Below are 72,089 nucleotides of genomic sequence, written 5' to 3'. Positions count from 1 at the left end.
TAAGTGCATGAGTTCTTCGGACTAATGTGAGTATTCGATTGTTGGCACTTCCACCATCCATATTTTTCTAGCCTCTTCTGTACCGTGCATTTCCCTTTCTCATCTTGAGAGTTGGTGCAAACTTCGCAGGTGGATCCAAACCCTTGGCATAATACGCTTTGTCATCATAAGCCTCATTACATCCGTCCTCAAAACAGCCACCATACCTACCTATTAATGCATTTCCATAGCCTTTCCGAAATACATTGCCATGCAACATCCACCACCTCATGACTTGATCTTCATGTCATACATGTTTTTGCTTGATCGGGGAGCCGCATGCTAGTTCGGCCTTTCCCTTATTATTGCTACATGACGCGCTAGTTTCATTGCATATCCTGCTACACTGGCATAGGCATACATTTGCATACGTCATAATAGTTTTCATTTGTCTTTATGTTGAGTAATTCTTATAAAGTGTGAAGATCTTCTTTTTATTTTTGTAAAATATAGAGTGTTTCCCTTAAGTGAGGACAAGATCCCAAAGAGGACAAATTAAAAGATCCCAAAGAGGACAAATGAGAAGATCCCAAAGAGGACAAATGAGAGATAAATAGAAAGAGCCAAATAGGCCACAAAAAATAAATAAAAATAGAAAAAAATAAGTAAAAAGAGAGAAGGGGGCAACACTACTATTCCTTTTGAAAGATCCACACTCGTACTCCATTGTTATATTTGTACTCCATAGAGATTATCATTCATGCATAACTATGTGGGGACCCTTACACTATATAATTTGGCTTGTATATTTCAATGATGAGCATCCTCAAATGAGCTCTAGGTCTTCATGAGCAAGCAAGTTGGATGCACCCCCACTAGTTCCATTGGAGAGCTTACCTTAGCTCATATTTAGATCCGTTGCATGGCAATCCCTGCTCCTCACATCATATCTATCATTTGGCTTTCTCTCGCCTATGGTTGTCGTCATTGATGTGAGCCTTTCTCACTTTTTTGACTTCCTTCCCCATCTTTATTCTCTTTGCCATCCTAAGTGCCAACATATCTTGCATGCGCTCATCCATTACATGAGTGCTCAATGTCAAAAGGGAGAGGATCATTTTGACTTGTGTCTGACTAGTGGTATGGGGATGAGTCAAAATAAGATACCGAAGGAGACCAAGTGTGAAGTTTTGGTAGATTGAGTTCTCAATTAAACTATAAACTATTTTATGCTCTAAACCCATCTCCCACTTCTTGCGCGCAAACACCATTTGGAGACATTCGAGTCACGGACAGCGAGAGCTCTTGCACCTTTATGTTCTTACTTTGCTATTTTCAATACTAGATATAGACTCTTGCTTGTTATTGTCTTGACTTGAATTGCATATCTTACTTTCTTTACTTTGAAGTTCTTATATGTGTGTTAGCATGTCACCATAGAAATTATCTGTGTTATCAATTACCTACTCGAGGACGAGCAGGAATTAAGCTTGGGGATGTTGATACGTCCAAAACGTATCTATAATTTTGTTTGTTCCCTGATGTTTTGGGTGACATTGTTACATGTTTTGCTAAAATTTTATACCTTTTTACACATATTTGGACTAACCTACTAACTCAGTGCAACCAGTGCCAGTTTCTGTCTGCTAATGTATTTTTTGCACGAACTTTTACCCCAATTTACAAAGTCCCAAAAATCCCGAGAAAAATATATAAAAATCAGTGTGACGGAAGCTTCACGAAGCATCAAGGTGGGCCATAGGGGAGAGAGGGCCTGCCCAGGCGGCCTCCCTACAGGGCCCCCCTCTTGGTCGCGCCACAAGGTCGCCTGGGTGGGGCACACCTCCTCTTGTGCCCTCCTTCGGCTTATATTTACCTCTCTGATAGGAAACCCTTCCAACATATCCAGAATCGCAAATTTCTCCATCGTTCCGCCGCTACAGCGCTTCCGAGATCGGGAGCGTTAGAACACCTCTTCTCGGCACCCTGTCGGAGGGAGGATTAACCTCCGGGAGCTTCTCCACCACCATGGACGCTTCCCGGACATGCCCTGAGTAGTCCTCCTTGGACCATGAGTCCATGACCAGTAGCTATGTAATGTCTTCTCTCCAATCTTGTGCTTCAATGCTTAGCCCTTGTGAACTGCCCTACATGATCAACGCATCTATGTAATTTACCTGCTATTGCTATTCTTGGTTTGCTGAGATCCGATGGATTATGAGATTATGTTCAGATTGTGATGAGTTATATATTTGGTTCTCCTTTTATATTATGTTCTTGAGTAATTCATGCATGTTCTCTGTTGCTTTTTAGTAGATTGTAACTCCAAGAGGAAGAGTTATGCATGATTGTGGGTTCATGCCCCCTGATGTCTAGCTTGAGTGATAGAAACATGATAATAGGGGATGTGTTGTTGCCACCAGGGAGAAAACAACAGTGCTTGTGACCACGGTTGCAAGGATTGTTTGCCTTATGCAAAGTTCGTTAATGCAGTTGTCCGTTGCTTTTAGTTTACACTTTGGGTGGGGCTCGCAACTTAATACCAGCGATATGTTCTAGATAGATATCTCAAGGTGGATGATTAGAGAGTAGATGAGGATGGATAAACGGTCTACTTGTCTTGGTCTACTGCCCATTACTTTTGAGCCTCTAACTTTCTAGTAGCATAATTACCATTGCGGTGCGTTTATAATTCTGCCAATTGCCCAGTTGTAATTTGTTTACCCAGCATAGTTGTTTATCCTCTTTTGGGAGAGACACATCACCAGTTATCATCATCGGACTTTGGTCCATATTACCACCATTATTTACACCTCCACCATTTACTTTTTTATTTACTTTTCCGTTGCAATCACTATCGCTATTCCCGCTTGTGTTTTCATCCTTTGCAAACTACAAGGCCGGAGTGATTGACAACCTCTCTGAACTCGCTGGGAGCAAAATTATTTGTGTATGTGCATGTCCACGTCTTCTGCTAGCGCCGGAGCAATGGACACCTACTTGTTGATCCTCGGAGTACTCCTCGTTCGATAAACCTTACAGTCCCCGTGTAAGGGAAATTTGCTGCTCACTACATCTCCACCTTCCACTTCGGGTAACCAACGAGGGTCGAGAAGTTTATCCATCAACTCGTCATCACGCGCTAAGCGGCCCGAAGTTGGGTAAAAGACCTTGCCGGTGTTACTCGCTAGTTCTGCTCTTGCAGCCACCTTTCTTCCTCCGTGGAATGATCAAGGGATCCTTGGAGGTTCCCATAGTTGTCATTTTTTCCAACATCTATGCTTCGGGAGGTGGGAAGTCCATTGTGCGCACACCTCTCCACCTCGCGCGCTCAATGTGCGGCGTGGGGGAAAGCCACTCGCAACAGCTCCAAACTGCCAAATACCCTGTCACCGAAGCTCGTGCACCACTTTAGGCCTGTCCCAACAATGCCTCGCGCGTGTGTGTGGCCTAGGCCCAGGGTATCCTGTCGGCGCACCAAAGACTGGGGTCTCATGTGCCCCAGACTTGTGCACGGGCGCCGGCAATACCCTTAGCGGCAGTACGCGAAGAAAGCTGACGGGAGAGATAACCCAAGCTCACGAAGGCCACACCCCTCCAAGGGTGTGAAGAACAAGCCCAAGCCACAAGGCCCCGGCAAGCCCTCCTTGTCGGGAAGACCCACAAGGCTCCGGCAAGCCCTCCTTGCCAGGAAGACACACAAGGCCCCGGCAAGCCCTCCTTGTCGGGAACACACGCAAGGCCCCGACAAGCCCTCCTTGCCGAGAAGACGGGTTAGGCCACCGGCAAGGACGCCAGGCCGGCAAGCTCCCTTCGCCCGCCAAGTGTCCTTCCTGCCACTATGCCACCGACTACCACCGCTCGAGCGCATCCCTCATGCGCGAGCACGAAGCCCAGGTGTCGAAACACCTAGGTATGTGTCGCTGCCACCATGATGTAGGTCACGGGGGCGTGACAAGGCATTTACTGCCCCTAACACTGCGGTAGATAGATAGCGGTGAACCCTGTTCACTATGTGACTCGTGAACACACTGCATAGCACTGTTGATGACCCCTTTACCTATAAAACGAGACCCAAAGCTCAGCTCTAGGGGTTGGACCTTTTGGGGTTTAGACTCTTTGATCACCACCCGAAAGGTAATTACTGTAGCGAGTGACCCTACAGTAAGCACCCAATAGAACAAACAAAGTAGAAGTAGGGTTTTATGCGCTAAGCGGCCAGAACCTAGTTAAAAGACCTTGTCGGTGCCGACCGCCAGTTCTGCCCTTGGCGCCACCTCTCTCCCTCCGTTGAACGATCAAAGGATCCTTGGAGGTTCCCATAGGTGTCATTTTCCTGAGTGGGCGTGGGCGAAGGCTTTCCACCCGGGCCCGAGCAACATGGAGAGGCGTTTCGGGTACTCCACGTGCACCTTCATAGCACCGTGGGAGCAGCCGTACGGCCGCAGCCTCAAGGCGCGAGGCTTGGCGGCCGCCATCGCCCTAGCAAAGGGGTGAGGGAGGTGCAAATGGCCTCGAGGAACGCCGTGCAGCTCCACGACGAACTCTAGCGCCATCACGTCCGAGTGCCCGCCCCATGAGGAAGAAGGTGGCGCTAGGGGAGAAGACGGGGGTGCTGGAGTAGCATCCCACCTTCCCCGGCAACGACCTCCGCAACTACCGCGACCCCTCGCCCCTCCGCCACCTTGGGCGCTTGGACCACCCTCCACACCTGCAGTCCCTGAAGTTGTGGCATGATCCGAACGGGATCCTCTCACCGCCTTGGCAGCTGATGGTGGCCGCTCTCGTCCCCTAGCCATGGTTAGGGGCAAGCGCCACCTGAAGCTAAGAAAGATACTACAGAAACAAGCTGCGGCGCTGAGCGTTTCAGGAGTTGGATGGACGAGCAAAACCCCCTCGCAAACCCCCTAGTTTATAGGGCGAGGCGCAGGGGCTAGCCCTCCTCGCTCCAGAAACTGCCGCCCCTCATGCCCAATCACCCATGATCACGGTCGAACAGGGAGCCGCCCTGCTGCACCAATGCATGCGGGGGGGCCTGCCATGACTACGATATTTAAGGCCATGATCGCCACTTGCATGACCGTTACTGTGCATGCCTCACGCGTGGCAACAATGCTTCGGGACGTGGGAAGGCCACTGTGCGGACATCTCTCCACCTCGCACGCTCAATATGCGACTTGGGGAAAAGCCACTTGCAACGGCTCCAAACTTCCAAATACCCAGTCACCGAAGCCCGTGCACCACTTTGGGCCTCGCCCAACGACGCCTCCCGCGTGTGTGTGGCCTAGGCCCGGGGGCTCCTACCGATGCACTAAAGACTGAGGTCTCCTGTGCCCTAGACTTGTGCACGGGCGCCGGCAATACCCTTGGCAACAGTACACGAAGAAGGCTGACAGGAGAGATAACCCAATCTCACCTAGGCTACACCCCTCCAAGGGTGTGAAGAACAAGCCCAAGCCACAAGGCCCCGGCAAGCCCTCCTTGCCGGGAAGACCCACAAGGCCTCGGCAAGCCCTCCTTGCCGGAAAGACACGCAAGGCCCCGGCAACCCCTCCTTGCCGGGAAGACGTCCAAGGCCCCGGCAAGCCCTTCTTGCTAGGAAGACGGGTTAGACCACCGGCAAGGACGCCAGGCCGGCAAGCTCCCTTCGCCCGCCAGATGTCCTTACTACCACTTTGCCACCGATTGCCACCGCTCCAGCGCATCCCTCATGCGCCAGCACAAAGCCAGGGTGTTGAAACACCTGGGAACGTGTCGATGCCACCTTGATGCAGGTCAGGGGGCCTGACAAAGCATTTACTTCCCCTGACACTTCGGTAGATAGATAGCGCTGAACCATGTTCACTATGCGACTCGTGAACACACTGTAGAGCACTGTTGGTGACCCCTTTGCCTATAAAAGGAGGCCCAAAGCTCAGTTCTAGGGGTTGGACCTTTTGGGGGTTTAGACTCTTTGATCACCAACCGAAAGGCAATTACTATAGCGAGTGACCTATAGTAAGCACCCAATACAACAAACAAAGCAGGAGTAGGGTTGTACACGCCAAGTGGCCCATACCTGGTTAAAAGACCTTGCTGGTTCCGATCGCTAGTTCTGCCCTTGGCGCCACCTCTCTCCCTCCGTCGAACGATCAAGGGATCCTTGGAGGTTCCCATAGGTGTCATTTTGCCGAGAGCCGTCGGGTGCCACTAATTCCCAAGGGATATGGTGTTGAGCTTGGTAACCACTTTAGAAAGAAGTGGTGTACCGAGGCATGTGAGTGTGTTGTTTTCGAAAAGGAATTGGTTTAAGTTGCGACCGTTAATCCAACCTTACATGTACAACCACGATACCCCTTATTGGATGGGGCTTTGTTGATTACTATGGTCGGTAATAGCAGAGAGCATGCATTACTAGTGGCGAGAGTGACGTGGTTACTCTCGATACGGTATCGTGGCGAGAAAGGTCGACCATGGGTTATTTTCAAAGACACCGGGCACACTGTTGGTCCCTTCATGGGTGTTACTTGTGATTTACATCATGCGGGTTTTGTACTAACGAGTGGACTCCATGGTAGTATCATCAACAGAAAGGCATTGTTCGGGTACTTACCTTGGGTATGATAAATACTGCGAGTCATGGCTTGACACGGAAGTTTCCCGAGTGTTGTGGGTAAAGTGTGCAACCTCTCGAGAGTGTAAAACTATTCGAATAGCCATGTCCATGGTCAAGGACAATTGGATGACTGCTCTTGGGATACGTCCATTGTTTCAAATTGTGTGTGTGTGTGTGTGTGTGTGTGTGTGTGTGTGTGTGTGTGTGTGAGAAAGAGGATATTTGACCTAAGACGAATGACTTGACATGATGACAAAACATGAGATGTTCTAGCCCGGTTTACATTGATATATGTAACTTGTTTACATGGATATCGGTTACCTCATGTTGCATGCCTTCTGAAAATATTGATCATGTCATTGCACTTAAAAATTATCTTTCTACAACTTACCTGTTAGCGCTATATCATGCCTTGTTGTTACCTCATTCCAAACATGGGTTGCTTGCGAGTACATTCAGAGAACTTATTGGCTTGTCACTGACTATTTAATTGGCCATGCATGGAATAACAAGAGTATTACAAAGAGTTCGTTGGAGACGAACATGTGAACTAGGATGATTTCCAATCAGAAAGCATATAGGGTTAAGGCATATGGCATGGGTTGATGCTTTCGTTCAAGATTTCCGCTTCTAGTTAAGTTTGAGTGTTGGCCTTCGAGTCCCTATCTACGTAAGACTTGACCTCAATGGTATTTATTTGTATGAGATGGTATGCATGGATGTAAGACTCTCATTATTCAGCTTTTGTGTGTTTAGTGAGCATTGAAATTTGGGATCACTGTACACGGACATTCAGTGATCACGATTATGAGTGAGGGTCCCCACAATAGTACACATAAGAATAAATCTACACTTCATGTAATGGCAAGGCAAGTTGCATAATATTTTCAAACATTAGGTAATGTATACTATAATATCTACTATTTATATCTACCAATATAAGTTATGTTAACACTAGGATAAGTAGATAACAAAACTATGATAGCAATTTTTCTAAACAGGATGGTATGTATTAATTCATTTCAACAGTGTACTTTTGTATCTCCAAAAATTCTAAAATTTTAGGACAAGCTAAATAGTTTCTATTAAAGTACTTTATAAAATTTCTAGAACTTTCCAGATCCAGTAAATTATGATAATTCAAATAGTACGACAAAAGTTTCTGTTTTTACATACCACACCTCACACATGCAATTCAAGCATTCTAAAGATAATTCTGGGAACTTTTATTGAGAAACAAGATTTTAAATAAAGGAAAGAAAATACTAACAAAATAAAATGACGCTCCAAGCAAAACACATTTTATTTGACGAATAAAATTATAGCTCCAAGTAAGATATACCGATAGTGTTGAAGACGAAAGAAGGGATGCCTTCCCGGGCATCCCCAAGCTTAGAAGCTTGAGTCTTCCTTGGATATTATCTTGGGGATGCCTTGGGAATCCCCAAGCATAGGGTCTTGACGCTCCTTATTCTCCTCATGTCGGTATCTCACCCAAAACATGAAAACTTCAATCACACAAAACTTAATAGAAACCTCGTGAGATCAGTTTGTATAATAGGCAAATCATAAACTTAGGTACTATTATAAATTGATTCCTATTTAATTATTGTATATAGTATTGGATTATAACTTCTCCATCACTTATAACCCATGATACAATCTATAGCATCATCAAAAACAGAATTTTTCTAAAACAGAACAATCTGTAATGATGAGCACCTAGGCAAAATTAAGAGTATCTGGGGCATTTGTATATTAATGATGCATAAACAATTCAGATGAAAAGTACGTTCGAGTAAAATCAAAGAAATTATTCACTAGACGTCAAAGTTTCTTTTTTTGCACCATATCAATTCATTTATCATCCAAATACCCCCAAAGGCTTTACTTGGCACATTATTGAAATAAGAGACACAAAACATGATTACAATAGTAGCTTAATCATGTGAATGCACACAAAACGAAAGGATGAGTGTTGGATTGTCTCGTAACAAGCGCTTTTCTTTAAAGCCTTTTAGCCAGGCATGATAATTTCAATGATGCTCACATAAGAATGGTCGATGAAACATGCAAACGAGCATCATTTATACTATGAAAAGCAAATTATTTTTATGGTACATTTGTATATACTAGGGGGTAATTATTTTTATCAGAAACTTCCATGAAAAATTATACCTTGTTTCCATGAGCATAAACAAGCGTTCAAGGTCGACCCTCATTTCTTCAATGCATAACTTTCCACTGACTTCTCTTTTAAGAGATAAGTACATTTTTGTGTTTTCAATTTTTCAATTTTTTTGTTTGTTTCACCCACAAAAAAAAGAAATAAAACAAGAAAACAAAAACAAAACAAAAATAAAATCTACTTGGTGGTAAAAGCAAACAAGCATACATGAAAATATTAACCCCACGTTATTGCTCCTGGGTAACGACACCATAAAAGAGCTTGATAATCCCCAATTGCAAGGAATCACCATATCACTTTCCAAAGATGGAAGTCGTAAGTATGCAGTTTTGTACCCACAAGGAGCTAAAGGTAAGATCAATATTTTTTCAAGTCGTATCTGCCATCGATACGACTCTACACACACCGAACGTTTGCTTCTATCTAGTAACGAGAAATAAAACTGGGTTGTGGGTATGGAGACGATATCTTTGCATGATATTGGAGAACTAAAATATGAAAATAGTTGCTGCACTAAATAGAGTTAGAATATATTACAACATATTACAAATAGCGAGTGTGGAATAATGATGGTATGGTGTGTGGAATCATCCTAGGCAATTGATAACAAGATCGGTAATCATTCTTGCAATTTTATGTGGGAGAGGCATGAGCAACATACTTTCCGTACTTGGATCATATGAACTTGTGATCGGATCTCTATCAAGTATCTACAACTACTAGAAATCATTAAGGTAAACCCAACCATAGCATTAAACATCAAGTCCCCTTTACTCCCATACGTAAAGAATCCCCTTATTCGGGTGTTAGCTTCTGTTACTCTAGCCACCCACTATAAGTGAATCATGAACATATTGCAACACCCTCCAGCATGAATCCTTTACGTATGCGCCTCACGAAAGGTGATGTCTACTACACAATTTTATTCTTGTAGACTCGTGTTGGGCCTCCAAGCGCATAGTTTTGTAGGTCAGTAGCAATTTGCACTCTAGTGGATGACCTAAGGTTTATCAATGCGTGGGAGGCTAGGATGAAGGTAGTCTCTCTCAAACAACCTTGCAACCAAATAAAAAATAGTCTCTTGTGTCCCAACACACCCAATACGATGGTAAGTTATATAGGTGCACTAGTTTGGCAAGGAGATGGAAATACAAGTGTAATATGGATGGTAGAAATATATTTTTATATTCTGATTAAATAAAAACAGCAAGGTAGAAATTCATAAAATGTAGCACAAACGGTATTGCAATGCTTGAAAATGAGGCCTAGGGTCCGTACTTTCGCTTGTGCAATCTCTCAACAATGATAATATAATTAGATCACATAACAATCCCTCAACGTGTGATAAAGAATCACTCCAAAGTTCCTATCTAGCGGAAAAAGAGAAGAAATTGTTTGTAGGGTACAAAACCACCTCAAAGTTATTCTTTACAATTGATCTATCCAAGAGTTTGTACTAGAATAACACAAGTTATCCTTTCCGATCGATCTATCTAAGAGTTTGTACTAAAAGAACACCAAAACAAATTTATATTCATAATACTCAATCCAACACAAAGAACCTCAAAGAGTGCACCAAGATTTCTACCCGAGAAACAAAGACGGGAACGTGCATCAACCCCTATGCATAGATTACCCCAATGTTACCTCGGGAATCCGTGAGTTGAGTGCCAAAACATATATCAAGTGAATCAATATGATACCCCATTGTCACTACGGGTATTCATAGCAAGACATAACTCAAGTGCTCTCAAATCCATAAAAGTATTCATTCCGATAAAACAAATCTCAAAGGGAAACTCAATTCATCAAAACAAGATAGAGAGGGAGAAACACCATATGAAACAACTATATTAACAAAGTCTGCGATACATCAAGATCATGTCATCTCAAGAACAAGATAGAGAGAGAGGGATTAAACACATAGTCCGAGGATGGACTACTCCCTCCTCAACATGGTGGCCATAGGTATGATGAAGATAGCCTGCGGTGATGATCTCCCCCTCCGACAGGGTGCTGGAATGGGCTCCAGATTTGTTTTTCGTGGCTACAAAGTCTTGTGGTGGTGGTGGAACTTCCAATCTAGGGTTATTTCTGGGGGTTTCTGTATTTATAGGAATTTTAGGCATCGGTCTCACATCAAGATGGACCACGAGGTGCCGACTAGCCACCAGGGCGCGCCTAGGGGATGGCGCGCCCTGGTGCCTAGTGAGCACCAGGGGGGCTCTGGTGGTTCTTTGCTCCACTATTCTCTTTTCTTCCAAAAAATCGTCAAAAGAATTTGTCCAATTTCGGGAGATTTTATTTCTCCAAAAAAACACGACGGTAGATCTCTTGAAAACAGCGTCAGTCCGGGTTAGTTCCATGCAAATCATACCAAAACCATATAAAATTGTTGTAAACATGGCATGAATACTTCATAAATTAAAGATACGTTGGATACGTATCAGCATCCCCAAGCTTAATTCCTACTCGTCCTTTAGTAGGTCAATGATAAAAGAAATAATTTATGAAGTGTGAATGCTATCATAGTGCATAAGTTTGATCAATGATAATTTCAATCACATCTCCTAGTATCATAATAGCAACTCTTTCTTATAAAACTCATCATAATAAAGTAGCAATTGGAAATGGAATTTTTGATGTGGAATTCTACCTATCATATTCATCATACACTCTTTTCTTTTGTAGCATGGACATTTGGACTTGAATGATTCAAAGCAATAGTCTATAATTTGACATGAAAACTATAATACTCAAGCATATCAACAAGCAAAAAAGTCTTTCAAAATATCAATGCTAAAGAACGATATCCCTAGCCCATCATGCTCAACCATTGATCCATTCATGCAACACACCCAAATATTATCTACAACCAATGCTCAAGTTCGATAACAATGTTTTGTTGTTGGTGCTTTATAAGAGAAGATGGAGACTCGAATAAAAATAAAAATTGCATAAAAGTAAATAGATAGGCCCTTTGCAGAGGGCAGCAGAGATTTGTATGGTGCCATAGCTCAAACTGAAAAAATTGAGAGATAAAATATTTTGGGTGGCATGCTTTTCGTGTCAACGAAAACGACTAAGAGTTCCCAATATCTTCCATGCTAAACAAATCATAGGCGGTTCCCAAACTAAAAATAAAGTTTGTTCCTCTTTCCACCATTCTTTCACACTCCATGGCTAGCCGTATCCATGAGTATCGTCCATACCAACACTTTCCAAGGAATTTATTACTTGACAACATAAAATAATTTTGTTTGCATTTTGGGACTAGGCATCCCTATTACCGCCATACTCTTGTGCAATGAAAAGTGAATGAACACTCATCTTCAAAATAACCTATTTAAAATGGAAGATACCGGCCACCCCTCGCCGCTTCATGACCGGTACAGGCACACAAAATAGAAGTTTATTTTGAAAATTAGAGTTGGCACATACAAATTTACTTAGAACGTCACTGAAATACCGTATATAGGTAGGTATGATGGACTCATTTGACACAACTTTGGGTTTAGGATTTGGATGCACAAGCAGTATTCCCACTTAGTACAATTGAAGGCTAGAAAATAGATTCAGAAGCGCCCAACCAAGGAACAAAAACCATCATAAGCGAACATTAAACATAACTAACACTGAATAATGCAACACAAGTAGGATCTAATTTCATAGTATAATTTCTCATCAACCCAACTCACATATCACTATCTTCATATCGCAAAACTATTGCAAAGAATCAACTTTTTCATCCAATGATCTCCATGGAAGTTTGTATTATATCTCCCCTGGATATCTATCACTTTGGACCAATTTCATTTAAAGCAAATTGACATTGGTAATAACAAGCTCTCAAAGAAATATAAGTGAAATACGAGAGCACAAGTTTCTTTAAAATTTTCAACTCTGAAAATAACAAAAGTGGAGCAAGAGAGGATTTATTAAAAGTTTATACTAACTCTAAAAATAATCTGAGTGAAACATGAGAGCATATTTCTTCAAAATAACAGCACCACCGTGCTCAAAAATATATAAGTGAAGTACTAGAGCAATTCAATCAAACTACTCTCAAAAGATATAAGTTAAGATCAATCAGTAGTCAAACCATTAAGTAGCTATGTGAGAACTCTCTCTAGTAAAGATTTTTAGATCTGATATTTTATTTCAAACATCAAATAAAAAAGAAACTCCAAGAATATCACGTATCATATGGACCAACAAAAATTTAGGCTCAATATAGGCTAATTGATAGTTATTGATGAAGAAAGGTGGGATGCGTAGCATCCCCAAGATTAGATGCTTGAGACTTCTTGAAATATTTACTTGGCGTTCCTTGAGCATCCCCAAGCTTGAGATTTTGTATGTCGTTCAATCCTCTCATGTCCCGGTTTCACCTAAGTCTCAAAAACTACATCCACGCAATACTTGAAAAGAACTCATGAGATAGGTTAGTGCACATAAGCGTAAATCAACTCTTTATGTACTGCCAAGACAAGTTGCATAATAATTTCAAACATTAGGTACTATATACTATGATTTCCAAAATTTATATCTACCAACATAAGCTATGGAAACTATAGGATAAGTAGATAACAAAACTATGACAACAATCTGTGTAAATAGGACAGTATATGGAAATCTACATAAAACTAGTACTTGTGTATCCCAAATAACTCTGAAAATTTAGCACATGATATATAATTTGTATGTAAGTACAGTGTAAGAATTTAGGAAACTTTCCACGTTCCACTAAAATATGATAATTCAAATACTACAGCATAAGTTTCTATTTCTAGCACAACACACATCGCACATGCAATTCAAGCATTCTAAACGAAATTCTTGGAACTTTTATTGAACATAATATTATAAATAACATGTAACAGAGAACAAAAAAATAAAACGACGCTCCAAGAAAAACACATATCATGTGATGAATAAAAATATAGCTCCAAGTAAGATTTGCCGATAATGTTGGAGATGAAAGAGGGGATGCCTTCCGGGGCATCCCCAAGCTTAGACGCTTGAGTATTCCTTGTATATTACCTTGGGGTGCCTTGGGTATACCCAATATTAAGTTCTTGCTGCTCCTTATTCTCCTCGTATTAGTATCTCACCCAAAACTTGAAAATTTCAATCACACAAAACTTAACGGAACTTCGTGTCATGGGTTAGTATGATAAATATAGATCATTCACTTAGGTACTGTAATGACAAAATTCATAATTGTTCTCACATGATACATATTGTATTATATCATTCCCATAGTTTGCATCACTAAATATAAGCTATAGAAACACTAAAACAAGCAAACTATGCATTGCAAACAGAATCTGTCAAAAACACAACAAGGTGTAAAGATCTCAAATATGCTCATACTGCTCCAACTCTAAAACTTATGAAAAAATAGGGCAACGTGGAAAATTTATACATAATTCATGTGTAAAAAATTAAGAGTAAAATAATTGTGCTGTGAATTTAAACAATTCTGATACTGGGCGCAAAAGTGTATGTTTTTCTCATAATCGGATCAACTATCGTCCACACTATTCCAGAGGCTTTACTTGGAAATTTATTGAAATAAAAACAGTAAAACATGATTACTACGGTAGCTTAATCTTGTGAACACACAAAAACATAAAGTATAAATATCGGGTTGTCTCCCAACAAGCGCTTTTCTTTCATGCCTTTTAGCAAGGCATGATGATTTCAATAATGCTCGTATAGGAATAATAGTTGAAACATGCAAGAGAGCACCATGAATCACATGCCAAGCACATTTGAGTCTAACCCACTTCCTATGCATAGGGATTTTGCAAGCAAAAAATTTACTGTAGCAACGACCAACTTGCATAGGAAGGCAAAACAAGCATAACTTCAAAACCTTGAATAATAGAGAGGAAAGTTGATATTATTGCAATTCCTACAAGCATATGTTCCCCCATCATAATATTTTCAGTAGCATCATGAAGGAATTCTACAATATAACTACCACATAAAGCATTCTTTTCATGATGCACAAGCATAGAATTTTCATTACTACCCACACAAGCAAAATTCTTAGCATTCATAGTAGTGGGAGCAAACTAAACAAAATAACTATCATAATATACTTGATTGATATAATCCACTTGAAAATTAAAATCATGATGATAAGTTTCATGATTATACTTATTCGTTATAGCATAAATGTCAACACAATAATCATCATACATAGGAGACATGATTTCATTACAATGAATTTTCTCATCAAAACTTGGGGGACAAAAAATAGCATCTTCATCAAGCATAGCATCCCCAACTTGCGGATCTGCATATCATTAGCATCATGGATATTCAAAGAATTCATACAAGACAATATTTCAATCATGCTCATCATTCAAGGATTTCTCATTAAGTATTTTTCATAAATTCTTCCTCTAGCAACTGAGCACAATTTTTGAAACCATCATTTTCACGAAAGACATTGTAAAGATGAACAATATGAGACCACCTCAATTCCATTTTTTTGTAATTTTATTTTTATAAACCAAACTAGTGATAAACAAGAAAACTACCTCAAGATTCAATTGCAAGATCTAAAGATATACCTTCAAGCACTCACCTCCCCGGCAAAGGCGCCGGAAAAGATCTTGATATCTACTACGCAACTTTATTCTGGTAGACTCGTGTTGGGCCTCCAAGCGCGGACTTTTGTAGGACAGTAGCAATTTTCCCTCACGTGGATGACCTAAGGTTTATAAGTCCATAGGAGTCATAGTATGAATATGGCCTCTCTCAAACAACCCTGCAATGAAATAACAAAGAGTCTCTTGTGTCCCCAACACACCCAATACAATCGTAAATTGTATAGGTGCACTAGTTCGGCGAAGAGATGGTGATACTAGTGCAATATGGATGGTAGAAATATATTTTTATAATCTTGAAAAATAAAAAACAGCAAGGTAGAAATTCAAAAAATGTAGCACAAACGGTATTTCAATGCTTGAAAATGAGTCCTAGGGTCCATACTTTCACTAGTGAAATCTCTCAACAATGCTAATATAATTGGATCACATAACAATCCCTCAACATGCAATAAATAATCACTCCAAAGTTCCTATATAGCGGAGAAGGAAAGAAGAAAATGTTTGTAGGGTACGAAACCAGCACAAAGTTATTCTTTCCGATTGATCTATCCAAGAGTTCATACTAGAATGATACAAGTTATCCTTTTCGGTCGATCTATCAAAGAATTTGTACTAAAATAACATCAAAACAAATTCATATTCATAATACTCAATCCAACACAAAGAACTTCAAAAAGTGCCCCAAGATTTCTACCGGATAAACAAAGACGAGAACGTGCATCGACCCCTATGCGTAGGTTACACCAATGTCACCTTGGGAATCCGCGACTTGAGTGCCAAAACATATATCAAATGAATAAATATGATACCCCTTTGTCACCACAAGTATTCATAGCAAGACATAAATCAAGTGCTCTCAAATCTATAAAAGTATTCAATCTGATAATACGAATTCTCAAAGGGAAAACTCAATTCATCAGAACAAGATAGAGAGGAAGAAACACCATACGATCCAACTATATTAACAAAGCACGTGATACATCAACATCGTTCCATATCAAGAACACGATAGAGAGGGATTAGACACATAGATACTGGTACAAACCCTCAGCCTCGAGGGTGAACTACTCCCTCCTCATCATGGTGGCCATAGGGATGATGAAGATGGCCTCCGATAATGATCTCCCCCTCCGGTAGGGTGCCGAAACGGGCCCCTGATTGCTTTTTCATGGCTACAGAGGCTTGTGGCGCGGAACTTCTGATCTAGGGTTATTTCTGGGGTTTTATGTATTTATGGGAATTTTTGGCGTCGGTCTCACGTTAACATGGGGCACGAGGTGCCCACTACCCACCAGGGCACGCCTGGGGGGGCTGACGCGCCCTGGTGCCTACTAGGCACCAGGGGGGCCTCTAGTGGTTCATTGATCTAGTATTTCTCTTTTCTTCCAAAAAAATCATCAAAAAGTTTTGTCCAATTCGAAGAACTTCTATTTCTGCACAAAAAACAACACCATGGTAGTTCTTGTGAAAACCGCGTCTGTTCGGGTTAGTTCCATGCAAATAATGGAAAAACCATATAAAATTGTTGTAAACATGGCATGAATAATTATAGATACGTTGGAGACTTATCAGAAGGCACCTTAGGACAGCACGAAAATAAAACAGACACTCAAACCAATCAAGATCATCAATCAACCCAAAGGACAACATAGATCTACTCAAAGATCATAGGATGGCGACACATCATTGACTAATAATATGTGGCAAGAAACTCCATGTTCAAGTAGGGGATTATAGAAGGGTGCATGAGGGTGGACCATTGAAAAGAGATGAGGAAGGTGATAAATATGGTGATGTTGATGAAGCTGATCACCGCGGCGATGGCTCCCCTGACGGCACTCAAGAGCCGCAGTAAGAGAGGGGGAGAGAGTCTCCCCCCTTAGAGTTCCTCCTCCATGGCCTCATCCCGTCTAGGTAGAGGTTCACCCTCTGTTCCTTGGACGCCATGGCTCTTGGAGGGGCGAGAGCCCCTCCAAGATTGGATCCCTCTCTCTGTTTCTCTCCTGCTTTTGTTGCTGTTTTCTAGCCCTTCGCCATTTCTTAAATATCCGGAGGTCGGTAACTCCGATCGGCCTACATTTTTGAGGGGATTTTTATCAGGAAAATATATTTCTTGAGGCGAAAGAAGGTCCCCAACAAACTTAAGGGGTGGCCACAAGCCATTAGGGTGTGTCCACCCCCCATAGTCGTGCCTTGTTGGCTTGTGAGAGCCTCGGGCATCGTGCGGCGTTCACTCTTATTCACAAAATTCACATATATTCCAAAACAAAATCTACAAAAAAAATTATCATGTCTGGATTCTGTTAGATATGGATTTTTTGCAAAACAAAAAAACAGATTAAAACAGGAATGCACTGGGCACTGGATAAGTAAGTTATTCCCAAAAAATAATATAAAATGTTGCCAAAAGTATATGAAATTAGTAGAATATTGGTATGAATACTTCATGAATTATCGATACATTGAAGATGTATGAGTCATTCGGTGTAAGCAATTACACATAGGCGGTAGACACGTCCACCTTGATGTGCGGTATGACGGCCTTCTAATCGATCACCGAGTGTACGTGCATAGTGATCCTAGAGATCAATGCTCACTGAACAAACATAAACTAAATAACAAGAGTCTTACATCCATTACGTACCGTTTCATTGAAATATGGCCCCATGGCCAAGTCTTCATATATTTGCAGCGGAAAAATCTTCATCGATATCATGAACCTATGCCATCTTCCTTAACCCTACATGCATTTTGACTGGGAAGCGTCCTAGATCGCAGGAACGACACCAACGTATTCTTCATCATATCATGTTCTATCATACATGCTCAATGAAATAACAAGTGGCAAGCCAATGAGTACTTTGAATGTACGCGCAAGGAACCCATGTTTGAAACAAGGTAGTAACAATGTATAGCATTAAGTAGGTAATTTGCAGAAAGCTAATTTCGAGTGAACTGTCATGATCAATCAGCTTGTAAAAGCATGCATCAACAAGTCATAGATATCCATACAAACAAGTTATAGACAACATCATAAGCACGGGGTTGAACATCTCATGTTCATTCATCAGGTCAAGTCATCCGACTTAACACTAGCATCCTCTTTCTCACACTATCATATTTATCTCTCTCTCACACACACACCAAGTTTTGTAACCAATGGACGTAGCCCAAGAGCGTTCATCCAACTGTCCTTGACTGTGGACACGGCTATTCGAATTGTTTTACTCTCTACACATGTTTGTGCGTTGTACCTACGAGACTCGGGGAACTTCCGTGTCATCCATGACTCGCGGTATATAACATACCCGAGATGAACACCCAAACAATGCCTTTCCCCAGACAACACTAAACAAAGAATCCTCTCATTAGCCCACGTCCTCATGATGTACATCATACGACCCTCGTTGAATATCATACCATTCCTGAGGGGACACAATGGTGTGCCTGGTGCGTGTAAAAACAGCCAATGGTCGCCCTACCTGGCACGGTCCCATATCGAGAGGGTAACTTTGGCCGTCTCGCCACTATTACTGATGGCTCTCTACTAGCATCGACTTATGTAATCAACAAAGCCCCATACCACAAAGGTGTATCGTGGTCGCACATGTAAGGTTGGAGTAACTGTCGCAACTTAAATCAATCCCTTTACGAAAAACCCACACTCACTTGCCTCGGTACACCACTTCTTTCTCAAGTGGTTACCTACCTCATCATCATCTCCCTCGGGCATTAGTGGCACCCGACGGGGTTTTCGAAACGTCTTTGAAATCTTTTTTCCCATCGTCACCATGCATATTCCCATCACATTGGTGTAGCAACTACTAGCAACCTAACTGCTTCCCACCCGCACAACCCTCATAGGAAGGTATGGTCATGCTCAGTGCAAGTATCAACAAGGAGTTTTCAAAGACAACCCACCAAGGTGGTCACTGATTCAACATGATTCAATGCATCGGAACGAAGTGCTATAGGACATGCATAAAATAGTTTCTGAGACAAGCTCAAAGGGCTGCTTGCCTGGTTCAGCAAAGTCTTTGGGACCTCATAGCTTCCTGTCCAACTCCGAGCACTTCTTCTACTTCATCAACTATCATCGGAAACAACCACGATGAGCCACAAAACAAGCAGAGAAAAAAGTGCTCTAAAAATAGGGTTTTTATTTTTCTTTGACATCTCTGGTCATGAGAAAAATACCTAAGTTTTTCTCTAATGGATTTGGACCACCGGGGATTTTTGAATAGTCGAAACGGGGGAATTTATGATCCTATAAGAAGTCTACGGAAAACTTTTTTATAAAAAAGAGTGGCTGTGCATATAAATTAGGGAATGATTTTAGAACAATTTTGGAAGTGCTTTCACTGGAATTGGAGTTGGGATGTTTTTCCTATGATTTTTCTAAGATTGAAATAGTGGGAAGTGAGCCATTTATTTGTCGTAGCAGAAACAATGCATGAGAAAACTATTGACTAAGGCTAGAAAAATAGACAATGATTTTAGAGTCACCTAGAAATTGGAATCGGTCCATTTGGAGTTGATTTGAACCATATTGGAATTTTGCAAGGTGGAGTTTGAGTAGTTCACATTGAAATTTGAATTTGAACTCTACGGAATAATATTTTTGGAAAAATGTGAAATGCACATATTTGGATAGGACATGATTTTATAAATTTCTAGGAATTTGAATGTCATATGAATATTCTAGAATTATTTCTTCCTCGCTGGAAAAACAAAATGGAAAAATGAATCTACCATACGCTATCGGGCTAACACACGCCCTGGGTGCACGATAGCCTTTGGGCCGACCTAGTTGCTCAGCCGAGCGGGGGAGATGGTGATGCCGAAGGCGTATTGCGCTGGAGACACTTCCACCACACAAAGGCGAGACCGACTGGAGCCCAGATGGTTAGCCCGCTGACACGAAGGGCCCGCCTGGCGGGTTCATCTTCCTCCCCGTGCCGATGGAGACAGCGAAGGTCCCAACGATGATTGTCGGCGCTCCCGACCATCATTTCAAGTGATTCGAGCATCGGTGAGCTCGGGGCGATGAGCCGCCTCCACGTGGATGTCGATGGCCCGTCAGGAAGGACAAAGGTGGCGATGGCCAGGGGAGTTGCAAAGGGGTCCGTCGGCCACCGTTGAGTTCGAGCGCAGGGCATTCTCGGGGGAAAAGAGGGGCAACGGGGGGGGCTTCACAAGGGTGGTGAGAGGGTACTAGAGTGGTCATGGAAAGAGGAGAAGCTCTAGGGAGCTCACACTTAAGAGAAGACCGAGGTGGCAATGTCGGCAGTGGGGAGAAAAGGAGGGTGCGGGAGGATGGGGGACTTGGCTAAGGGGCCTTGCATGAGGGAGGGAGAGAGAGGGGGGAGTTTAGAGAGGGCTTGGGGAGGCCTTATCTGGCTGGGCACGAGTCCACCGTGAACCAAGGTCCGGTGCGGGTCGTGACAATTTCTAACATGCTCGGGGGCTCTCAGAGCCATGTCCAAGGCGCTCCAGGGCACAGTCCAAGTTGAGATGAGGAGAGAGGTGGAGCCAGACGAGGTCAGAAGCGTGGGCGTGTGGGGGTGCCGATTGGAGGCCTCGGGCGGTCGTCGCGCATGCAGAGGAGGGGCGGTAGATAGAGAGAAAGGAGGGGCTGACAACTTGTTCTGTCACACACTTAGAGGCATCCTACAAGCGAGGGAGAGGGGCTCGAGGTGATAGTGGCACGACATGTGCACACGCTCTCGTGCGGCCACTCGCTTCCTGACCGCGGCAAACTTTGTCCATTAGCTGTAGGGGACGAAAACAAGTGGGAAAGAACCTTGGATGCCCTGGAAAAGCCATGAGTGGCGGATAGCAAAGAAAGAAGAGGGAAAAGTGGATGTAGAGAGAAGGAATCCTGGGGCTTCACCCCCCCCCCTAATAATTGTGCCAAGGCCATGCATAGCTTACTAAAGGTAAAACATTACTAGGAGAAGGCCTCGTAAAGGTTTGAGCTCAAGGAGAATAGTGGAAAGGGTCAAAAGGTGGTTTTACCAAATCAGTAGAAGGTGTTTGATGCTTTTTTGGGCAAGCAAATTGAGTCTACTTGCGCTGAGATCTAATAGGATCATATGTTAGCTGAAAATGAGGTTGGACACCAAATTTGAGATCTGTTGGAGAAAGTTTCCAATGTAGACATGGTAAACCCTAGAAATGGGTAGAAATGGTTTCCCCTACACAAATCCATGCAACTTAATCCCTCCTAATGCACCACTTGGTGTGGTGTCATTATTTGAGGATTAGAGCATTCCCAAAAAGTTTGGGCTCATTTGGAAAAACTTGTTAATGCAAATATTTCTAATCTTGGAAATTAGCAGAACTGGTTCTAAGAGGCTTTGGAAGAGTGTACTTGTACTCATTGATGCACCACTTGTTGTTGATGCTTTATTAGGGTTTCAGAGCATGTCCACAAAATTTGAGCACAAAAGGAGAAACCGCACAATGTAGAGATGCTCAAATTTGGTTCTCAACACACAGGGTTTTGGAATATTTTGGTGAATCAATCAATTTGGATTAAGATGAAACTTGGCAATATCATCACATATATCATGCATGACATGCTAGAATTTTAATATAATTAATTGAGAATATTTCTTATAGAAATATTTTAAAAGCTTGAAATAGGCAGAATGGGTTTTGGAGGGTTGTGTCCACTATTTTGAACATGACCATGTGTTTAAACTCTTATATATGGGAAATATATGCTCACTGAGTTTCCCTAAATTTTCTCAAATATTTTAAACCATTAAAAATAATTTCTCCTATAAAAGACAATTATATGGCTTGAGAAAAAGATATTTGAATAAAATAGGAAAATCACTTTCAAAATAATACCTTTGTGGTTTGGGGAAGTATTTTTGATAATAGGTTTTAAATAAAATATTTGAGGCAAAATATCTTCCCTAATTTGAGGACTTGTAGTACAAATCCCAACTCAAAGGGTTTTGAGAGCTTAAATTAAGTAAAAGCTTTTTGGTCAAAATAATATTTGGTAAAAATAGTTTTAGGTCTTATACACATATGGTCATTGGGCAAAGACTTGGGGCAAGGAGGTGAGTCTAAAAAGAGGAGGAATTTTGTGATATCAAAAACAAGCAAACAAGCAAGCAAAGACCTATCAGTTCAAGCATCACATCACATAGGAAAAGTTCTAATTGGTCCTAATGTTTGAGCTATGTGAACTTAGTGCGGAGAGACAAAACACAGGGTGTGACATACCTACCCCCTTACAAGAATCTCGTCCCCGAGATTCCTAGGCTAAGCGTTGGAAAGGATGCATAAATTCGGGTTTGAGGTAGTCTTCACGCTCCCTTGTTAACTCTTCCTTCACGTGATTTCTCCATTGGATTTTGAAGTGCTTTGTCGGGACCCCGATCCTAAGCCATAGGAATCCAGCCTGTAACACATCGCATCTCTTTGCGGTCTCACGCACGGTTATCCCCACGGCTGCAGCCTTACCTTAGCCGGGACCGTTTGCGCCTTCTGACTCGCGTATGCAATTGTGTCGCTAGCAATCCAATGACAAAGAACCCGGATCGACATGTCTAGTCATAAATCAAAGCGGCAGTTCCGCACAGGGACAGGCATACATGACCCAGCAAAGCAGGTGTCGGTCACCAGCGAATGTAGACGAGTCATAGCAAGCTACAAGGACTCCATTACATCGCGTGACATTTCCCCAATGGGGACAGACACAATAGCTAAGAAAGACACATGTCGGTCAACCAATGTGTACGGAGCAGTAGCGAACTACAATGGCTCGTTGGATCACAAAGGGGCATTTCCCTCTAAGGAATGCTACTAAAGCCTACGGCTAGGTAATCGAACCCCATACATATCAAGTAAAACACACGTACGCATGGCATACCGATATGTATAGATACATTGTTGGCATCACAACATAACCATAAACATACAAACATTATTTAGAAGGCTCGGAAGAGCCTCACACATAATATTACACAATAGGGGTCTCACGACCCATCATAACAGTCATTCAAGTTACAAGCCAGCGGAAGTAATTAAACTGTCTGAGTACAGACAGATGAAGCTAGAAGGCACATGGACTGACTATACTACAGACCCACCCTAGGGCCAGATCGTAGCTCGGATACCAGCTACTCGTCGTCGTCGATGTCTAGGTAGAACCCTCCATTAGGGTCATTAACAACCTCTACAACAAATTATTAAGCAAACGTGAGTACAGAGGTACTCAGCAAGACTTTAGGATAAGCTATCTACTCATGCAAAGTATCAATAAGGAATTGTGGAGTTTCATGCGGAAAGCCAACATTTGACTCGTGGCTAGACAACTTGCATTTTTAAATAATTTTGACAACATTGATTTCGCGCACACGAGTCCACTAACACCACAACAATACTCCATCGTGGAATCATTTCGTCTCCATACGGAAATGCCGTCCACGACACTCACGCTTATCTTGACAATTTTATGAGTAGCCATTAAAGTTATCTATGAACAACATATGTCTCCAAGTAGTCCATATCCGCGGACGCGGCTATTCGAATAGATCATAACCCTGCAGGGGTGTACTTCTTCACACACGCTCTCGCCACTTATTGCCATGTGCACGTCATGCACCTCGGCAACCTTCAAGCGGAAGCCCAGCAAGGGAGTCGGCCATGACCGTTAACCACGCTAATACTTAGTCCAGGTCTATCGCCTATCTGAGGGTAACCCGCACGGAAGTCCGGCCGAGGTTTCCGCTACGGCCCCAAACGATGTGCGCAGGGTTCCAAAGCCCACCATCCGGGTGCCACTTGGTACACCGTGCCACTTCCTAACGCATCACAGCCCACCTCTTAGGTCAGTGCTATGCACGGCCTCCAGCATGACTATAAACACCAAAAACTACTTGCAAGTCCTGGACCGAGTACTAAGCGATTAATAAGTCGAGAGGGTCAATTAAGTATCCCAACGTGTGGTAGTATCTAGTCTTGGATTACATACACGGAACTCAGTTCCTAAGGACGGTTCCAATGAAACAACTCGCCATGTACTCCTACATAGCCTTTCACCGATACCTTTACCAAATCTGGTTCAACGCACAACCTTTAATTACTAAACGCATTCTCACAATTCTGTTCATCACCCAGATGACAGACCATAATAACTCGAAGCATAGCATGCATAGCAGGATAAGTCACATCATGGCTCAAGCAACTACCAGGTATGCTAGGTTGCAAGGTTCAGCTATTTACTGTGACAAAGACAGGTCATGCAAAGGAAGTGGGTTCAACTAACGTGGCAAAAGCATTTGAAGCATTTGATCCTAATGCAATAAGTAAGTGCAGGAGAGAGAACATGGGATTTATCGGGATGATCAAAATGGTTGCTTGCCTTGTTGCTCAGTAGAGGGACAATATTCGTCAGTCGGATATTCGGTGGAATCCGGAGGAGCGGAGTCTACCGATAGAAATGACATCAATCGATAACAATCATATGCAACAAAATGATGCATGAGCATGGCATGAAGATGCAAGGTGGTATGGTAATATAGCTATCATTTATTAAGTTGAAGTTGATTTGATTCGGGATTCAAATTATTACTTCGAATGAGGTATTTTCAAATACCCTTTTAATTGATTCGACCTGATGCTCAGATCATCTTGTTTTAGCATGCATGGAAATGGTATGATGGGTTGCTGGTTGTTATTGAACATTGTTTGATCATAGCATTTGAAGTGGAATTCAAATGATTTTCAAATTTCTACTCCAAAGCATTTATTAAATTTAACATATTCATCATTTTACATGTTTGGTCAAGTTAACATATTCAAACATGGTTGAAAATTACATATTCAGATTCCTTGGATTTTTCTGATACTTTTTCGTATATAAATTATTTTCATTGGAGTTACAGATTATTTTCTATGATTTTTAGAAGTTTTAGGCATTTTTTGGAATTCTTTTAAATCAGAAAACTCTTTACTGCATCAGCATGACATCAGCAGGTCCAACTGGCCGTTAAAAGTCAAACCTGACAAGTGGGACCCACTGGTTAGTGACTCTGGCGAGTTTTAGATTAGGTTTAAACTTAATTAGCTAATTAACAGAACTAGACCCACATGTCAGTGACTGGTTAAGTTAATTTAATTAGGTTTATTTTACTTTAGTAATACTGGTTAACCAGAGGCTGGCCCCACATGTCATAGACTCAGGGGGGTCAGATCCACCAGCGGCGAGGTCGTCCTTGCCGGCGGTGAGCCTCCGGCGACCAGCAGAACGGCGGAGGGGCTCAGAAACGGCGCACAGGCAGCCAAACTCTGCGCGGAGTGCACCAGAGGAACGACACGTCTCCCGTAGGTTCATTTTTGCACCTAGCCGGGGTTGATCTGGCCGGAGATGACACCGGCGACGAGCTTGGCAGCGGCGATGAACTTCGATGACCCGAGGAAGAAGACGACTGCGTCTCGTCGATTCACTACGTCTCGGCGCCGGGCTCGTGGCTAGAAAGCTTCAGGGAGCTGCGGTGGATCTTCTGCGTGGCTCAGGAAGGAAGGGGGTAGGCTAGAACGACGGCGAGCTCGAGCACTGCTCGGGCTCCAATGGCGGCAGTGGGGAAATGAAGCAGGGGGAAGAATGAGGAGGGATTGGGCTCGGGCACGTCTACGCGGAGGTTATCCTCGCCTTGCCAACGCACCGAGGCGTCCAGGCAGGCAGGGAGCTGCGTGGAGGCGTCGGACGTCGCGGCGGCCACCTCCTGCTGCCCACTGGCGAGGAGGAAGACGATACGGGGGAGCTGTGCCTAGGCCAGGTGAGCGACAGGTAAGTGTTTTGCTTTTTTTTTTGTTTTGTTTTCTCTTTTATCCACTGATTTGAATTCATATCTGTTTTGGCTCAAATATTGGTTCAAAAATCATTTTGAACCCACTGAAATATTAGTTGTAATATTTCCAACCACTCCTGAGGTTTGCTATTTTTGAAACTTGAAAATATTTGAATTCAAATTTAAACTTGAATTCAGTAGTTTTTTGAATTTAAATAAAATGCAAATGTGTTTTGAAAATAGTTTTCTTCCCTGATGATTTGCTTTCAAGAATTATCAGAAAAGTTGAACTTTTCATGAGGCCATTTTGGGTTCATTGATTTTAACAAGTTTGGAATTTCTTTGAATTGGAGAAGTGGCTAGGGTTTTTGGGTTTTGCTTCACCACTTGCTTTGATCTTGTTATAATTTTCTTGGAGGCAATGCAAAGAAGATATGAGCACAATGCTAAACTTTGCTTAGGGTTCCAGGGATGTGACAACTCACCCCCACTCAATAGAATCTCGTCCCGAGATTTAGAAGTCGTCGGGAATAACGCGGGATACTCTTGTCGAAGAAGGTCCTCTCTTTCCCTTGTTGCCTCCTTTTCAGAATGATTTGACCATTGAACTTTAAGGAACTTGAGGTTTCTACGTCGAGTGGTACGCTCAGCTTGATCAAGAATACTCATAGGGTATTCTCGGTATGAAAGGTTATCTTGGAGATCAAGCGTTTCGTGGTCCACTTCACGGATAGGATCCAAAAAGCAACGCCTGAGTTGCGAGACGTGGAAGATATCATGAACCTTGGAAAGATGCGGAGGAAATTCCAACTGGTAGGCAACTTCTCCTCGTTTGGCAAGAATGTGAAAAGGACCAATGTAACGAGGAGCCAACTTGCCCTTGATACCGAATCGATGGGTACCCTTCAAAGGTGTAACCCAAAGGTAAGCCTTCTCGTCAACTTCAAAGGTCACAGCCTTATGATGACGATCATATTGGCTCTTTTGACGAGACTGGGCTGTTTTCAACTTTTCACGAATAATGCGAACCTGCTCTTCTACATCCTGGATCATATCGGGGCCGAAGAGTTGCCTCTCTCCGGTTTCTGACCAATTAAGAGGTGTTCGACATCTTCGTCCATAGAGAACTTCAAAAGGGGCTTTGCCCAAGCTTGATTGATAACTATTGTTATAAGAAAATTCGGAGAATGGAAGGCACTTCTCCCAATTCATACCGAACGATATAACACAAGCTCAGAGCATATCTTCTAGGACTTGATTCTCTCTTTCTACTTGACCACTTGATTGAGGATGGAAAGCAGTGCTAAAACATAAGTGAGTACCCATAGCATTCTGAAAACTTTCCCAGAAGCGAGAAGTAAATATACTCCCACGGTCTAAGTTAATCTCCCTAAGAGTAGGCTATGATTTGATCCCTAAGAGTAGGCTTCGCCACGAGGGTAGAAATAAATCCTTGAGGAACAATATGAAGATTTAACTTCCGAAATTTCTCATAGAGATGTGGTTGACCTCGTTGTAGCATCAGGTTGTTACAATAAGACTTACGACTTAGTGCATCAGCCATAACATTGGCCTTCCCTGGGGTGTAAGTTATACCTAAGTCATAATCCGTGATCAACTCAACCCACCGTCTTTGCCTAAGATTCAAATCCGGCTGGGTGAAGATATATTTCAGACTTTGGTGATCAGTGAATATTTCGCAACGATTACCAAGAAGGTAATGTCGCCAGGTTTTAAGTGCATGGACTACAGCTGCAAGCTCAAGATCATGTGTGGGATAATTATCCTCATGTGGACGCAGTTGTCGAGATGCGTATGCAATCACATGACGATCTTGCATGAGAATGCAACCTAATCCTTGTCGTGAGGCGTCGCAATAGATAACAAAGTCCTTAGAAAAATCTGGTGGTAGCAACACAGGTGCGGAAGTCACGCGTGTTTTCAGTTCCTGAAAACTATGCTCACACTGTGGTGTCCACTCGAACTTTTTATCTTTCTTGAGGAGTTCAGTTAGAGGCTTTGCAACCTTGGAGAAATTCTCAACAAAGCGGCGACAATAGCTCGCTAGACCAAGAAAACTCCTAACTTGCTTAACCTATTCAGGTTGAGTCCAATCAACGACAGCTTGAACTCTCTCGGGATTGACAACAATACCCATACCACAGATTACGTGACCTGGATAGGTCACTTCTGGTAACCAAAATTCACATTTTGAAAACTTGGCAAAAAGGCGATGCTCTCGAAGTTTCATCAATACCAGCCTTAGATGCTCGGCATGTTCTTGTTCGTTCTTCGAGTAGATGAGAATATCGTCGAGGTATACCACGACGAATTTATCCAAATACTCCATGAAGATTGAATTCATCAAGCGAGAGAAGGTGGCTGGGGCATTGGTTAAACCGAAGGACATGACGGTGTACTCGTATTGGCCATAACGAGTGACAAAAGCCGTTTTTGGAATGTCCCCGTTCTTGATCTTGATTTGATGGTATCCCAACCTCAAATCCATTTTTGAGAAGACTGAGGATCCAGCGAGCTGATCATACAGGTCGTTGATCCTGGGGAGCGGATACTTGTTCTTTATGGTGACCAGATTAACTGGTCGGTAATCTACAACCATCCGATCCGTTCCGTCTTTCTTCTTGACTAAGAGGACGGGACAAGCCCAAGGAGAAGAGCTAGGACGAATGAAACCTTTATTCAAGGCCTCATCTAGTTGCTTCTTAAGTTCGGCTAGCTCCAGGGGTGCCATCTTATATGGTCTTCTGGCTATTGGAACAGTTCCCGGAACAAGATCTATCACAAACCCTACATCTCTGTTAGGTGGAATTCCTGGCAGTTCCTGTGGAAAAACATCCGGGAAGTCACGGACTACCGGAATGTATTCAAGTTCCGGAAGAGGGTTGGCATTGAGCGAATAGAGTTGGCATTTGGCAACTCGAGTAGAGACATTGACTATCTCACCCGAGGGATGGGTAAGCTGAACATTTGTAGTATGAGTATCAATCTTGGCATAGTGAGCTGACATCCAGTCCATCCCCAAGATGATATTAATATCCGAAGATTTCAGGGCTATCAATGATGCTAGAAAACTAGCCTGTCTACTAGAATTTCATTTTCATAGGTTATCCTAGAGGTTTGCCACTTACTACTAGGGGTTTGGACAACCAATGGAATTGGCATATCACAAAAAGACATGTTATGCAACTGTGCATAACTTTCTGAAATGAAGGAATGAGAAGACCCAGTGTCAAAAAGAACAGCCGCTGGGTGATGATTAACAAGAAGCGTACCCAGTATGACGTCGGGGTCCTCTGCAGCTTCTTCTGCCGAAACATAGTTCACACGGCCACGTGCAGGAGTTGGCTTCACATAGTAAGCTTTGCCCGACTTGCCTTGCCCGACGGACTTTCCGGGTTGCTTGGCACCCACACTCTAAGGACACTCACGGGAATAGTGCCCTCGTTCTCCACACTTGTAACAGATCACTTGATTGGCACGTGGTGCAGCATTGCTAGCTGGACCACCATAGGTTTTTGCTGGAGGGTTGGACTGATTCGTCTGAGGCGCCACATAGGATGGCCTCAGAGTGTATCTTGGCGGCAGAGAACTGTTTGGAACCCACAGCCTGCGTTTTGGAAATGCGGAACCAGATGACGAGCCAAAGTCATGGGAGTGCTTCTTTGTGGCTTCATAGTCGGTATGACCAGTCTCAGCATTGATCGCCTTGTTGACCAGGGCTTGAAAGCTTGTACATTCATGGAGGCGCAAATCACAACGAAGCTCAGGGCTCAGACCCTTACGGAATCTTGCTTGCTTCTTGGCATCAATCGACACCTCCTCTGTTGTATAGCGGGCGAGGTTACCAAACTCGCGGCTATAGGCATCCACGGTCAACTTTCCCTGGGTGAATGCACAGAACTCCTCTCTCTTTCTGTCCATCAGGCCCTCTGGAATATGGTGCAGACGGAAGGCTGCACTAAAGTCTGCCCATGTGGCTACTGGTTCAGCAGGACGCATAGCTTCAAAGTTCTCCCACCACAGATTGGCGGGTCCTTCCAGAAAATAAGCCGCAAAGGTCACCTTGTCGGCCTCAGAAACATTCATAGAGCGAATCTTACGTGAAATATTGCATAGCCAATCATCAGCGTCGAGGGGATCGACGGAGTGATGGAACTTTGGAGGATTCAACTTCACAAAGTCATTGAGGGACACTGCAGCATTCCTAGGTTGACGAGCCGTATTTTTCTCAATACGCTCTAACAGTCGGTTAGTCTCCCTTTTCTTTCTCTCTGCCTCAAGCATAACTTCCGCCAGAGAGGGCGGGTGAGGCAGTTCTTCCTGCGACGCTTGACTACCCTCGCCTTGCTCATGAGTAGGGGCACGGTTCAACCTGGTGAACACCATCCTGACAAACAAACTCACAGCTTAGACCAATATCATCATCAATACTAGCTATGGATTAAGAATGCACTGAACACATGGAATGCGGAAATGAATATCCGAACAGCATGGTAACAAGCAACTGCTATATATACACCATGGTTCATACACACCATTACATAATTCAGTACAACCTTAACCGAAGAGCAAACTACTGAAGTTATGAAACTACTCATCAGAGGCTTACAAGCTTCCTATACATTATTTATCTATGCCTCCGGAATTCATTTCACGACACAAGCATATTTCACAAGTCACACAGGACTGTGAAAGTACAGCTACTACCATATTATCCTTCCACTCACGGTTCAGGCATCCGCATAGAACATCTCATAAAGATTGCCTCCATGGCCTAGAAGCTCAACCTGCGGATCAGGAAATACTCTAGCCTGAGATCCCTGGGATCCGTAAGGACACGGATGTGGCCTTGGTCCCCTGACTGGTGGTAGTAGGGGTCCCCGAAGAGGGGTGACTCCTCCTATAGCAGGCCAGTCAACATGGGCCGGAAGATGGGTTCTAATAGGGTTCAGCATCTCCATATCTCCATACCCTGTCTGGACTACAGGTGCCAGCTGCGTCAAAGCCGTCCACAGACGGGCACGTGTAGCATAAAGCTCCATACAGAGGGCACGAGCATCCCTGTCTCTATTCTCTAGCATCTCAGCAGTGGACTGCAGCAGCAGATCCTCCATAGAGGAATCAAAGTAGACCCCGCTGAGGTATCCTTCTTCACCTGGCTGAGAGGCAGGAACATAGCAGAACTCTGAATTCTGTAGGAGTGCATGTCTAGCCCTCATGATGGTCAGCATTGAATAGGCAGCATCTTGTACTGCCATGTCAACAGTGAATCCCAATCCATAAGACCAATGGATTGGCTCCTCAGCTCGAGGGTAATCTGGGAATACCCTAACAGTGCAGATATACTGGCTCTGGTTGAAGTCTCGGTACTGTTCCTCCACTGTGTACTCTCGGTACCAGCGGTAACCGCACACCGACATCACCCTGACTAGCATGGCCGTATGACCCGGCACATCAATGCACCTAGTCAAACGAACCACCTGACGAGAAGGACGGCCACGCATCTGAAAATAGAGAGTAATGCCAAAGCATTAGAGCTCTGAATGCAAAATTGGGCAGCTCTTGATCTCAACACATGAGTAGGTGGTTCTCTCTCAGAAAATGAATGGTGGAAGTGTGAACGTGTTATGAGAGTTCTCCCTACAAAAGAGAGGGGTGGAGTGGTATTAATAACCATCTCCACAAATCAAGTTCTTATAACATTATTTCCCAACTTGGTGAAACCAAAGTAAAAAACTCGATTTTACCAACTAGTGCAAAATGTCCTAACTTTTGGCTTCTCAGTGAGACCGAAGGAAACATCTCGGTGAGACCGATTCGTGTTTACCTAAGCAGATGTAGTACTTCGCAAACTCCAAATTGTAAAACTCGGGAATTCTAAATTTCTACAATTTGATACCAGCAACTTGGTCACTGCTCTTCGGCGTCATCAAACCAAATATCAATCATACCGAGGTGCTAGGGATTGGCTTGGACTCTGCCTACAAATAACTCAATGGGACCGATATGGGAAAGTTGGTGTCACCGATTTTGGTAGTTTAGGTTCTGGACAAAATATTTTTATGATACTTTGGCTGAGGTTATTGGTGGCATATCTCTGAACACTTGAGCAACCAGATCATCATCAGTACCTCATCCCCTTTTCATTGTATGCGCGTTCCTATGGACTCAATTGTGATTGCTCACATAAAACAAAATTTTGAGTCTTGAAGCTTCTGCCAATAGGTTTTCCTTCATCTTGGGGATCCTTCTCACATTTCCTAGCCAATCCTCTCACTGAACTTTCCTGAAATATACTTGATAGGCTCATTAGATCAATAAACTATATGTTGTTTTTTGTTTACCAAAACCACCTAGGAAGAAGGTGTGCTTTCAAGTAGAAACAGTAGTAACTTCGAAAATAAATAGTAGCAAAGTGTAGGCATTGGATTGGTGATGGATAATTGAAAGGATGGCATATATCATGTAACAATCACAACCTAGAGCGACACGGAACTAGCTCCAATTCATCAACTCAATGTAGGCATGCTTTCCGTAATTTTTCCAACCCTCCTATGGCACTGGGGTTCTAATGGAAATCTAAGGGAAATTAAGGTCTCCTTTCCATAGAGAACCGAAACAAAGCATTCACACATAGTGAATACATGAACTCATCATACTATGATCATCACCGGAGATAATCCCAATTTCTTTCACTTTGGGGTCTACGGATCATAATTGTCAGGGTCGATTTTTCAAGGATATTAAATTCCCATCAACTGACCCGCATGCATATGAAGGGATTCGTGGCTCCCACTTGGGATCATGAGCCCTTGTCTGGATGGAATTCTGGCAAGGCTTCTATTGGTGACTACTTGGGAAGCATGCAAATTCCACACCAAGAAAATACACCAGCCAGCACAATCCCTCAAAACTGTACCACTCTCCTGGCCATTGGCTGCCTGGGGGCTCGACGTCATCGGCCCTCTCCCCCGTGCTACCGGGGGCTTTGAATTCTTGTTTGTAGCAGTCGACAAGTTTACAAAGTGGAACTAGTGAGCAAAGTAATGATGCAAGCAACAGTCAATTTCATCAGAGGGATTGTTTGTTGTTTTGGAGTGCCCAATAGGATCATCACTAATAACGGCACGCAATTCACCGGTACATTCATGCAGTACTGCCACGACATGGGTACCAAAATATGCTTTGTGTCGGTTGCACACCCTAGGAGCAATGGCCAAGTAGAAAGGGCAAATGATGAACTGTTGAGGGGACTTTCGATGAGTGGCACAAGCACGGGAGGTGCTAGATTGATGAATTGTCGGTGGATTTTGGTCAATCAGAACTACACCGAATCGAGCCACCGACAAGACACCATTCTCCCTAGTTTATGGTGCTGAAGCGGTACTCCCCATGGGACTCACATACGGGTCACCTTGAGTACAAGCTTTTGATGAACAATAGAAAGAGCGATTGCGACAAGATGACGCCACGCTCCTCAAGCAAGACAGTCTCCAGGTTGCGCTATGTGTTGCACTGTACGAGCAAGCCGTGCGGTGCTATCATAGACGAAGGGTGTGCACCAGGGGCGTTGAGGAAGATGACCTTGTCCTTTGATGGATCCACTCCATAAAGGGAACAAACAAGTTGACGCCAAAGTGGGAGGGCCCTTACTAGGCGGTACAAGTGACAAGGTCTGGCACAGTCCGCCTGTAGACCGAAGATGGCACTCAGGTGCTAAAATCATGGAAAATCAAGCATCTTTGCAAGTTCTACCCATGAGGCGTTGTAATCCTTTGTACAAAGCCACGTGAAGACCCTGTGCATAGTGAAAAAGCTAAGTGTTCTGCAACTTCTTGTAAAAGTACATATTCAATTTGTGTACCATACATGAAATGTTGTGACCAATTTTGATTTTTCTTAAGGTTGCCTTTGGACCGCCAAGGTTCCTAGTCTCCTCTTTTTCTATTCTTTCTTTTTCCCAAAAGGAAGAAGGGCCCCTTACACACAGATCTTCCCAAGGGGAGGAGTGACGATATGGACGCTTACGTACGGGTTCAAAGACGGGCTCAAAAATGACCACCTTATGACAAGAAATACAACGGCAAGAAAGCTAAGTTAAAGTTCCCTTTTCTTTGTTGTAAGTTTCTTTTCTCTTCCCTCAAAACAATTCCACTTGTATGAGAAGACCTGCACACGAAGAACCTTGTCGAATCAGTATATGCTCATTGTTGTTTCGAGTCCGCTCAACAACCTGAGCACCTGCGGCTAAGATGGCAAGGGGGTTTGCCGGCAACCGTTTCCATTGGCAAGCCACTAAGGACCCGTTGCTATCGTTCCAAGAATACATGGACTGGCAGACATTTCCAACAAGCGTAGGGATGATAAGCATACAAGTGTGAATTCATACACAAGAAAGAATGGACACCCAACAGGCATAATAAATGCTTAAAACTCGACGGGAGGTACCCTATAATTTTCTTGGCACATTATCACGGGATTACATAGGGTACTATTTAAACAAAGAAGGAGATTTGCCATTATTGATGTGGCGATTGATCCGGAAACGAGACCTCGCAGATGGAGCGCAAGTTCAGACCAGCCAAGCCAAGACATGGCAATATCTTCTAAATCCCACCATGGTGTTGTCGCGACTAGTCGAAGTGATCGCCCTCGAGCTTGGCATTGTGGGAGTTGTCATCGGCGTTGCTATCGTTCTAGGTGTCAAGCTCGTTGGTGCTGGAGCTCTCCGCACAACACTCCAGTCGGTTGTCACAGCTCCTGAAGAACTTCATCGAGAGCGTGGCATCTCCATCGAACCTAAAGTGGAAAATATGCTCTAGACCGAGGCCACGGGAGCATGTGAATGACTTATATCCCCGCGTCAGGAACATGGCGCTTCTAGGGGAGAGGTTGACCGCCACCCGGACGTGTTCGTTGCACCAACCGTTTGCCCGGAGCCACATACATGTGGGCCTACTACCTTCGATGGCCATGGCGAAGGGGTCAGGAAGCCGCAGCCAACTGCAAGGGAGGCGGCTGAGCGAAACTACAAACTCGTGCTTCGCATCCCATGCAGGGGTCTCCACCCGGATCAGTGGGAGAGCAACCCTTCTATGGACGCCTCGATACGGAGCGCCTCATCTTCCGTGGTCCAGAGACGCACTCCTACTTCGGGAGCCAGCACCAGACCATGCTACTATTACCACAATGCCTGTCCGGGAATGGGTCCTCGAACCGGCCACTGGTGCTCCGGCTCAACCATGACCTCTGCCCTCACCATTGCAACGGTGGCTCTCGGAGGCAAAAGAAGTAGACAAAGGATAAGGGTGGTGGTGGCCGGAAGTCTACCAGGAGGATAGGTGAAAGAGACCCCCCCCCCCCCCGCTCACGGACCCACTTTTTATGGGGAGGAAGAGGGGGTTGGCTCTTCACTATTCCGAGGAGTAACTGTGCACCACCCCAGCAACCGACCAGCTCTGCCAATCTCATGCTGTGCATGCGACACACATCATCAAGGAAATTGTAATGGGCGAGACGGCTCGCTCAGGGGTCCAGGACGGGGCGAACGGCGCCTGTACGAATTCTCCCTAATTTTTTACAAGGGCAGAAGATGCAGAGCTTGCCTCTCCTCATTCGACGAGCCCGCATCTTCCCAAGACACGCTCTATGAACGCCGTTTCCCTCCACCATGCCTATGACCCGCATTCGACGCGCAAAATGGGAAAACGGTCAAAAACACATCATAGTCACAGCAAAAATTGGCCACGTATTTGGGCACTACTTTTGGGCCTAGCCCAACAGTGATACGGACTTCGGTATGGCCCGGGCCTGGGGTTACTGTCGGTATACTAAAGCGGGTTTGTTACTATGCTAACTTGTACACAGACGACAGCGGACTCCTCGCTGAGCAACACTCTGCTAGATGGCACCTCAAACCAGAAGCAATAAGACCAGGCCCTTGACAAGCCACCTTGTCGGGAGGGGGAAGACCCGACAGCCATCGCGCCTGGCAGGATTCCTCCACATCTTCGCTGCTCCACCTCATCACGCTGATTATCAACACCAGCAAGATGTCAAGTGGGCAAGCAGTTAGGTGGGTTCAGTCAGAGGCCTCTAGCGACAGTCAGGGACATGCAACAACTTTAATGACACATGTCCCGTGGCACGTCAAGAGAATAAAAGGTAGCTAGGCTAATGGCAAAGAAGGAGAGATGGTCCTTGTGAGGAGACATTGCCAGCATGAAACCTCATGGTGAATTTAATGTGTGTGTCCTAATCCGTCAGGGTTTTTGCAACTAGCTCCTGTCAGTAGTTTTGGTAGCTATAGAAGCCATTATTCACCCTTCCAAAAGACCATTTTAGCCACTATGGTAACCCCTTGCACTATAAAAGGAGGTCCACGGCTACCTTTAGAAAGTTCAGCACATTGTCCATTTGCACGCGTAGCTTCACTCCTCATGCATCCTTGTCAAGTTGTTGCGCTCATGTAACTTGAACTTCCACCCACATAATCCCCAAACACGGGGTGTAGAGTATTATGCTTCCGAGCGTCCCAAACCTTTCAAAAAACTCGCGTGTGAACGTGATCGATGATGCTCTTTGTGCATGTGTAAACCACAACGGTCCTCGTAGGTCCCATAGATCGTGGTACACCCCCACAATCATCCCCAAAGTATATCCATAAAATCTTCTTCACTTTCTTCTAATGAGGAATACAACAAGGTCATTTTAAATATTCATAATATTTTGTTATGGTGTCACAACCTTGTTTTAAATGTTGTAACTTTTTAATCATGTCACGAGTTTAATAAGTGGGAATGAATGTGTGTCTCATGGCAAGTTTCAAATCATCCCAAGTAGTAGGTATATAATCAAGGTGTAACCGACAATATTCGCTCCACCAAACATAAGCATAACCAGTGAAAGAACCAACTGTAGCTTTAACTTTATTACGTTCAGCAAAATTACGGGAACAAAATATATCATTTATTTCAAACTTCCATTCAATATATAAAGGAGGTCTAAAACGTCCATTAAATGGTGGTATAGAAACATTAACCTGATCATGTGCATTTGGATCTCTTTACACCTCTTGTAACACTTTTTCTGGTGGCATGTCTCTCATGATTGAATAAGCCTATGAACTGAAAACTCTAAAGAAGAAAGAAATATCCAAAAATATTGTTCCTATGAACTATTGGGATGTGGTGGGAAACGCTCACACTAAAGTGAATACCAATGTCTTTCAAATTCTTACCATACAACATGTGGTGACTCGCAACCGACGCTTTAAATATCTCCAAAGATTGAGTAAAGCGATTACCAAGTGAACATATGTATAGACGGTGTAGAAATATGTGGAGATTGGAAGGCATAATATATGGTAGCAAAAGATTATCAATAATCAATCGAGAGATGCAATGTAGAATAAACACTCAACGATGGTATTGTGTTGGTCCTAGGCTAGACGGTACTAGAGACACGAGTCTAGAACACTAACGGAGTCACAAGAATGCACAAGTAGCAGGAACATATGACATGAAATAGCTCTCGATAGCAAGACATAAGTGAAGATCACAATGACAGTAAAGATAATGATGCTAAATGACAGCCAAGCAGGATATACGAAAACTCTCTTTGCAACTTTCCTCTGGAAAATATTATGTCCAATTTTTGATATTTTTTCTCAGGAATTATACTGACTCAAGATTTGCAATGCAAAATAATCATCCAATTCCATGTTCATATGAGGAGCCAAAACATTCGGTAACGGACCTGTAAAATATTGACAAACTATGTTCGTGACTTTAGGAGGGCAAAAAGTTCTATTTAGAACAAGATTTGGAAGTCATATGAACTACCTTGATGAACTATTCAGATGCAGCCCATCGATAGCTTGGAATTGAGTAATCATGGAGCCCAAATGGACTTTGCATGAGAAAGATATGCATGTTTTACTAAACACTGTACAAAACTGATTCCAATCCAAATTCACATACGAGATTGAGTCTAGATAGATCTGATATTTGTTCATTTTTGTCTTCTCTCTTTTTTCTCTCTCTCACTTTTTTATAGTTTATTTTTCTCTCACTTTTTTCTTATCTCCAAAAAACCAGATAAGATGTAGATTGGATCAAGCATAGATGTGAACAACCTCAAGTATAGTAATGACAATGAACAATAGGAGCACGTGGTGGAAATTTGAGGGATGGCGGTGGGCGGCAACGAAAAGGATCATGATGCAGCGGTGGCGTGACTAATATGAACAGAGCCCGAAATTCTAAAGGAACTAGACACCAAGACGAGCAACTCGACGCGACTATGCAACTAGTAATTCAACTATGCAAGCAATGAAGATAAAATTGCAAAGGCTCATACTGGCTTGGACAAAGGATGAATAGATCTAACTTTTATTTGTGGCTTTTTCTTCGTCAATAGGTAAGAAAAATAAATATAATCTAGGGATAACTGGAAATTCTCACCGAGCAACCTAAAAACTGATACCACTTGCTACCACTTGATAGAGGCGAGGGTCCCGATATTTCAATGACATTATGACTATCGATTTGGTGGATACGATTTTGACGATCCAAAAAGCTAAACCAACCTCTAGGAGGTTACTAACGATGTCGGAATCATGATCAGCCTGACCACGAAGGTCTATTCCTGCAAACAATCGAAGAACAGGCAAGAATATGATAAAGCAATCTGAATATTACAAATATAAGTGAAGTAATGATAAAGGTGGGGATCCGAAAGCGGTTTTGGTCTGTTCGTTGGACATAAATGAAGTACACGAATTTGCAATGGGTAACTTTTAACTAAACAAATCCTAAGCAAAAAAAGCTACTAGATTGATCTACTTATATAAGACCAAGGGTGATGGGCAAGGAGGTGGGAGGATGTCCCAAGGCAGCCTAGAAATAACCCTAGGTCATACAAGGCCTATGGACCCAAGTGGAGGTGATGCAACACCTTTGCACTTATAGTTTGACTCGAATTCTACTGCAACACCACATTGTTTCGTTTATATCTCCATGCTCCTAACGAATTTCTAGGAGAATCCAATTGGGTTGTAAAGTACATGAAATCAACTTTCTAACGAAAAAAGAATGACCCAATTCGGAATCTAAATGCAAAAGTTATTGGTGTTTTGGGACAGGTATGTATGTGTAGTCCAAATCTGAGTCCAGAATGTGAGAGATTTGGACTCTATCTTCTCTTGGCCTAAAAGTGACGTGAAAGAACTTCTTGAATATATGTATTGTGGAAAATGTCTCTTTTTCCCTTATATCCATATATGTATTGTACAAGTGTCTCGTAGTTCTGCAAATAGGCATGAAACAAAAGGAGGTGAAGTAGTTTTGTTTTGTATAACATAAATAAATTATTGCATATTTTTTATGAGAAATCACCTCAAATAAATATGCATATGCAATATTTGTGATCATATCCAAGTTACACATGTCCTCATCAGAATGTTGAAGTGACACTAAGGACATAGTATGAGTAAGTCTATATCTTAATTATTATCTTCTACTCCATATGCATGGCACATTCTGTTCTAAAAGTCCTGCAAATGATCTTAAAACCGATGACCCATGAACTGTTCCCCGGGCTGAATTGCTGGCCGTTAGGAGATTTATCACGAAGTTCATCGTGCAACACTATATCAAGTGAGGCCAATATGATGAAGATTTCAGCAGCCCTTTTCCTGCATCATTAAGTATCCATTCAAATAGTGTTAGCAGCTCAATAGATATGCATGGATGCATTGTTTTCCATGTGATCAGGTCTTCGTATTTCATACACCCTCATTATGTACCGTATATTCTATGGAATATAGCTAGAATTTGTTCAATTGCGTATTGTGGAAAATTTTGACGAGTTTTCTTCATGTGGACACTTTTTTTCAATTGCATACCGTGGCAAATATGGTTTTTTGTAGGGTGATTTAAATGCGATATTTTGTCATAACCTAGACATTTATGCGCACAAGGTTCAAGTAAATAAGTGTGTGGCATCCAAAACAGAAAGCACATGGTATTCATAGTGCAGCTGCATGTGATCCACAGGAAGAGAACATGAGATAGAAACTGAAACGTTGCTGATACAAAACAAATCGCGGACAGTCTGCAACCCTTCTACGTGTGAATGGGGAATCCTCAACCATTTGTCATAGCACATTATCTCACATGTGATCTTAGAGGGAACTGTGCACGACGCAAAATGCAATCCCAGTCGGATATTATTCATAAAATGTGTGTGATATTATCATGCATGGAAGATGCTTTCCATAGAACAATCATGTGCGATGATGCAGATATCGCACATAGTTTTGTACGACGGCTCCTGTGGCTTAGTTAATATTTCGCAAATGGTTAATTGCCAAACAACATTTGGTTTCCAAGAGCAATTGGACTTGTTTCACCTGTGTTAGACGTGTGTGATTGGCCCCCAAATCCCACACGTGTGCCCAAATTATAGTGTGTGTGATATGTTACTCCATCGCACAAGACTATATTTGGCAGATCATCTACATCGTCGGTCACTATCTGTCACACCCTGTTTTTACCTTATTTCAACTGTAGTCTCTTCAAAACCTGAGTTTATTAAAACTTTTTAAGCAAGTGCTATGAGTGATGTGATTGCCAGTATTTGTGAGTATGCTTGAATGAGTGGATCCAAAAACAATATTTTTATAACATGATATTTCCAAAAAGACTTTTTTCTCATTTTTGACTATTTCAAAACCTTGCTTCGGGATTGCACTGCAAGACCCTGATTCGAAGGGAGTGCCTTCACCAAAAGATTGTAATTTGATTTTAGCACTATTATAACTCTCCAAAATCATAAAATAATTATTTTATAAAGTATTTTCCTATTTTTTTTGTATGTCCTTTTCTGAGAAAATTTGGAGATACTCAGAGGACATATATTTTCCATACATAAGATTTTCAACCCCTATATATGTTCAAAATATTTGAGCAAATCCTTGAAAACCTATTCTGCCTGTTTTGACCTGTTCAAATATTTCCAAAGGAAATATTTTCAATAAATTCTCAGAAACTTCTAGCATGCTTCCCAAGCTATATTTGGTGGTCATGCCAAGTTTCACCTCATTCCAAGATGGTTTCGTTCACCAAACATTCCTAAAACCTTCCCTGTCCAGAACCAAGTTGTATCAACTCTACATAGCAAAGTTTGTCCATATGACCTGAAACTTTGCAGGAGAGCTCAACACTCCAAATGAGGAGACCCTGCCAAAAATTGGATTTGTGGGGATTAATTTACCCACATTCTCTGTTGAAAGGACAGAACTGCCCATTTTGGGGTGATTTCAAGTTTGCACTGTCAAACTTGTCCAATGGAGCTCTAATTTGGTGGAGCATCCTACTTTTGCATCAAACCCAATCATGTTAACTTTCAGCATCAATGGTGAAGGTTAACTGCCCCAAACACAAATCAAACACCTTCTGCTAGTATTGTCAAACAGCACTTAACACCCTCTACACCCACTAAACTCTTAGTGCAAGCTGCGAGCACCACTCCTCAACTGTAGACGAGTGGCCCCTCTCTGGTTCCAAGCAGGTAAGCCAAAATCCCCAATTTAGTTTCTGAATCAAAGTTGACAGCTCCTCTGCAAGCTCTTCCATTGACCAGCAGTGAGACCCTCGGCTCCCAAACGGCTAAGGGGCATCTAAGCCAACCTCCGGACATGCCATACAGGGCCAAATCACCTAGAGCGCGCCAGCATGTCGTGGCATGCCAAATCTGAGCTCTGGGTGCGCTACAGGGCGCACACGAGGCAAAGGAGGCCAGCCCCAGCTGGTTCTCACCTCCCCTCGGTGTCCCTCTGTGTCTTCGACAAACCTCTTGACTCAGGACAGCCTCAGGGCCCCTTCTCCCCCTCTCTGCTAACCAGGGCAACGCGTACCCGCGCGCGCCAAATTCGGTCAGAAGAGCGTGGCCCCGCAGCACGCACGCACTGAGCCTTCTCTCTCCCTCGTTGAGTCAATAGGGTCTCAAACCACGTCCGCAAAACCGTGGTATCGACCCCGAGCCCTCTCTCCCTCTCCAGCAGTCGTGGTGAAAGCACGAACGGTCCCCCGCTCGGTGCACCATTGCTGGCCTATAAATAGGCCCTCCCCCTACACTCCAGCACCCCACACCACTCCTCTAGTACCTCAATCGAGGCCCTATCCACTCCATTCGAGCAGAGACAACTCCGATGCTCGAGATCGACCGAGGCCCTACCGCTTGGGAGCTCCATCGATCTCGGGCTACAGGCTAGCTCTCACGCTCCTCTCACCTCCTCCGTGACCGTAGAGATCTCAGCAAGCCTCCCCACCTCTTCCTCGAGCATTTCCCTGCCTGTAGCACCCAACTCCACCACCACCCGTAGCATCTCCATCGTGGCCACCTCGTCGCCGGTGACCCAGGGCTTCCCCGCCATTCATTTGACCACCAGCAGGTAGGCGACGATGCCATGGTGTCATCCTACCGTCACCTAGCCTCAAGGGCGTCGGTACCGCCCTCGGCGTGCCTGCCCTCCCTCTGTCCAAAGGAGGAAGACGACCCAGGCAGGCATGCCCCACCTATTGGCGGCCAGTCTTTCCCCCTGTCTCCTCTCTCTGTCGCTGACCGCAGGGGCCCGCACGTCAGGTTTATACATGACGACGAGCGCGTACCTAGGCTTCTGGCTGGCTAACTAGTCGGTTGGCCAGTTGGGCCATCCGAGCCACTGGCCGAGCCAGGCCAGGGTTAAGCCCTTTTTCGTTTTATTTTGATTCTAGATGATTTTTGTAAATTAAATATTTAATCAACGTTAAATATTCTTCTACCACAAATCTTCTAAAAATGTGTAGAATTTATTAGTGTTGTTGCACTAATTTTTGTAAAAACTTTTACACATAGCTTTGATTAAAACGCCTATTTTAAATATTTTAGACCCTGTTATTGAGGTTTTACCTTTTGCATCAAAACCAGAGACAATAATTTTTTAAACTATAATAAAGATTTATCAGAATAGAATAACATTTTTAAAGTGAATTTGTGCTCTGTTTTTGAATGAGCTTCCTATTTTATTACTATTATTACGACGATAGATTCCGCGTTCGACAAAGGAGTTGGACTCGAAGACCCCGGAGACCCTGGATACCTAGCTGATCAAGGCAAGCAACCCTATGACCATGCCTGAGAAAACATTTTCATGCATGCCAAGTTAAACACTTTATTCCAATGTGTATAGTTAAGGTTATTCAGTGCACCCAGCATGGTGTTACCGATGGCTCCTCCAGAGCACTTGCATTAAGCATGACCCTACCACCTATGAGGGTCACGCTGACAAAATATTGACAAGTAGATAGTAGTGCTACGCATAGTAAGAGCATGTGAATGATGATGATAACACAGAGTTGATATCAAAAGTTTTACAAAAACCCAGTCGGGTGCCACTAATTCCAGAGGGTGATGATGAGTTAGGTGGCCACTTATGAAGAGGTGGTGCACCGGGAATATTTTGTGTGAGTGGTTTCGAAAATGGGATTTGATTTATGATGTGTCGACTATCCCAACCTTCCATGTACGAACACGATGCCCCTTTATGGGACGGGGCTTTGTTGATTACTTTGGTCGGTGCTAGCAAAGAGGCCGCATTACTAGTGGCGAGAGTGATATGTGGTCACTCTCATGATGGAGTCATACCAGCTAGGTCGACTATGCCGATTTTACGTGTTTCGGGCACATCGTCGGTCCTTGCATGGATGATACGGTCCAGAGTTGGTGCTCGTAAGACGTACATCATGTGGGTTGGGTACCAATCGAGTGGACTCTTTGTCTAGTGTCGTCAGGGGAAAGGCAACGATCGAGTACTTACCTCGGGTATGTTATATACCGTGAGTCGAGGATGACACGGAAATTTCCCGGATCTCATGGGTACAGCGTACAACCTATGCAGAGTGTAAAACTATTCGAATAGTCGTGTCCACGGTCAAAGACAGTTGGGTAAGCCTGCTTAAACTAAGTCCAGTCGTTTCCGCATAAACCAAGTGTGTGTGTTGTGTGTGTGTGTGTGTGTGTGTGTGTGTGTGTTTAAAGGTGTTATCTGAGAAAGATGATATGACAAGTTTGGTGACCTCGCATATAGGGAGAACCTGTGGTGTTCAAGCCCTCAATAGATATGTTGATATTTGTGACATGTTCTTATGTTTACCGTCGAGTTTATGATGCATATCCTTACAAGTACTTGACCATGTTCATTTTCGATTAAAACTTGCTTTCCGCAAAGTATGTATATTACTTTATTATCGTACCAACTGCATTATCCACATCACGGGTTGTTTGCGAGTACATTCAAAGTACTCACTGGCTTGCCACTGGTTATGTTATTAACCAGACATGGAGGAATCAGAGTTTGGAGAAGAATTCGTCATCGGAGACGGACACGTGAACTAGGACGCTTCCCTGTCAGAATGTGTGTTGGTGAAGGCTGATGGCATGGGCTCCCGTTTATTATCAAGATTTCCGCTAGTAGTTGTATCGGTGTGATTGGCCTTATAGGCCCTACCTATGTGAGACTTGACCACGGTAGTCATTTGTTGTATCAAACGGTATGTTTGGATTTAGGACTATTAATATTTAGTATATGTGTGTTCGATGAGCATTGATCTCTGGGATCACTGAGCATGTTCATTCGGCGATCTCAACTCGTAAGTCAGGGTCCCCACAGAGCTGGTATCAGAGCCATCCTGACTGTAGGAAGCCTTAGGTAGCATGGTCGATAGCTGAGATGATTAGCGCACTCACCCCTTACACTTGAGATATATACACCCTACTACCATTTCATTCCACCCGGAAATTTCTAACCCTCTCCTAAAAACTTTGTAGATGGTCGTCGTACCTAAGACGCTTCTGGAAACTGGCTTTCCCTTGCTTTTAGGAGACAGCGTGTGTGGGGACCCCGACTTACGACTTGAGATCGTTGAATGAACGTGCTCTGTCATCCGAGAGACCAATGCTCACCGAACACATAGATACTGATGTTGGAAATATTCCCTAGAGGCAATAATAAAATGGTTATTATCATATTTCCTTGTTCATGATAATCGTCTATTGTTCATGCTATAATTGTATTAACAAGAAACAGTAATACATGTGTGAATAAATAGATCACAATGTGTCCCTAGAAAGCCTCTAGTTGGCTAGCACGTTAGTCAATAGATGATCATGGCTTCCTGGTCATGGGCATTAGATTCCATTGATAACGGGGTCACATCATTGGGAGAATGATGTGATGGACAAGACCCAATCCTAAGCGTAGCACTAGATCGTATTGTTCGTATGCTAAAGCTTTTCTAATGTCAAGTGTCTTTTCCTTCGACCGTGAGATTGTGCAACTCTCGGATACCGTAGGAGTGATTTGGATGTATCAAACGTCACAACGTGACTGGGTGACTATAAAGGTGCACTACGGGTACCTCTGAAAGTGTCTGTTGGGTTGGTACGAATCGAGATCGGGATTTGTCACTCCGCGTGACAGAGAGGTATCTCTGGGCCCACTCGGTAGAACATCATCATGAGATCAATGTGACTAAGGAGTTAGTCACACAATGGCGTGCTACGGAACGAGTAAAGATACTTACCGGTAACGAGATTGAACAAGGTATAGGTATACCGACGATCGAATCTCGGGCAAGTTCTATACCGATAGACAAAGGGAATTGTATACGGGATTGATTGAATCCTTGACATCGTGGTTCATCCGATGAGATCATCGTGGAGCAAGTGGGAGCCACCATGGGTATCCATACCCCGCTGATGGTTATTGGCCGAAGAGGTGTCTCGGTCATGTCTGCCTGTCTCCCGAACCCGTAGGGTCTACACACTTAAGGTTCGATGACGCTAGGGTTATAGGGAATTGTTATACGAGGTTATCGAAAGTTTTTCGAAGTCTTGAATGAGATCCCGGACGTCACGAGGAGCTCCGGAATGGTCCGGAGGTAAAGATTGATATATAGGACGGATGGTTTCGGACACCGGAAGTGTTTCGGGCGTCACCGGTAACGTACCGGGACCACCGGGACCACCGGAGGTGGCCCCAGGGGTCCACCGGAAGGGGGGCAACAACCCCGGGAGGCTAGATGGGCCAAGTGCGGGAGGGAACCAGCCCCTAGGTGGGCTGGTGCGCCCCCCACACTCAGCCCAAGGCGCGGGAGGTGGAGAGGGGGGAAACCCTAGGCGCTGGTGGGCCTAAGGCCCACCTAGGGGTGCGCCACCCCTCCCCCCTGCCCTGGCCGCCGCACCTCCCATATGGGGGGGCTGACGCACCACCTAGGGTGGGAACCCTAGGGGTGGCACCCCCCTCCCCTCCTCCTATATATAGTGGGCACTTTTGGGCTTTTAGAGACATAGTTTTCCCTCTCCCTCGGCGCAGCCCTGCTCTTCTTTCTCCCCCCTCTGTCGGTGCTTGGCGAAGCCCTGCCGGGAGACCTCTTCTCTCCATCGACACCACGCCGTCGTGCTGCCGGAGATCTTCCCCAACCTCTCCCTCCTCCTTGCTGGATCAAGGTGCGGGAGACGTCACCGGGCTGCACGTGTGTTGAACGCGGAGGTGTCGTGGTTCGGCACTAGATCGGAATCACACCGCGATCTGAATCGCCGCGAGTACGACTCCATCAACCGCGTTCTAGCAACGCTTCCGCTTAGCGATCTTCAAAGGTATGAAGATGCACTCACCCCTCTCTCATTGCTGGTCTCTCCATAGGAATATCTGAATATACATAGGAAAATTTTTTGAATTTATGCTACGTTTCCCAACAACTGAATATTAAGAGTCTTACATCCAACATACCGAAATGATACATCAAATGACCAACAAGGTCAAGTTCACATGGGTAGGGCCTATAAGGCCAAATTACACTGATACATCTACTAGCAGAAATCTTGGGCTAAGCGGGTTCCCATGCTATCAGCCTACACCATCAGGCATTCAGACTGGGAAGCGTCCTAGTTCGCAAGTCCGTCTCCGATGACGTATTCTTCTCCAAACTCCGGTCCTTCCATGTCTGGTCAGTAACATAACCAGTGGCAATCCATGAGTCCTTTGAATGTACTCGCAAACAGCCCATGATAGGTATAATGCAATTCGTATAGTATCAAGTAATATGCAGTATAGGTGGGTAGCAACTTGTTTGTAAATAAACATGATCATAGATGAATGTGCAACCAAGCTAGATGGTATTTAGAAGAACAGGTTACAGATATCGACATATCTGCTGGGGGCTGAACACTTCGTGTTCACCCGATATGCCAAGTCACCAACTTGGTTATATCAACTCTTTCTCATAACTCCTTGAACACACACAGACACACTTGGTTTATGCGGAAACGACTGGACGTAGTTTAAGCAAGATTACCCAACTGTCCTTGACCATGGACACGGCTATTTGGATAGTTTTACACTCTGCAGAGGTTGTACGATGTACCCACAAGATCCGAGAAACTTTCGTGTCATCCATGACTCGCGGTATATAATATACCTGAGGTAAGTACCCGATCAATGTCTTTCCCCTAACGATACTAGACAAATAGTTCCACTCGATTGGTACCCAGCCCACATGATGTACGTCTTACGAGCACAAACTCTGGACCGTATCATCCATGCGGGGACCAACGGTGTGACCGGAACACATAAAACGGCATAGTTGTCCTACCTGGCACGACCCCGTCACGAGAGTGACCACATATCACTCCCGCCACTAGTAATATGGCTCTTTGCTAGCACCGACCAAAATAATCAACAAAGCCCCATCCCATAAAAGGGTAACGTGGTCGCACATGTGAGGTTGGGATGGTCGACACATCATAAATCTATTCCCATTTCCGAAACCACTCACACCAAAATGTTACCCGGTGCACCACTTCTCCACAAGTGGTCGCCTAACTCATCGTCACCCTCGGGCATTAGTGGCACCCAGCGGGGTTTTCATTAACCTTTGATATTTACCATCATCATGCTCATGCTTCTACTATGCTTAGCTCTACTTGTCAACATGGTATTAGCGTGACCCTCATAGGTGGTAGGATCATGCTCAAATGCAAGTGCTCTGGAGGAGCCATCGGTAACATCATATCGATGATTTACCGAATACTCATGATCATATGCATCGGGGATAATATCTCTACTTAGCATGCAAGTAATATTTGCTCAAACATGGTCAAAGGGTTGCTTTCCTTGATCAGCTAAGTATCCGGGGTCTTCAGGGTCCTTGAGTCCAACTCCTTCGTCAAACGTGCTATCTATCGTCGTAGTAAATATAACTAATAAGTAGCTCACACAAAAACATAGCACAAACCCATTTTAAAAATGTTAACCTATCCTGATAAATCCATATTAGAGTTCTAAATATATTTGTCTCTGGTTTTGGTGAAAAGATAATTTTAAAAATCATTTTAACAGAAACTAAAGTATTCATAATAGCCTTTTAAATTATCACACCACAGAAAAGTTGTCATAAAATTTGTGCAATAGCTTTATTAAATTCTACTCATTTTTAGAAGAAATGTGGAGGAAAAATAATAATTTAAATTGGATAACAAATTCTACAAAAAATATTTGAAACCGAATTGAACAGAAAAAGAAAAAGGGGTTTAGCCCAGGCCTGGCTCGGCCTCTGGCTTGGGCCGGCCCAGCTGGCCAGCCAGCGAACTAGCCCAGGCGCGCGCGCCACCGGTACAAACCTGACGCGCGGGCCCCTGCGGTCAGCGGCAGAGAGGAGAGAGGGGGAGAGAGAAGATCCACCGACAGGTGGGGCACACCTTTCGGGGTCGTCTTCCACCTCTGGACAGAGGGGAGTGGAGTCACGCTGGCGGCGATACCAACGCCCTTGAGCCCCAACGACGGCCAGAATGGAACCAGCACGTCGTCGCCTACCTGCTAGTGGTCAAAAGGATGACAGGGAGGCCCTGGTTCACCGGCGACGAGGTGGCTGCGGCGGAGCCAATTAGGGAGGTGGATGAAGTGGGTGCTACGGCAGGGATTAGCTCGGGGAAGTGGGGGGAAGTTACCTGAGCTCACTACGGTCACGAAGAAGGAGAAAGGAGCGTCGGAGCTGGCCTGTAGCCCGAGATCGACGGAGCTCCGAAGCAGCGGGGCCTCGGTCAATCTCGAGCACCGGAGCTCGCTGTGCTCGAATGGAGTGGCTAGGGGTTCAATCTAGGCTCCTGAGGAGTGGATTGAGGTTGCTGGAGCGAGGGGGGGCCTATTTATAGGCTCTCGACGGTGCACCGTGCGGAAAGCGTCGGTGGTTTCATCGTGGCTCGCGGGAGGGGCAGTGAGAGCTCGGGGTGAAAACCACGGTATTACGGACGTGGTTTAGGACCCATGTGACTCACCGAGAGGGAGAGAGAGCAAGGAGGAGCGTGCATGCGTGGTCGCGGTCTTTTGGCCAAATCTGGCGCGTGGGCAGGCGTCGCTGCGATCAACAGAGCAAGGGAGGAGGAGCCCTGAGGCTGCCCTGATGCAAAAGGGTTGTCGGGGACGTGAATGGGCAATGGGGGGGCTTGAACCGGACGGGGTTGGCCACCTTTGCCTCGGGTGCGCCCTGCAGCATGCCCAGGGCGCAGTTTTGGCATGCCACGGCATGCTGGCGCACTCTAGGTGCCTTGGCTGTGTATGGCGTTTCCTGGGGCTGGGTTGGAAGATCCTTAGCCGTTTGACAGCAGAGAGACTTCCTGCTGGTCAAGGGAAGTGATTAAAGAGGTGGTGCGAGACTTCAACCAGAAATTAGAATGGGGTTTTTGTCTCTTCTGCTTGGAATCAAGGAGGGGCCACTCATCTGCAGATGGGAGTTGTGCTGGTTGTTTCGTCTATGAATTTGGAGAGAAGTGATGGGTGTGGAGTGAGATAAGAGTTGTTTTACTAATATGGCAGAAGGTGTTCGAGAGGTGTTTGGGCTAGCTACACTTCACCACTGGTGATCAAAGTTAACAAGATTAGGTTTGATGCAAAAATAGGATGATCCACCAAATTTGAGCTTCATTGGTCAAGTTTGGCAATGCAAACTTGAAATCACCCCCAAATGGGCAGATATATCCCTTCCAAAGAGAATGTGGGTAGATTACCTCCTGCAAATCCCATTTTTGGCAGAGACTCCTTATTCGGGGTGTTGAGCACTCGTGCAAAGTTTCAAGCCATTTGGATAAACTTTGCTATATAGAGTTGCTTCAATTTGATTCTGAACAGAGAGGGTTTTAGTATTATTTAGTGAACCAAACCTCCTTGGAATGAGGTGAAACTTGGTGTGGCCACCAAATATAGCTTGGGAAGGTTGCTGGAATTTATTGGAAATATTTCAAAAGGTCAGAACACACCGAGGTGGTTTTCAAGGGTTTGCTCAAATATTTTGAATATAAATAGGGGTTGAAATCGTATGTATGGAAAATATATGTCCTCTCAGTATCTCCAAATTTTCTCAGATTTTTCTAAGGCAGAAAAGTAATTTTTCATATAGAAATATCATTTCTGGCCTCAGAAATGGACATGCATATAAAATAGGAAAATATTTTGAAAAATAATTATTTTTTGATATTGGAGAGTTAAAATAGTTCTAAAACCAGATTACCATCTTTGGGTAAAGGCACTCCCTTGTCATCACAGACTTGTAGTGCAAACCCAAAGCAAGGTTGTAAAATAGTCAAAATAAGAAAAATAATCTTTGGGAATAATCATGTTATAAAAAGATGGTTTTTGAATCGACTCATTCAAGCATACATGCACACAATGACAATCATGGCACTCACAGCATTTGTTTTGAAAAAAAACTCAGATTTTGAAACTACAATTGAAGTGAGGTAAAAACAGGGTGTGACAGCGTGGAGAAGTGTCAAGTACGCCACACGCCCATTTTCCTCTACCACGAGCACTGGGTCAACACGGACACAAAGGAATATCACGTCGACATGATAATGAAGGCAAACGACTCCCCAACTAGCTGGTTTTTTGAAGGACCACAGATGGAGAACCTAGTGTTGGCAGTGGAGACAGCAGCACCAGAGCCGCTCGTGCATCTCCACGATGTCCTTCCCGAGATGGCCAACGAGCCGGCTACTCGTCACCTGCCTTTTGTTAAGGACGGGTTTGACGGGAGCTGGACACTCAACCCATCCACAGAGGATGGGACGCCACTCAGGTTTCACACCTACTACAGCCTCTCCGCTGACACCCTCACTTACCTTCTGATCAAGGAATATGTGATGCTTCGCCAAGAACTACACCAAGTCAAGGACCTACTTCGCCTGGAAAAGATGAAGGCACACGATCTCAAAAAGGAAGGAGCACCCGGAGGGCAGCCTACTATTGCCTTTCTAGCAGTAATACCACCGCTCCAGGCCACTCCTATGTAGAGTCGTCGTTTCACCGCGGAAGAACACACGGAGATCCTCACCGCTTCATCAACCAAGCGATGTCGTGATGGACCTCTTCCTTCCCCCCACACCTCTGAAACAAGAAGACACCAACGAGGATGAAGAAAAACACCCTGTAGAACCTGCATACGAGACCGAGCAGTCCGCCGCTTAGAGGAACGTCTTAGGCAAGTAAGGAATCTCCCCAGCGAAGTCAAGTCCGTGTATCAGTTCATGAGAACCACGAGTGTTCTGTGCTTCATGTTCATGTTTTGATGCAAGCCGCATTTCTGCCTTAGGCAGCATGTAAGCGACTCCATCATCTATTTTAAATTGAGTATTTGCATAAGGTTCCTCAAACCTTTTTGTTTGTCTCACACACCTGCACTGTACCAAACCCCCTTATCTAGGCGCGTCATCCCTTTATGATTCCTCGACCACTTCGTAATACTGACTTGTCTGCTCCCAAATAGGATGGTGATTTCTACTCGCACCAGCACCTTCGGCAACCCCAGCACTAGCACTTCTAGCCAGCAGCCAGGAACCGGTGGGTCTACCCAAGCTGGAGATCACCCCGAGCAGCAGCAAGGAGACATTACCTCACCACCGCCTCCTCCGGAGAGCATGACCGTGGCTCAGTTCCTCCAGGCTCTTCGAGAGGAACGTCAAGCCAACAATGCCGCCATCCAGCAGTTGGCTCAAGTCTTCGTGAACAATCTGCCGCAAAACGGAAATGGAAACGGCCGCTCCACTCAATCTGAGTTTATGAGGACTACACCTCCCATATTCACGGAGACAACTGAACCCCTGGATGTCGATGATTGGATGCGCACCATTGAAGACCTCCTCGCGCTGGTTAAATGCACCGACGACCGCGAGAAAGTCCTTTATGCTTCTCACTGTCTCGGTGGCATGGCTAGGGCTTCGTGGGATGGGTTCCAAATCATGCGGGGAGGGCAGGCTATCTCTTGGACTGTCTTCAAGGAAGGATTCCATGCTGCTCACATTCCCCTTGGAATGATAACCATTAAGAAGCGAGAATTCCGAGCTCTTAGGCAAGGTAGCGGGACAATCAAGGAGTACCTGCAGAAGTTTAACCTTTTGTCAAGGTATGCACCAGAAGACGTCAACACTGAAGCCGCGAAGGTGGAACACTTCATGGAAGGACTTCAGCAATCGCTTCAGTATCAGCTTGTTGTCTGTGAATGCTGAACCTTCTGCGATGTGGTAAACAAGGCCCTCATGCTGGAGGATAAGAGTCATGGGATGGATGATACCCGCAAGCGTCAGTTGACGGCCAATGGAGGTTCTAGTAACCAGAAGGCACGTCCGTGGCAATCTGTCCCGGCAAAACCTAGCTATCCTCAACAATAGTACAAGGCACCAACGTTCCGCGAGAACTACCAGCCCCAGCAGCATGCCAACCCCAATCCAGCGATAAATCCTCCCAACAACAGTGGGGACAAGCCCAACATTCTAGGGCAGGTTACCTGCTTTGGATGTGGTCAGGCTGGGTACAACTCCAGGCAGTGCCCCAACAAGAAGCCCGATGCACCGGGCCCTAATGCACTTAATCCAGGACAAGGTCATGGAGCACCAAGCAGGAACGAGGCTCCCCGCAACCAACAGTATCACAGCAGGGGACGCGTGAATCACATCTCCGCAGAAGAAGCCGAGGAGTACCCGGACTGCATTCTGGGTACGTTCCTCGTCAACTCCACCCCAGCAACAGTATTGTTTGATTGTGGTGCTTAGCATTCTTTTTCCACCAAAAAGTTTGCAGAAAAATGTGGTTTGAAGCCTACCCTCCTTAATGGGCAAATTGCAGTACATACCCCGGGAGCAGTGCTAAGGACCAACCTAGGATGTAGAGGAGTTTGGATCAACATCAACGGGATAAGCTTCATAGAGGATCCCATCGTCCTTAAGTCGCAAGGCTTGGACGTGATCCTTGGTATGGATTGGTTGGCCAGGCACCAAATCATATTGGACTGCGCCAAGAGGGCTATCACCATTACAAGTGACCAAGGGGTCAAACTCAAGTATGTCCCTGAACCTAGCTCCACTCAAGTTCTTCATGTTAATTGCCTTTCGGAAGAAGAGTTGGACCGAGTACCAATAGTCTGTGAATACCCGGACGTCTTTCCGGATGAGCTGCGTGGGATGCCTCCTGACCGAGACATCGAGTTCATCATTGAGCTCATGCCCGGATCAAGGCCTATCTATAAGAAACTTATAGGATGGGATCTGAAGAGCTAGCAGAGTTGAAGAAGCAGTTGGATGAGTAACTTGGGAAGGGATTCATCCGTCCTAGTGCATCACCTTGGGGATAACCTATTCTAATCATGTCCAAGAAGGATGGGACTATCAGGCTCTGCATCGATTACCGATCCCTCAATGAAGTCATGATAAAGAACAAGTACCCACTCCCCAAGATTGAAGATCTATTTGACCAGTTAAATTGTGCCAATGTCTTTTCCAAGATCGACCTCACATCTAGATATTACCAACTGAAGATCCGATCTGAGGACATACCTAAGACGGTATTAGTGACCCGGTACGGTCTATACGAGTGCACAGTCATGTCATTTGGGTTAAGCAATGCCCCAGCATACTTCATGTACCTCATGAACAAAGTCTTCATGGAATACCTGGATAAGTTTGTCGTCGTCTTCATTGATGACATATTAATCTTATCCAAGTCTGAAGAAGGACATGAGTCGCACTTGAGGCTAGCACTGGAAAAACTTCGAGAGCACCAACTTTATTTCAAGTTTAGCAATGCAAATTCTGGCTGCACGAATTTGGATTCTTGGGTCATACCATGATGGCAAACGTATTGGCAGGCGATCCTTCCAAGATTACCACGGTAACTAACTAGGACTCGCCAATCGACGTGAAGGAAGTCAGAAGCTTCCTCGGACTCGCGGGATACTACCACAAGTTCGTGCAAAGATTCTCCGACATCGCCCGACCAATGACTCAGCTCTTGAATAAGGGCAAGAAGTTCAAATGGACGCCAGAGTGCGAAGAAACCTTCAAGGAACTAAAGAAGAGGTTGCCTACCGCCCCGGTACTAGCTACTCCAGATATGAACAAGGAGTTCGTGATATGCTGAGATGCCTCTAGAATCGGGCTGGGTGGCATCCTAATGCAAGACGACAAGGTCGTGGCTTACCAGTCACGACAACTGCGCCCTCATGAGGAGAACTATGCCACTCATGACCTTGAGTTGGTAGCAGTAGTGCATGCCCTGAAGACATGGCGACATTACCTTCTAGGGAAGCGATGTGAAATATACACTGACCACAAGAGTCTTAAGTATATTTTTACTCAAAGGGAGTTGAATATGAGCAGCGAAGATGGTTGGAACTGATCAAAGACTACGACCTCACCATTCAATGCCACCCCGGTAAGGCCAATGTGGTGGCCGATGCCTTGAGCTGGAAGGCTTGCACCTTGAATGCTATAATCAAGGAAAGGCTACCCGCCTTATCTGATGAGCTACAGAGCTTCGGGTTGGAGTTGGTTGAACCACATTCCTAGCTAACCTCGAAATCAAACCCACTCTACGAGACGACATCAAAGAGGACCAGAAGGGGCACAAGAGCATTGAAGGCATCATGAAGAAGATCCAGGAAGGCAAGGCCCCAGAATTCTCAGCGGAGAACAAGGATTCGTGTGGTTTGGGAAGCGTTTATGCATACCCAACAAGGCTGAACTCAAGAATTTAATCTTGCAAGAAGCCCATGACACACCCTACTCAATTCACCCCGGTGGGACCAAGATGTATCAAGACCTCCGGGAAAGGTTCTGGTGGCATGGCATGAAGAGGGAAATAGCTTCCTATATCACCAAGTGCGGTGTGTGCCAGCGTGTCAAGGCTGAGCACGAGCGACATGCTGGGCTGCTACAACCTCTCAAGGTGCCCGAATGGAAGTGTGACCGATTCGGCATGGACTTCATCATCGTTCTACCTAGGTCCAGAAGAGGCCATGACTCCAAATGGGTCATTGTCGACCATCTAACCAAGGTCTCTCACTTCATTCCAGTCAGCACCACTTATGGTGGTGACAAGCTGGCTAGTCTCTACATTGAGCGTATTGTCAGCCTCCATGGAGTTCCCAAGGAAATTGTATCTGACCAAGGCACGTCGATCACCTCAAGATTCTAGAAGAAATTCCAAGAATATTTGGGAACCAAGCTCTCTTTCAGCACCGCCTTCCACCCACAGACAGGCGGATAAACAGAGCGAGTGAATCGGATACTTGAGGATCTGCTCCACGCTTGTGTCTTAGCACATGGGCACAAATGGGAAGACTGTCTGCCATTCGCTGAGTTCTCCTACAACAACAGTTATCAGTCCAGTCTCCAAATGGCCCCATTTGAAGTGCAATATGGACGGAAGTGCCACACCCCACTCAACTGGTCCGAAACTGGTGAAGGATTGATTTTCGGGCGAGACGTTCTTCGTGAAGCAGAAGACAAGGTACAACTTGTCAGGGAACACCTGAAAGCAGCCAAGTCACGACAGAAGAACTATGTGGATTCTCACCGCAGAGAAGTGGAGTTCAACCCCAAAGACCAGGTGTACCTTCGCGTCACACCTATCAAAGGAACTAAGTGTTTCCACGTCAAGGGGAAACTTGTTCCAAGGTTCATTGGACCTTTTAAGATCACGGCAAGGCGTGGAGAAGTTGCTTACCAGTTGGAGCTACCTCCGGAACTTTCGGGTGTGCACAACGTCTTCCACGTGTCACAACTTCGAAAGTGCCTTCAAGAGCCAAACCATCCAGATCTTTATAACGACATCAACCATCAAGCCATATACTTTCAACCTGACCTCACTTATCGCGAGAGGCCGATCCGCATCCTCGATGAAGCCGAGTTTTGTACCAGAAGCCGCACCATCAAGTACTTCAAGGTTCAGTGGAGCAACCACACCGAAGCAGAAGCAACATGGGAGCGTGAAGACTATCTCCGAATTTTCGTACCTTTTTATCACCTAGCTTAGGAATCTCAGGGACGAGATTCTTTTAAGGGGGATAGGTCTGTCACACCCTATTTTTACCTTATTTCAACTGTAGTCTCTTCAAAACGTGAGTTTATTAAAACTTTTTAAGCAAGTGCTATGAGTGTTGTGATTTCCATTATTTGTGAGTATGCTTGAATGAGTGGATCCAAAACAGTATTTTTATAACATGATATTTCCAAAAAGACCTTTTTCTCATTTTTTGACTATTTCAAAACCTTGCTTTGGGTTTGCACTATAAGACCCTGATTTCAAGGGAGTACATTCACCCAAAGATTGTATTCTGATTTTAGCACTATTATAACTATCCAAAATCATAAAATAATTATTTTATAAAATATTTTTCTATTTTATTTGCATGTCCTTTTCTGAGGCCAGAAAAGATATTTCTCGATGGAAAATTATTTTTCTACCTTAGAAAATCTAAGAAAAATTCGAGATACTCATAGGACATATATTTTCCATACATAAGATTTTCAACCCCTATTTATGTTCAAAATATTTGAGCAAATCCTTGAAAACCTATTAAGTCTGTTTTGACCATTTGAAATATTTCCAAAGAAAATATTTTCAATAAATTCTTAGAAACTTCTAGCATGCTTCCCAAGCTATATTAGGTGGTCATGCCAAGTTTCACCTAATTCCAAGATGGTTTCGTTCATAAAATATTCCTAAAACCTTCCCTGTCTAGAATCAAGTTGTAGCAACTCTACATAGCCAAGTTTGTCCATATGACCTGAAACTTTGCAGGAGTGTTCAACACCCCAAATGAGGAGACCCTGCCAAAAATTGGATTTGTGGGGATTAATTTACCCACATTCTCTGTTGAAAGGACAGAACTGCCCATTTTGGGGTGATTTCAAGTTTGCACTGTCAAACTTGTCCAATGGAGCTCTAATTTGGTGGAGCATCCTACTTTTGCATCAAACCCAATCATGTTAACTTTCAGCATCAATGGTGAAGGTTAACTGCCCCAAACACAAATCAAACACCTTCTGCTAGTATTGTCAAACAGCACTTAACACCCTCTACACCCACTCCCTTCCCACTAAACTCTTAGTGCAAGCTGCCAGCACCACTCCTCAACTACAGACGAATGGCCCCTCTATGGTTCCAAGCAGGTAAGCCAAAATCCCCAATTTAGTTTCTGAATCAAACCTGAGAGCTCCTCTCCGAGCTCTTCCTTTGACCACCAGTGAGACCCTCGGCTCCCAAACGGTTAAGGGGCATCTAAGCCAACCCCCGGACACGCCAGATAGGGCCAAAGCACCCCAAAGCGCGCCAGCATGCCATGGCATGCCAAATCTACGCTCTCAGCGTGCTACAGGGCGCACCCGAGGCAAAGGAGCCCAGCCCCGGCCGGTTCTCACCTCCCCTTGGTGTCCCTCCGCGTCTCCGACAAAGCTCCTGACTCAGGGCAGCCTCACGGCCCCTTCTCCCCCTCTGTGCTGACCAGGGCGATGCGTGCCCGCGCGCGCCATATTCAGCCAAAAGAGCGCGGCCCCGCAGCACGCGTGCACTGAGCCTTCTCTCTCTCTCTCTCTCTCGTTGAGTCACTTGGGTCCCAAACCACATCCGGGAAACCGTGGTATCGACCCCTAACCCTCTCTCCATCTCCAGCAACCGCGGTGAAAACACCAGCGCTCCCTCGCTCGGTGTATCGTTGCTTGCCTATAAATAGGCCCTCCCCTTCCCCTCCCTCTGTCCAAAGGAGGAAGGCGACCCCGACAGGCATGCCCCACCTCTCGGTGGCCAGTCTCTCCCCCTCTCTCCTCTCTCTGTCGCAAACCGCAGGGGCCCACACGTCAGGTTTAAACATGACGACGAGCGCGTACCTGGGCTTGTGGCTGGCAAACTGGCCGGTTCGCCAGTTGGGCCGTCCCAGCCACTGGCCGAGCCAGGCCAGGGTTAAGGCCTTTTTCTTTTTATTTTGATTCTAAATGATTTTTGTAAATTAAATATTTAATCAACGTTAAATATTCTTCCACCGCAAATCTTCTAAAAATGTGTAGAATTTATTAGTGTTGTTGCACTAATTTTTGTAACAACTTTTACACATAGCTTTGATTAAAATGCCTATTATAAATATTTTAGACCCTGTTATTTAGGTTTTAAAAATATCTTTTGCATCAAAACCAGAGACAATAATTATTTAAACTATAAGAAAGATTTATCAGAATAGAATAACATTTTTAAAGTGAATTTGTGCTCTGTTTTTGAATGTTAACATATCCTGATAAATCCATATTAGAGTTCTAAAATATTTATCTCTCGTTTTGGTGACAATATTATTTTAAAAATCATTTTAACAGAAACTAAAGTATTCAAAATAGCCTTTTTAATTATCACACCATAGAAAAGTTGTCATAAAATTTGTGCAATGGCTTTATTTAATTCTACTCATTTTTAGAAGAATTGTGGTGGAAAAATAATAATTTATATTGGATAACAAATTCTACAAAAAAATATTTGAAACCGGATTGTACACAAAAAGAAAAAGGGGTTTAGCCCAGGCCTTGCTCGACCTGTGGCTTGGGCCGGCCCAGCTGGCCAGCCAGCCAACTAGCCTAGGCATGCGCGCCACCGGGTACAAACCTGACGCGCGGGCCCCTTCGGTCAGCGGCAGAGAGGAGAGAGGGGGAGAGAGAAGATCCACCGACAGGTGGGGCACACCTTTCGGGGTCATCTTCCACCTCTGGACAGAGGGGAGGGGAGTCACGCTGGCGGTGACACCAACGCCCTTGAGCCCCAACGACAGCCGGAATGGAACCAGCACGTCGTCGCCTACCTGCTAGTGGTCGAAAGGATGACAGGGAGGCCCTGGTTCACCGGCGACGAGGGTGCTGCGACGGAGCCAATTAGGGAGGTGCATGAAGTGGGTGCTACGGGCAGGGATTAGCTCGGGGAAGTGGGGGAAGTAACCTGAGCTCAGTACGGTCACGGAGAAGGAGAAAGGAGCGTCGGAGCTGGCCTGTAGCCCGAGATTGACGGAGCTCCGAAGCGGCGGGGCCTCGGTCGATCTCGAGCACCGGAGCTCGCTGTGCTCGAATGGAGTGGCTAGGGGTTCAATCTAGGCTCCGGAGGAGTGGATTGAGGGTGCTGGAGCGAGGGGGGCCTATTTATAGGCTCTCGACGGTGCACCGTGCAGAAAGCGTCGGTGGTTTCACCGTGGCTCGCGGGAGGGGCAGTGAGAGCTCGGGCTCGAAACCACGGTATTACGGACGTGGTTTAGGACCCATGTGACTCACCGACAGTGAGAGAGAGCGAGGAGGAGCATGCATGCGTGGTCGCGGTCTTCTGGCTGAATCTGGCGCGCGTGGGCATGCGTCGCTCCGGTCAACACAGCAAGGGAGGAGGGGCCGTGAGGCTGCCCTGATGCAGAAGGGTTGTTGGGGACGCGAATGGGCAACGGGGGGAGGCTTGAACCAGACGGGGTTGTCCACCTTTGCCTCGGGTGCGCCCTGCAGCGTGCCCAGAGCGCAGTTTTGGCATGCCACGGCATGCTGGCGCACTCTAGGTGCCTTGGCCGTGTCTGGCGTATCCTGGGGCTGGGTTGGAAGATCCTTAGCCGTTTGAGAGCTAAGAGACTTCCTGCTAGTCAAGGGAAGTGATTAAAGAGGTGATGCCAGACTTGAACCAGAAAATAGAATGGGGTTTTTGTCTCTTCTGCTTGGAATCAAGGCGGGGCCACTCATCTGCAGATGGGAGTGGTGCTGGCTGTTTCGTCTATGAATTTGGAGAGAAGTGATGGGTGTGGAGTGAGATAAGAGTTGTGTTACTAATATGGCAGAATGTGTTCGACAGGTGTTTGGGCTAGCTACACTTCACCACTCGTGATGAAAGTTAACATGATTAGGTTTGATGCAAAAATAGGATGATCCGCCAAATTTGTGCTTCATTGGACAAGTTTGACAATGCAAACTTGAAATCACCCCCAAATGGGCAGATATGTCCCTTCCAAAGAGAATGAGGGTAGATTACCCCGTGCAAATCCCATTTTTGGCAGAGATTCCTTATTTGGGGTGTTGAGCACTCCTGCAAAGTTTCAAGCCATTTGGATAAACTTTGCTATGTAGAGTTGCTTCAATTTGATTCTCGACAAAGAGGGTTTTAGGATTATTTAGTGAACCAATCCTCCTTGGAATGAGGTGAAACTTGGTGTGGCCACCAAATATAGCTTCGGAAGGTTGCTGGAATTTATTGGAAATATTTCAAAAGGTCAGAACACACAGAGGCGGTTTTCAAGGGTTTGCTCAAATATTTTGAATATAAATAGGGGTTGAAAATCTTATGTATGGAAAATATATGTCCTCTGAGTATCTCCAAATTTTCTCAGATTTTTCTAAGTCAGAAAAGTAATTTTTCATATAGAAATATCATTTCTGGCCTCACAAATGGACATGCATATAAAATAGGAAAATATTTTGCAAAATAATTATTTTTTGATATTGGAGAGTTAAAATAGTTCTAAAACCAGATTACCATCTTTGGGTAAAGGCACTCCCTTGTCATCACGGACTTATAGTGCAAACCCAAAGCAAGGTTGTAAAATAGTCAAAATAAGAAAAAGAATCTTTGGGAATAATCATGTTATAAAAATATAATTTTTGAATCGACTCATTCAAGCATACATGCACACAATGACAATCATGGCACTCATAGCATTTGTTTTGAAAAAAAAAACCTCAGATTTTAAAACTACAATTGAAGTGAGGTAAAAACAGGGTGTGACAGCATGGAGAAGTGTCAAGTACGCCGCACGCCCATTTTCCTCTACCACGAGCACTCGGTCAACGCGGACACAAAGGAATATCACGTCGACGTGATAATGAAGGCAAATGACTCCCCAACTAGCTGTTTCTTTGAAGTTTCACAGATGGAGAACCTAGTGTTGGCAGTGGAGACAGCAGCACCAGAGGCGCTCGTGCATCTCCATGATGTCCTTCCCGAGATGTCCAACGAGCCGGCTACTCGTCACTTGCCTTTTGTAAAGGACGGGTTTGACAGGAGCTGGACACTCAACCCATCCCCGGAGGACGGGACGCCACTCAGGTTTCACACCTACTACAGCCTCTCCGCTGACACCCTCACTCACCTTCTGATCAAGGCATATGTGATGCTTCGCCAAGAACTACACCAAGTCAAGGACCTACTTCGCCTGGAAAAGATGAAGGCACACGATGTCAAAAAGAAGGAGCACCCGGAGGGCAGCCTACTATTGCCTTCGGAGCAGTAATACCACCGCTCCAGGCCACTCCTATGTAGAGTCGTCGTATGACCGCGGAAGAACACACGGAACTCATCACCGCTTCACCAACCAAGCGATGTCGTGATGGACCTGAAGCACGAAGACACCAACGAGGATGAAGAAAAAGACCCTGTAGAACCTGCATACGAGACGGAGCAGTCCGCCGCTTAGAGGAACGTCTTAGGCAAGTAAGGAATCTCCCCTGCGAAGTCAAGTCCGTGTATCAGTTCTTGAGAACCACGAGTGTTGTGTGCTTCATGTTCATGTTTTGATGCAAGCCGCATTTCTGCCTTAGGCAGCATGTAAGCGACTGCATCACCTATTTTAAATTGAGTAATTGCATAAGGTTCCTCAAACCTTTTTGTTTGTCTCACACACCTACACTGTACCAAACCCCCTTATCTAGGCGCGTCATACCTTTATGATTCCCCGACCACTTCAGAATACTAACTTGTCTGCTCCCAAATAGTATGGTGATTTCTAGTCGCATCAGCACCTTCGGCAACCCCAGCACTAGCACTTCTAGCCAGCAGCCAGGAACCGGTGGGTCTGCCCAAGCTGGAGATCACCTCGAGCAGCAGCAAGGCGACATTACCCCGCCACCGCCTCCTCCGGAGAGCATGACCGTGGCTCAGTTCCTCCAGGCTCTTCGAGAGGAACGTCAAGCCAAGAATGCCGCCATCCAGCAGTTGGCTCAAGTCTTAGTGAACAATCTGCCGCAAAACGGAAATGGAAATGGTCGCTCCACTCTGTCTGAGTTTATGAGGACTACACCTCCCATATTCACGGAGACAACTGAACCCCTGGATGTCGATGATTGGATCCGCACCATTGAAGACCTCCTCGCGCTGGTTAAATGCACCGACGACCGCGAGAAAGTCCTTTATGGTTCTCATTGTCTCGGTGGCATGGCTAGGGCTTGCTGGGACGGGTTCCATATCATGCGGGAAGGGCAGGCTATCTCTTGGACTGTCTTCAAGGAGATTCCGCGCTGCTCACATTCCCTTGGAATGATGACCATTAAGAAGCAAGAATTCCGAGCTCTTAGGCAAGGTAGCGGGACAATCAAGGACTACCTGCAGAAGTTTAACCTTTTGTCAAGGTATGCACCAGAAGACGTCAACACTCAAGCCGCGAAGGTGGAACGCTTCATGGAAGGACTTCAGCAATCGCTTCAATATCAGCTTGTTGTCTGTGAATGCCGAACCTTCTGCGATGTGGTAAACAAGGCCCTCATGTTGGAGGATAAAAGTCGTGGGATGGATGATACCCGAAAGCGTCAGTTGACGACCAATGGAGGTTCTAGTAACCAGAAGGCACGTCCGTGGCAATCTGTCCCGGAAAAACTTAGCTATCCTCGACAACAGTACAAGGCACCAATGTTCCGCGAGAACTACCAGCCCCAGCAGCATGCCAACCCCAAGCCAGCGATCAATCCGCCCAACAACAGTGGGGACAAGCCCAACATTCTAGGGCAGGTTACCTGCTTTGGATGTGGTCAGGCTGGGTACGACTGGGTACAACTCCAGGCAGTGCCCCAACAAGAAGCCCGATGCACCGTGCCCTAATGCACCTAATCCAGGACAAGGTCATGGAGCACCAAGCAGGATCCAGGCTCCCTGCAACCAACAGTATCACAGCAGGGGATGCGTGAATCACATCTCCGCAGAAGAAGCCCAGGAGTACCCGGACTGCATTATGGCTACGTTCCTCATCAACTCCACCCCAGCAACAGTATTGTTTGATTGTGGTGCTTAGCATTCTTTTATCACCAAAAAAGTTTGCTGAAAAATGTGGTTTGAAGCCTACCCTCCTTAATGGGCAAATTGCAGTACATACCCCGGGAGCAGTGCTAAGGACCAACCTAGGATGTAGAGGAGTTGGGATCAACATCAACGGGATAAGTTTCATTTGAGATCTCATCGTCCTTAAGTCGCAAGGCTTGGACGTGATCCTTGGTATGGATTGGTTGCCCAGGCACCAATGCATATTGGACTGAGCCAAGAGGGCTATTACCATTACAAGTGACCTGGGGGTCAAACTCAAGTATGTCCCTGATCCTAGCTCCACTCAAGTTCCTTAGGTTAATTGCCTTTCGGAAGAAGAGTTGGACCGAGTACCAATAGTCTGTGAATACCCGTACGTCTTTCCGGATGAGCTGCCTGGGATGCCTCCTGACCTAGACATCGAGTTCATCATTGAGATCATGCCGGGATCAAGGCCTATCTATTAGAAGCCTTATAGGATGGGATCTGAAGAGCTAGGAGAGTTGAAGAAGCAGTTGGATGAGTAACTCGGGAAGGGATTCATCCGTCCTAGTGCATCACCTTGGGGATAACCTGTTCTATTCGTGTCCAAGAAGGATGGGACTAGCAGGCTCTGCATCGATTACCGATCCCTCAATGAAGTCATGATAAAGAACAAGTACCCACTCCCCAAGATTGAAGATCTATTTGACCAGTTAAATGGTGCCAATGTATTTTCCAAGATCGATCTCAGATCTGGATATTACCAACTGAAGATCCGACCCGAGGACATACTTAAGACGGCATTAGTGACCCGGTACGGTCTATACGAGTGCATAGTCATGTCGTTTGGGTTAAGCAATGCCCCAGCATACTTCATGTACCTCATGAACAAAGTCTTCATGGAATACCTGGATAAGTTTGTCGTCGTCTTCATTGATGACATATTAATCTTATCCAAGTCCGAAGAAGGACAAGAGCAGCACTTGAGGCTAGTACTGGAAAAACTTCGAGAGCACCAACTTTATTTCAAGTTTAGCAATGCAAATTCTGGCTGCACGAAGTTGGATTCTTGGGTCATACCATGATGGCAAACGTATTGGCAGTCGATCCTTCCAAGATTATCACGGTAACTAACTAGGACTCGCCAATCGACGTGAAGGAAGTCAGAAGCTTCCTCGGACTCGCGGGATACTACCACAAGTTCGTGCAAGGATTCTCCGGCATCGCCCGACCAATGACCCAGCTCTTGAAGAAGGGCAAGAAGTTTGAATGGACGCCGGAGTGCAAAGAAACCTTCGAGGAACTGAAGAAGAGGTTGACTACTGCCCCGGTACTGGATACTCCAGATATCAACAAGGAGTTCGTGATATAGTGTGATGCCTCTAGAATCGGGCTCGGTGGCATCCTAATGCAAGACGGCAGGGTCGTTGCTTACCAGTCACAACAACTACGCCCTCATGAGGAGAAATACGCCACTCATGACCTCGAGTTGGCAGCAGTAGTGCATGCCCTGAAGACATGGCAACATTACCTTCTAGGGAAGCAATGTGAAATATACACCGACCACAAGAGTCTTAAGTATATTTTTACTCAAAGGGAGTTGAATATGAGGCAGCGAAGATGGTTGGAACTGATCAAAGACTACGACCTCAGCATTCAATGCCACCCCGGTAAGGCCAATGTGGTGGCTGATGCCTTGAGCTAGAAGGCTTGCACCTTGAATGCTATAATCAAGGAAAGGCTACCCGCCTTATGTGATGAGCTAGAGAGCTTCGGGTTGGAGTTGGTTGAACCACATTCCTAGCTAACCTCGAAATCAAACCCACTCTGGGAGATGACATCAAAGGTGACCAGAAGGGGCATAAGAGCATTGAAGGCATCATGAAGAAGATCCAGGAAGGCAAGGCCCCAAAATTTTCAGTGGATGAACAAGGATTCATGTGGTTTGGGAAGCGTTTATGCATACCCAACAAGGCTGAACTCAAGAATTTAATCTTGCAAGAAGCCCACAACACACCCTACTCAATTCACCCCGGTTGGACCAAGATGTATCAAGACCTCCGGGAAAGGTTCTGGTGGCATGGCATGAAGAGGGAAATAGCTTCCTATATCGCCAAGTGTGGTGTGTGCCAGCGTGTCAAGGCTGAGCACCAGCGACATGCTGGGCTGCTACAACCTCTCAAGGTGCCTGAATGGAAGTGTGACCGAGTCGGCATGGACTTCGTCATCGTTCTACCTAGGTCCAGAAGCGGCCATGACTCCAAATGGGTCATTGTCGACCATCTAACCAAGGTCTCTCACTTCATTCCAGTCAGCACCACTTATGGTGGTGACAAGCTGGCTAGTCTCTACATTGAGCGTATTGTCAGCCTCCATGGAGTTTGAAAGGACATTGTATCTGACCGAGGCACGCAGATCACCTCAAGATTCTGGAAGAAATTCCAAGAAGCTCTAGGAACCAATCTCTCTTTCAGCACCGCCTTCCACCCGCAGATGGGAGGATAGACAGAGCGAGTGAATCAGATACTTGAGGATATGCTCTACGCTTGTGTCTTAGCACATGGGCCCAAATGGGAAGACTGTCTGCCATTCCCTGAGTTCTCCTACAACAACAGTTATCAGTCCAGTCTCCAAATGGCCCCATTTGAAGTGCTATATGGACGGAGTGCCACACCCCGCTCAACTGGTCCAAAACTGGTGAAGGATTGATTTTCGGGCGAGACGTTCTTCGTGAAGCAGAAGACGAGGTACAACTTGTCAGGGAACACCTGAAAGCAGCCAAGTCACGACAGAAGAGCTATGTGGATTCTCACCGCGGAGAAGTGGAGTTCAACCCCAGAGACCAGGTGTACCTTCGCGTCACACCTCTCAAGGGAACTAAGTGTTTCCACGTCAAGGGGAAACTTGCTCCAAGGTTCATTGGACCTTTTAAGATCACGGCAAGGCGTGGAGAAGTTGCTTACCAGTTGGAGCTAACTCCGGAACTTTCGGGTGTGCACAACGTCTTCCACGTGTCACAACTTCGAAAGTGCCTTCAGGAGCCAAACCGTCCAGATCTTTATAAGGACATCAACCATCAAGCCATATACCTTCAACCTGACCTCACTTATCGCGAGAGGCCGATCCGCATCCTGGATGAAGCCGACTGTTGTACCAGAAGCCGCACCATCAAGTACTTCAAGGTTCAGTGGAGCAACCACACAGAACCAGAAGAAACATGGGAGCGTGAAGACTATCTCCGATCCGAATTTTCGTACCTTTTTATCACCTAGCTTAGGAATCTCGGGGACGAGATTCTTGTAAGGGGGATAGGTCTCTCACACCCTGTTTTTACCTTATTTCAACTGTAGTCTCTTCAAAACCTGAGTTTATTAAAACTTTTTAAGCAAGTGCTATGAGTGTTGTGATTGCCATTGTTTGTGAGTATGCTTGAAGGAGTGGATCCAAAACAGTATTTTTATAACATGATATTTCCAAAAAGACCTTTTTCTCATATTTGACTATTTCGAAACCTTGCTTTGGGTTTGCACTACAAGACCCTGATTCCAAGGGAGTACATTCACCCAAAGATTGTATTCTGATTTTAGCACTATTATAACTCTCCAAAACCATAAATATTTATTTTATAAACTATTTTTCTTTTTATTTGCATGTCCTTTTCTGAGGCCAGAAATGATATTTCTCGATGGAAAATTATTTTTCCGCCTTAGAAAAATCTAAGAAAAATTCGAGATACTCAAAGGACATATATTTTCCATACATAAGATTTTCAACCCCTATTTATTTTCAAAATATTTGAGCAAATCCTTGAAAACCTATTAAGTCTGTTTTGATCATTTGAAATATTTCCAAAGAAATTATTTTCAATAAATTCTTAGAAAATTCTAGCATGCTTCCCAAGCTATATTTGGTGGTCATGCCAAGTTTCACCAATTCCAAGATGGTTTGGTCCATAAAATATTCCAAAAACCTTCCCTGTGTAGAATCAAGTTGTAGCAACTCTACATAGCCAAGTTTGTCCATATGACCTGAAACTTTGCAGGACCGTTCAACACCCCAAATGAGGAGACGCTGCCAAAAATTGGATTTGTGGGGATTAATTTAGCCACATTCTCTTTTGACAGGACAGAACTGCCCATTTCGGGGTGATTTCAACTTTGCACTGTCAAACTTGTCCAATGGAGTTCCAATTTGGTGGAGCATCCTACTTTTGCATCAAACCCAATCATGTTAACTTTCAGCATCGATGGTGAAGGTTAACTGCTCCAAACACAAATCAAACACCTTCTGCCGGTATTGTCAAACAACACTTAACACCCTCTACACCCACTAAACTCTTAGTGCAAGCTGCCAGCACCACTCCTCAACTGCAGACGAGTGGCCCCTCTATGGTTCCAAGCAGGTAAGCCAAAATCCCCAATTTAGTTTCTGAATCAAACCTGAGAGCTCCTCTCCAAGCTCTTCCTTTGACCACCAGTGAGACCCTCGGCTCCCAAACGGTTAAGGGGCATCTAAGCCGACCCCCGGACACGCCAGATAGGGCCAAAGCACCCCAAAGCACGCCAGCAAGTCGTGGCATGCCAAATCTGTGCTCTCGGCATGCTACAGGGCGCACCCGAGGCAAAGGAGGCCAGCCTCGGCCGGTTCTCACCTCCCCTTGGTGTCCCTCCGCATCTCCGACAAACCTCCTGACTCAGGGCAGCCTCACGACCCCTTCTCCCCCTCTGTGCTGACCAGGGCGATGCGTGCCCGCGCGCGCCATATTCGGCCAAAAGACCGCGGCCCCGCAGCACGCATGCACTGAGCCTTCTCTCTCTCTCTCTCTCTCGTTGAGTCACTTGGGTCCCAAACCACGTCCGTGAAACCGTGGTATCGACCCCTAACCCTCTCTCCCTCTCCATCAACCGCGGTGAAACCACCAGCGCTCCCCCGCTCGGTGCGCCGTCGCTTGCCTATAAATAGGCCCTCCCCCTTCACTCCATTCAAGTAGAGAGAGCTCCGGTGCTCGAGATCGACCGAGGCCCCGCCGCTTCGGAGCTCCGTCGATCTCGGGCTATAGGCCAGCTCTTGCGCTCCTCTCACCTCCTCTGTGACCGTAGAGATCTTAGCAAGCCTCCCCACATCTTCCCTGAGCATTTCCCTTCCTGCAGCACCCAACTCCACCACCACCCGTAGCACCTCGTCGTGGCCAAATCATCGTCGGTGACCCAGGGCCTCCCCGCCGTTCATTTGACCACGGCCATACCAAGTTAAACACTTTATTCTGATGCATATAGTTAAGGTTATTCGGTGCACCCAACATGGTGTTACCGATGGCTCCTCCGGAGCACTTGCATTAAGCATGACCCTACCACCTATGAGGGTCACACTGACAAAATGTTGACAAGTAGACAGTAGTGCTACGCATAGTAAGAGCATGTGCATGATGATGGTAACACAGAGTTGATATGAAAGGTTTTACAAAAAACCAGTCGGGTGCCACTAATGCCCGAGGGTGATGATGAGTTAGGTGGACACTTCAGAAGAGGTGGTGAACAGGGAATATTTTGTGTGAGTGGTTTCGGAAATGGGATAAGATTCATGATGTGTCGACCGTCCCAACCTTACATGTACGACCACGATGCCCCTTTATGAGACAGGGCTTTGTTGATTACTTTGGTCGGTGCTAGCAAAGAGGCCACATTACTAGAGGCGGGAGTGATATGTGGTCACTCTCGTGACTGGGTCGTACCAGGTAGGTCGACTATGTCGTTTTTACGTGTTCCGGGCACACCGTTGGTCCCTGCATGGATGATATGGTCCAGAGTTGGTGCTCGTAAGACGTACATCATGTGTGCCGGGTACCAATCGAGTGGACTCTTTGTCTAGTATCGTTAGGGGAAAGGCAATGATCGGGACTTGCCTCGGGTATGACACGGAAGTTTCCCGGATCTCGTGGGTACAGCGTACAACCTCTATAGAGTGTAAAACTATTCGAATAGTCGTGTCCACGGTCAAGGACAGTTGGGTAATCCTGCTTAAACTACGTTGTGTCGTTTCCGCATAAACCAAGTGTGTGTGTGTGTGTGTGTGTTTAAAGGTATTAGCTGAGAAAGATGATATGACAAGTTTGGTGACTTGGCATATAGGGAGAACCTGTGGTGTTCAATCCCTCAACACATATGTTGACATCTGTGACATGTTCTTATGTTTACCATCTAGTTTATCATGCATATCCTTACAAGTACTTGACCATGTTCATTTTCGATTAAAACTTGCATTCTGCAAAGTCTGCATATTACTTTATTATCGTACCAACTACATTATCCACATCATGGGCTGTTTGCGAGTACATTCAAAGTAATCACTAGCTTGCCACTTGTTTTGTTATTGACCGGACATGGAGGAATTGGAGTTTGGAGAAGAAATCGTCATCGGAGACGGACACGCGAACTAGGACACTTCTCAGTCAGAATGCCTGTTGTATCCGTGTGATTTGCCTTATAGGCCCTACCTATGTGAGACTTGACCACGGTGGTCGGTTGTTGTATCAAACGGTATGTTTGGATGTATGACTCTTATATTCAGTATCTGTGTGTTCAGTGAGCATTGATCTCTAGACTGAGCATGTTCATTCAGCGATCTTGACTCGTAAGTCGGGGTGCCCACACTATCGCACACGATTTGTGTGTCATGCGGGACGGACCAACCCCACCCCTACCTATCACACACATAGGCAAGACGATGGTTTAAAACTCCATCACAAAAAGGGGGTAAAACCCGTTTGTATAGGACGTCGTTGCTCCATTCTGAGAATGGTCAATGCACGGTAACGAAGATGCTAGCAAAATATGTAAAGGATGGGAAGTCCTTATGGTCCAGAAACATAAATTAGTCACAAGGAACTGAGATACTTAATGTGTCATGTGTTAACTCTCTCTCGACTCAAAGCACTTATTGCATGCCCCAAGGAAGGAGGTTGGGAGGAGTTAACCATCATGCGCCCCCAATTAGACAACACACAAGATTTCTACTCAAGGTTACAAAACACTCCAACTTTCTTGTCATGCCACGATCGACATTTTGATGAACAACGAATCCAAAACCTTAAAGTCATTATTATTACTTAATAATTTCCACAAACTAGTAATCCCCCATATTATAACCTCAACCATTTATCATATTTTTGCATTTTGTGATCTACATTGAAGTTTTTATTATACCCCTCTTGTATACCTATAATTTTTCGACTAAACATATAAGTTGTGCTAATTACCACTGAGTAGTTAGACTCTTAATAAGATATAATTAGTATGAGGGTGCATATGATTTCTACAAAATATAATTTCCACCAGGCTCTATGGATATAAGTGAAGCACATGAGCATAATTGCCTTAACTCAAAAGATATAAGCGAATCAAAATGAGCTTTCTAATAAATTCCAATGAATGTGTGTCTCATAATAGATGTGTGCAGCAAGCAATGATTCCGACAAAATGAAAAACAAGCAAGCAAAAATATAATACATGACACTCCAAGCAAAACACATATCATGTGATGTATAAAAATATAGATCAACTCAAATTACCAATAGATAGTAGACGAAAGAGGGGATGCCATTCGGGGCATACCCAAGCTTAGACGCTTGGGTCTTCCTTAAATATTACCTTGGGGTGCCTTGGGCATCCTCAAGCTTAGGAAATTGATGCTCCTTGTTCCTTCATCCATCATGATCTCATCCAAATCTTGAAAACTTCAGAACACAAAACTCAATAGAAACTTCATTAGATTTGTTAGTCTAATAATAAGATCAAACACCTTAGGTACTGTCATAACTACATTCATAATTGTACTTGCATAATTGTAATTGTATTCTATTCCTCCATGATTTATACCCCCAATTCTATCGATAGAATCATTAAAACAAGCACACTATGCAACAAAAAAGTATCTATCTAAAATAGAACAGTACGTAAAGATCTGTTTCGAAACCATACTTTTGTAACTCCATTTTTTTAAATAAGGACAACATGGGAAATTTAAATCTGATTTATGTGTAATAGTTTCATAAATTTATCATATTCCAGTATTAAGCATAAATTTGAGTACTTGGCATAAAAATTTCTTTCTTCATCGTATCAATTCAACTATGATCCTAATAATCCCAAAGGATTTAATTGTCGCAAAACTAAAAATAAAAGGTAATAACATACTTAATATAATTGAAATAACTATGTAGTCTCGATAAGGTACAAGAAAAGTATATTGGGTTGCGTCCCAACAAGCGCTATTATTTAATGTCATTAGCTAGGCATAATGCATGGTTCACGTTTTATCATGGTAGTCATATGTCAGGTCATTCATGTTCAGCTCATATTCCCGCTTTCGGCGGCAAAAAAATTAATAGGTAAGCAAAAGTAATTGAAAGGGCTGAATTTAATAGGACCGGGATCTCTCAGATCTAGTTTAGGAG

This window comes from Hordeum vulgare, chromosome 2H, assembly GCF_904849725.1.
Source record: "Hordeum vulgare subsp. vulgare chromosome 2H, MorexV3_pseudomolecules_assembly, whole genome shotgun sequence".
Classification (NCBI taxonomy): Eukaryota; Viridiplantae; Streptophyta; class Magnoliopsida; order Poales; family Poaceae; genus Hordeum; species Hordeum vulgare.
This window is presented reverse-complemented; position numbering follows the sequence as displayed.